The 60,948-nt window shown below is 42.1% G+C and overlaps 1 protein-coding gene and 4 gene segments (V, D, J or C); 2 read left to right on the forward strand and 3 right to left on the reverse strand.

Moving 5' to 3' along the window:
• Positions 1–1,987: 1,987 nt before the first annotated feature.
• On the reverse strand, positions 1,988–3,720 carry LOC137064380 (immunoglobulin lambda constant 7-like). The segment is given in 3 exon segments: positions 1,988–2,310; positions 3,423–3,474; positions 3,685–3,720. Coding segments are annotated over 3 exon segments (411 nt in total).
• A 783-nt stretch (positions 3,721–4,503) lies between these two features.
• LOC137064381 (immunoglobulin kappa variable 3-11-like) lies at positions 4,504–7,568 on the forward strand. The segment is given in 3 exon segments: positions 4,504–4,552; positions 4,635–4,934; positions 7,489–7,568. Coding segments are annotated over 3 exon segments (429 nt in total).
• Positions 7,569–28,876: 21,308 nt separating this feature from the next.
• LOC137064382 (Ig kappa chain V region K29-213-like) lies at positions 28,877–29,327 on the forward strand. The segment is given in 2 exon segments: positions 28,877–28,925; positions 29,005–29,327. Coding segments are annotated over 2 exon segments (372 nt in total).
• A 3,287-nt stretch (positions 29,328–32,614) lies between these two features.
• Positions 32,615–43,864, reverse strand: LOC137064383 (immunoglobulin lambda-like polypeptide 5). The gene is made up of 5 exons (XM_067435721.1): positions 43,831–43,864; positions 41,559–41,729; positions 35,476–35,546; positions 34,089–34,137; positions 32,615–32,968 (listed from the first exon to the last, which is right to left on the reverse strand). Exons 1-5 carry the CDS (start codon positions 43,862–43,864, stop codon positions 32,646–32,648), a joined length of 648 nt encoding a protein of 215 aa, XP_067291822.1. The 3' UTR covers positions 32,615–32,645.
• A 1,865-nt stretch (positions 43,865–45,729) lies between these two features.
• On the reverse strand, positions 45,730–47,461 carry LOC137064384 (immunoglobulin lambda constant 7-like). The segment is given in 3 exon segments: positions 45,730–46,052; positions 47,167–47,215; positions 47,426–47,461. Coding segments are annotated over 3 exon segments (408 nt in total).
• Between the last annotated feature and the right edge of the window lie 13,487 nt (positions 47,462–60,948).

Genomic DNA, 60,948 nt, shown 5'->3' on the forward strand with positions numbered 1-60,948 from the left:
TGTTCCTGGCTCAGCTGCCCCAGACTTCCTTGACTGGTGGCCGTTAGCGCTTCCAGCCATGTCGTTAGGAGATCCCACGGGACGGCGGGACTGGATGACCGGGACATTACTGTGGACGAGAGAAACACAGCACACACACACACAGAGAGAGGCCAATGCAAGCTTGTTCTAAGCTGACGAGCTATCGTACGGATAGCTGGGAATTCTAATTCTCTAATTCTAATCTAATTCTCCTTGGGGTCTCTTGGTGAACTGAAAGAAACACAATCGTGATAGTCCAACAGTGAGGATAGGAAAGAGCGCAGTGGAAACAAACACAAGATTAATTGGTCTGTAATGAAAGGAATGTCAGCGTGCGCGCCGGGAGTGTTAGGGAAATTAATAGGCTAAATGCTCAAGATATACTAAAATTCAGCTTGTACTATGGGTTATCCCATTTAGCTCATCCGGGGTGAATTGAGGTCGCTCAAGTGGAAAACCCAGCGGTGTGGTCGGCCTTTCAGACGCTTCCAAACACCCACTGCCGTGTCCCCGGTCCCCTGCCACTCTGTGTCGCGTTGCGCCCACTCAAACAGCTTATGACTTTAAACACAACCCGACACACCAGTCCATCAACCGCCAGCCCGCACAGCAAAATCGTTCCGTTCCCCAGAACCCGGTGCTGAGCTACGAACTGCTGCAAGCGGAATAGTCTATATCAAACCTACTGTTTTGATTACATGTTTTAAAATCTGTATCGACTTAGAAATTAAATAAGATAAAAGCTGTTCCTGAAAATATCATGCATTATTGATAAAACAAATAATTGTTTAATTTGACCGTTTTACAATCCATTGTTTCCAAAACTTTAAAATAATAGTGACAGCTTTGTTATGATGTTTCCAAATGTGATTAGATTTAAATACACTTAACCTGCATTTCGTTCCTCTGAACAAATAACACGCATGCGCAGCTCATCGGCTCATCGGTTCTCCGTATCGAACGTGTCCGACAGAAATGGTTTTTGATTCTGTACTGCTGATCCGAGGATCCGACAACCGGTACGTTCGGTTACACGCGCACATCAGCTGCTCATGAGTTCATCAGATCTCTCAGCAAAACATGTCTCACTTCAGCTAACGATAGGAGTTACAACATCTACTTCAAGATATTCGTTTTATTTCTAGTTTGAGAGACTGTCACTGATGGCAGAAAGTTAATAACTACAGTAACTTGTGGGATCAGCCCTGATTTGAGACGCGAACCGTTTAGAACGATTCAGTTCGATTTGGTGGACTGGTTCGACCGGTTCACTATAAAGATCCGGTTAAAAAGAACGATTCGTTCACAAACCGGACATCACTATAATATATGATCCCTGTCAATCAAACTGAACAGACTGCATTCAGTCACTTCTGCTGTCTGGACGAGATGCTTTCCATTTGACCACAGAAAGATTTACATTCTTACACAATTACTGTCACAACGGCTGATTCTTGATTTGGGATCATGTTTTTTAATGATTTGTATTATATTTTTATATATTATAGTTCAGCCCCTTCTGTAAATGTAAATGTGTAGCAGAAGTGAAAGTGGTCTGTTCCAGTCCAGATCCTGTAACCAATCAAAGAGTGAGACTGAAAATCCCATTTGCATTGTCAGGGTGGAGTGATTGTGATCCTCTCAGAATAGAGCAGCTCTGTCTCCAGAGACCATGTTCAAACCCCAAGAGCTTTATTTGACATTTACTGCTACATCAACCTTCTGAAAAGCACCTGCATCTTCATCTGTTAGTTGAATGATGTTGTCAGACACAAAGTGAACTTGTTGAGAAGCTTTATTGAATGTTGCAGCAAACACAGCAGATTGAAAGATCACACAGTGCTTTGACACACGCGAGCTCTCTTTCAGTATTGAGTTGTAAATCACTACAGCTGCAGCACTAGACTCATGTGAATCCTGCCTGACACAGGACACTCAGATACGGCTCATCTTCAGGAGAGAAACATCAGCACTCAGAGCTCTTGTGGAACGAGACCTCATGAGGAGGAGCTCCATCATGTGTTACTCTGCAGACGTACACCTCTCCCTCTTCCCAGCGTGCTTTGCTGAGGGTCAGGACGCTACTGCGGCTGTAGCGGCCATCGTCCTGCTGGCTCTCTGCGCTGGTCAGAACCCCCTCGGTGACCTCTGACCCGTCCAGTGTCCAGCTCACCAGCGCCCCCTGTGGAGAGTAAGAGCTGAGCAGGCAGAGCAGTGCGGCTGAGTCTCCAGAGATCTGCAGAGAAGAGGGCGGCAGCAGAGACACTGAGGGCTTCACTGTGGGACCAGCTGCAGGAGACAAACACAACACATTCACAAACACAAAGAACACACACTGCACTTTCATTCACAGCATTTCAACAGCAGGACAAATCACACTCACAATCTGATCCTTCATGTCCTTCAACATCACTACAGCTGATATATATATATATATACAATATACAAACGACACAATCACTATATACATTTACATCAAACCTCATCAATCAAACTGAACATTGTAATACACCGACTGATTTCATTACAGCAGTTTTTAACTCACAACATAAAGTTCTTACATTTTACTGAGATATTCAACTCAATTTCAAACAGAATTAAAAGTCACACATAAATTGTGTTTGTATTATAAAGCACTGAATTATAATCACAACATGAGCAAAAGAGATTCAGTATCATTGACTGAACGACAGAAAGTACAACATTTACATTCTGATGTCAAATCTCTTTTCTCCATGTATGATATCTACAATAAAAGATGAACTATATATGAACTCAGTGTAGAAATAAATGAAGGAAAACAAACCTGTAATAAACTCAATAAACTCATAGTGAGACGCTTTATGGAAATATGTTTAGATTTTGTTGTTGAAAGGAATAATGCCGTTCTTCTGAATGTATAAACATGACAATATCATTGATTCAGATTAAATAATTATTACACAATATCAGAAACACTTAAAGCCTTTATACACAATGCATTATAAAAGTATTTAATGCATTAATTATGAATTGTTACACACATTATAATGCATGTATGATCTCATGAATAATTGTAACCACAGTTATAACACATTATAATATTATCTATTCATTGTTACACCTTTAGAAATTATAATACATTAAAACTCACGACAAACAACCAATTTCAGACGCAACAAGGAATTTGCAAATATTATAATGCATTTTAACTTTGGCTACAATTATTTATGAAAAGATATAAGGCATTATAATCTCCATTATGAATATCTTTATAATGCATTATACATAAAGGCTTCAAGTAAAGTTTCAGCACAATATCTAATAATCATTATCATTAATAAATGTTGTTCTTGTTTCGACTGTAAAACACTTTCTGAAATCTAAACTGTATTTTTAAATAAGGAATTAAAAAGACTTACATTTAATCACCAGTTTGGTTCCTCCACCGAATGTCCACCACAGTGATACAATCTAATGAAACGCTCGTACAAAAACCTCTATTCCACTCGAGTGAACACACACTCCAGCAGAGAGAGAGAAACAACACTTCAACACACTGATATTAGAAGCTCCTCAGCTCTTCTCAACACTCACTCATTCAGATTGACTCAATGATTTCTGATATAACACTGTTTAAAGAAATATATTTGATGAGCTGTGACCTCTGAGGTGACCTTTGACCTCTTTGATCATGGATGATGTTGTGGAGTTTCTCATAATGATGCTTCTGTTCTTCATATGCAGCTCAATCTTCAGGATTGACAGAAAAACCTGCAGCTTCAGACTTCAATCTTCAGTGAAAATCTGCTCAAATCATGAGTTTATTGAATATTATAGCCAAAGTCAATAGAAAGTGTCAACAATGGAAATAGAAAAGGTATTTTGCATGTTCTCTACAGTCAAGCATGTTTTCATATTCAAGGTCTGTTCTAAAAGTATCTGGACTGGTTATGAATCTCCACACAAGATCCTGAAACGTGAACAAGCTCTAATATGTCTCCATCTTTAACAGCCTGTTTCTTCTCCATCTGATGATTTCAGACACACATGAGGCTTCATGATAGATGGAGTGACACCATGAACTCTGATTAGAGATTCACAATCAGTCCTGATACTTTCTGAACAGACTCATGATTCATGATCTGACTTTAGTGATGGCGGTTCATCTAGTGGAAGTGTAGCAGTGATGATGGTCACATGACTGAATATGGACACAGAGATGGACGTTCATCTGCACATCCTCAGTGTCTCAGGAGTCACAATACAAATAAAACTACTGAACTAACTCAAATAACATTAGTCAGAATGGAAATGATCATTGTGTAACTCTAGTGTGTGAGTGTGTTCTGAGCACAAGCTGTTGTAAATCCTGCCCACTTCTTTGCATTGTCAGCACATGCTTCAGTCTGAGAGTGTTTATAGTGCTGTGAGTTTAACACTTCATGACTGAGAGCAGAACAGAACACAATCTTCATCATCACACAAGACACAAGAACAACAATGAACACCATCATCATCTTCATCTGGACTCTCACTCGCTTTGCTCAAGGTTTGTATAAAAATATTCATAAGGGTTAATAATTCCTTTAAAATTTAAAATATAAATCATTTTCATTTCTGTTTTCTTTCAGAGTGTAGAGGACAGATCACAGTAACTCAGAGTCCATCAATAACAGCTCAACCAGGACAAGACGTCAGAATAAACTGTAAAACCAGCAGTAGTGTGTATAATAATAATTACTTACACTGGTACTCACAGAAACCCGGAGAAGCTCCTAAACTCCTCATATATTACGCATCAAACCGTTATACTGGAACTCCATCTAGATTCAGTGGCAGTGGATCTGGCAGTGATTTCACTCTGACCATCAGTGGAGTCCAGACTGAAGATACAGGAGATTATTACTGTCAGAGTAGACACTACATCAACAGTAAACATGTGTTCACACAGTGATAAAGAGTCGTACAAAAACCTGTCAGTCAGACGTCACAGTGACTGCACTGATACAGCTGAGAGATACTGCAGCTGCTGATGGACCATCACACACAACACAATGGCAGAGTTGAGAAAAGTTTCTAAAGTTTATATTAATTTGTTTAATCTAAATTGGAATTTACCTCTCAAAACCTGAATATCGATGAATATTTTTCAATGCTCAAAAATTCAGATACAATAAAAATGTATCAATTTACAGAATTTCAGATCAAATATATTCAGGTTGACCAAACTGTATTGCTCAAATTTAGATCGAATTAATTCAAGTTAAATATTCACATGGTAACACCTCCGGGCTGCCCAGAATAAGAAAAACTCGTGATTAAAGAAGTGGATCATAAAACTGATGACTTCAGGGAAACGGGTACGTTTGCTGTTCGGTCGGACTAATGATGTTTCCAACACATAGCTATGGTTTGTGTGAATATTCTCTCTATGTACGCACTGCAAAAAACACTTTTCTTACTTAGTATATTTGTCTTGTTTCTACAGTAGTCCAAACATCTAAAAATTCTTAAAACAAGAAGTATTTACTAGACACGCAAAAGTAATTTTCTTGTTTTGGTGAAAAAATAATGTTGTTTTAAGATTATTTTTCTTACCGCACTGGCAGATTATTTATCTTATTTTAAGCAAAAACTCTCTTCATTTTGAGTTATTTTCCCCCAAAACAAGAAAATTACTTTTGCTTGTCTAGTAAATACTTCTTGTTTTAAGAATTATTAGATGTCTGGACTAGAAACAAGACACAAATACTGAGTGAATTGAGGAAACTATCTAGAAAGGAAAATCGGTTGTATCGTGAGTCTGTCACCAAGCCCACTCCGCATAGAAACATACAAACAATTTAGGACCCAATTCACAAGCTTAATTAAGGCGACTAAAGAAAAGCTTTATGCAGACCAGTTTAATCGTGTCTCTAATGACATTAAATCAACCTGGAACATTATAAATCAGGTGCTGTGTGGTAATAGGAAGCCCTCTGCACCCACAGAGATGAGGGATTATGATAGGTGTCTATCAGACCCCACTCATATAGCTGATGGCTTCAATCATTGTTTTTTACCAAAATTGATTCTGATTTAGCACACAATATCCAGAAGACTGATAATGATCCATGTAGCCTAATAAACGGGCGGTACTCTTCCCTCCCTAATCGTGATAACCCAACTACACAGGAGGGCTGAGATATTTTTTCTTTAGAAAACTCAGCCCGTGGCCACGATGGCATTAAGAGTATCCTCCTCAAGGAGACCATTGATCATATTATTCAACCTCTTACTTATGTAATCTCTTTATCATTTCAATCCAGAATTATTCCCCAAGCTCTGAAAATTGCTAAAGTCATTCCCATTTTTAAATCAGGCGATATCAAGGTGTTTAGCAATTATCGTCCCATATCCATTTTGCCCTGTATCTCTAAAATATTTGAGAAATCGTCTATGAATGATTAAACAAACATTTAATTGTTAATAATATTATTTATTACACGGCTCTGTGAAATACTTGATTCTGATTGGTCAATCGCGCATTCCAGTGGTATGTTATTTCAGAAGTGTATTGAGAGTTGCTAGTAGACACTCGGGGGCAGATTAGATTTGCTGCCGCTAGGGTGCGTCTAGATTTCTAGGCTAGCCGTCGCCAATAGCAACGCATTATAACAGCGCACATCATCACAGCGGCTCGACCGAACCGTTTATTCATTAACCCTTGTGTGGTGTTCATATTTGTGTTCTTCAGCCAGTGTTCATGGGTCTGGTGGACCCGCTGCATTTCTGGGTATTTAATTCAACACAATCAAACTATTTCATGTTAAAATACTCAACAGATGTTTACTTCATCCCAATTACAAGCAATATAAACAGCATATGTGGTTAACATTCGCCCCTTACCTTTGTTAGATCACATTTAGGTATTAAAGTGCTACTTTGTTATTTTTTATTTTTTATAAAATGTGATAAAACAAGAAAATCAACTATAATATTTAATAACATTTATAAAATGTAAGATATTTGTGGAAATAATTTAACAAATATACAAATGAATTTTTTTATAACTATTATTATTAACTACTATTATTATTATTTATTTGAAATTCATTAGAAATGTTACCCATTCAGGCCATACATACACACACACACACACACACACACACACACACACACACACACACACACACACACACACACACACACACACACACACACACACACACACACACACACACACACACTAACAGCAGGACAGAGTGAAAGGTGAAGCTCTTCTTGGTTTTGGAACGAGCTGATGCTCAATCTCATCCTCTTCTTCAAACTCACTGTCAGACTCTGGGTGCGTCTCAATCAGCTCCCTAGTTCAGTAGTCAGGGCACTGATCAGGACACAAGTCAATGGGCTAACTTCCTGATCAGTGCCCTGACTACTGAACTAGGGAGCTGATTGAGACGCACCATCTGAATGTTCAGACATGTGATCCTCACGCTCTGAAAGCTCTTCCTCTACAGCCGGTCCTGGAGAGCCTCAGTCCTGAAGAGTTCAGCTCAACCCTGATCAAACTCACCTGCCTGTAGCTTTCTAGTAGCCCTTCAGGCCTTGCTTAGCTTGTTCAGGTGTGTTTGATTTGGGTTGAAGCAAAACTACGCAGGACTGTGGATCTCCAGGACCAGCGTTCGCCACCCCATCTCTTCATTCCCAAAAGCTTCACTCTCTTCCAAAATCAATTGCAATGCCCTCTGAGCAGCAAATCTTTTGGCCATCCGGATCAGTTGGGATAAAGAACCACACTGGCAAAGCTATATTTGTTCTGTCCCGCCTCCAATCTGCAGCTGGGATAGAGTATGAGAAAATGAAGACTGGTTCCTGCAAGACAGAGGGGAAAATGTGTAGGAAAGTGAGAGAAGACCATAAAAACATTGTGCGGGAACAGCAGAAACACAAAACTTACACTTACACTCACTCACACACACACACTCACACACACACACACACTCACACACACACACACACACACACACACACACACACGTCTGGATCACTATATTTGTGGGGACTCTCCACAGACGTAATAGTTGTTATACTGTACAAACTGTATATTGAATAAGTGCCTGGTGGCAAGTTATTCAGAATCTAGTGCACACTACACAATTTGTGTTTGTTTCGTGATGTACCCAGGGGATTACACAGTTCAAATTCATCATAAAGTTAAACAAATTCACTACTCAACTGCCAGGAGAGTGTTGTCCTTAAAGTCCACACCATCTCTTAGAGAGCGATGCCGCTGCTTCTCTGACGGGTCTGAATAACCTTCCTGTGTTCTGTGGAGACTGATAATGTCATTTCACACGGCAGGACCAGTAGATGCTGCAAAGACTGCAGTAATAGGAGACACTGAAAGGCCCTGCTCTTTTTTGGTCCAGAATACACTTCACTGGCTTAATAATATTTAACAATTCCTTAAAGCATTATGTTCTCTTATATGCTGTAGCAAGGAGACCATCTTTCCCTGTTGCTTTCAATAAAATAACTAGTTCCCTATCTCGAGGGAACTTCGAGCTGCGTCGAAACGCTAGGGGACGCCTCTGCGTACCATGTCATGAAGCACTTGTGTAATCAGTCCAATAGCGGGACGAAACGTCATGGGCGGGTGACGTCATCGACCAGGAAGCTATAAAGCATGCCCGGACCAAACAGTCACTAGCTTCTGTGTCTTCACAAGCGCTCTGTGTGAATTGTATGTCCATTTATTGTGTGTGTGTTCAAAAAAAAATAAAAAAAGAAAGAAAGAAATATGGCAAGTCCGTATAGGCGTTGTGTTCCTCCCTGCCCATGTTACATCACGGGTGGGGATACACACGACCTATGTGTGATGTGTTTGGGGCTCGAGCATGCCCAGTCAGCTCTCGAGGGGGTTGGCTGCGAGCATTCCGAGAGACTCCCAATGCGCATATTAAGATCACGCCGGGCACTCTTCGAGGAGAGTGCTTTGGCTCGCGGTCCTCAGGGCTCGGGTCCCGCTGTTGCCGAGGCGCGGCGAAGGCTCGCGTCCTGGGGATCGCAGTTGGATCTAGTGGCGGGGTTAGAGACGGGTGATCCCCTATCTCTGCCCTTACCCGCTGGATCTCATGCCTCAGTTAGCGAGTTGGAAGCACGCTCTGCGGTTTTCTTCCGCTCGCGCTGAGGCACAAACGCAACAGCACTCCAGCTCCGAGGAACTGGATGTTGTTAGCGCTGATGATGATCTGCCAAAAGAAAACGACACACACACACTCATAAAAAGAGGAGCTATTGGTGTAACTCGCACTGTGTCCAGGTTAAGTTTAGACTGGCCGGCCGAGTGTCAAGAAGTTAGCCAAAAAATAAATAAATAAAATAAGAAAGAGAAAGAACAATATAATGGCGAGCAGACAGCATGTTTGAGATTACGAGGGGCTGAATCTAGTGGCTCGGATCTCGCGTTTGCCGAGGCAGCGTGTAGATCACAGGTCTACAATATAGATTCTATGACTCGATCGCGGATCTCGCGCTTGCCGAGGCAGCGTGTAGATTACGGGGTTGAGTCTAGTGGCTCAGATCGCGTGTTTGCAGAGGCATCGCGTAGATTATGGGTCTGCATCTATCATTCAGAGGCGACGATGTCTCGGGGGGAAGAGACGCTTGCGAGCTATCTCTCCCCCGAGTCAGCATCGTCACACAGCCCCACAGCTGCCCACAACAAGCTGGTAAAAAAAAAAAAAAAAAAGTGGGCTTTGTGGGTAGGGCATATTCGGCAGCAGATCAGGCAGCCGCCGGTTTGTATACGGCGGTTGCCCTGCAAGCGTATAAAACAAGCAGACCTGATGGGGGATATTGATATTGAGTGTGAAATATAAATATATATATATATATATATATATATATATATATATATATATATATATATATATATATATATATATATATATATATATATATAAATCAAAATGTCCCTCTGGGGATGTCGGGCGGGGCAGCCTCAGCCGAGTACGTCCTTTCTCAAACCTACACCGAGCAAAACAAAGAGAGAGCGTGTGTGAGGACAGAGACGGGGGGAATCTTATGCAAGTAAAAGTTTATTAAAATAAATAGCGAGAAAGAGAGAGAAAGAGTCAAAATCCACAACGGGTCTCAGGAACTGTGATGTTGATGCTCAATCCTGACGGATCTCAGGAACTCAGATGTTGATGCTCAATCCAGAACGGATCTCAGATGTTGATGCTCAGTCAGAACAAATCTCAGGGACTCAGATGTAGATGCTCAGTCAGAACAAATCTCAGGAACTCAGATGTTCATGCTCGGTCAGAAAGAATCTCAGGAACTCAGATGTTGATACATAATCCAGAAAAGGTCTCAGGAATTCAGATTTTGATGAACAGTCCAGAACGGTGAGGAGCACCGTAATCACCCAAACGGATCTTGTCTAAAAACGAGACACACCGAAGAGCAGAGGAAAAACATCAATAGTTCACAGAAGTGTACAGTACCAAGTTCAAGGTGTAGTCAGCCCCAGTTTAAAAACGAGACTCGTTGACAGTAGAAGAATCCAACTAGTCCACAAGGAAATAATCCACAAGAAAGCGTTGCACAGTGTACTCACAAAAATACCGGGAGAGGGAGCAGAAGCCAAAGGAATTAACAAATTCCCACCGAGTCCTGGAGGAAAAACACAGTGGAAAACAAGAAAACCCGATCAAAGACCAACAATAGTCACACACAGCATGGCAGCAAACACCCAGGAGAAACACAACGAACGCGCACAGAACACAGCACACCTGGACCTTAAATAGAGGGAAACACACAACAGCTGTGGAAAACAATCAGGGATAACGAGAAGGGAGGAGACAAAGAGTGCACACAGGAACACAAAAGGTAAACACACAAAAAGAGCAACCAATCACACTGGGATCCTGACAGCGTGGCCGTGGCCCGAGGCCCGAGCAAGGGAAAACCGGCTTCAAAGCAGACGCTTAGCAAGTGGATAGTCGAGGCTATTTCGCTCGCTTATGAGTCGGCCGGACATCCTTCACCAATGAGGGTCCGCGCCCACTCCACTAGGAGTATGGCTGCCTCTATGGCTCTTATTTCGGGAGTTTCATTGTCAGAGGTATGTGATGCGGCTGGGTGGTCCTCTCCGCATACATTTGTGAGGTTTTACAATCTAGATGTAGCCTCTACACCGGGGTCCCGGGTGTTTCTGGGTTGATTCACACATACAGACATTTGGGACTCTGGCGGCGTGGGTATTGAGGTCCCCTAGCGTTTCGACGCAGCTCGAAGTTCCCTCGAGATAGGGAACGTCTCAGGTTACGTATGTAACCATGGTTCCCTGAGAGGGAACAAGATGCTGCGTCGCTATGCCATACTCCCGGCATGCCTGTGATCGACTTGTTCGGCTTTTTCCAGAAGCTAGTGACTGTTTGGTCCAGGTGTGCTTTATAGCTTCCTGGTCGATGACGTCACCCGCCCGTGACGTATCGTCCCGCTATTGGACTGATTACACAAGTGCTTCATGACATGGTACGCAGAGGCGTCCCCTAGCGTTTCGACGCAGCGTCTCGTTCCCTCTCAGGGAACCATGGTTACATACGTAACCAGAGACGATTTGCACAGTATATCATCTACACTGTAAAAAAAAAAAAATTCAGGTCTCCAATTGAACATTTTCTAGTGACTGATCGCTTCTAAATATTTCAGTTGGCCAAATTTAATTTCTGTGATTTGATGCAATTTAATCACAGAAATTCAATTTGACCAACTAAAAAATGTAGATGTGATCAGTCACTAGAAAATGTTCCATTGCAGACCTGAATATTGTTTACTGTGTAGTTTACGTAATATTTAAACTATCAACTTCTAGTTTTTTGTTTTTGAAAGATTTGAAAGACTGCTGCAAGTTACACACACACACACACACACACACACACAGCACTTAAGAGGAAGTGTAGTTCATCAAGTAGTTCATCAATGGCTGTTGATGGCACATAAACATGTTTTCCAACTCCAGTAAAACTACAGCTATTGTTTTTTTCTACTTTTGGAAGGTCTTCTGAAGTATCTATATCAATATCTATAACAATATCTGTGGCAGCAGAAAATGAGGGGACATCCTCTACAGGACTGTCAGATTCATCTGACCGAGCGAGAAGGTCTTCACTGCAGAATACAAGATCCAGATCCAACCAGAAGGATCCAGAAGTTGATTTGACTTCTTCCCCAGGTAAAGAGGTTGCCCTGGTTCAGCTTGAGGAACTGACAGACTGCTGTCCTCTTGTGGCCTATACAGTTTGTTCCAAACGTATGGTAACCCTGAAGAGACACATCGTCATCAGACTTTATATGCTGTGCTTCTTCGTCAGGTGAACCAGCATGTTTGTGGAGTTGGTCGATGGTTGACGGTTGACCGTGGTATGTAGGACGAGGAAGAAGGGGGGAACTTTTTTTAATTATTAGTGAAGATGTCCACCCAGACTTCTGCAGCGAGTTCTGCCAAATCTGTGCTGACCTTATTTGAGTGTTGTGTGCATGATGTAATGCCCTGGTAGATCTAAAAGTGTGAAAGGTTGAATGAGTGATTAATCTGTGTTGTGTTTTTTTCTTCTTATGTTCCGTGTTAAGTTTCCCTACTGTATTCAGTGTCTGTTTTACCTTGTGTGTTAATAAAGTTAGCTTCAACCTGCACATCTCTCCTGTGTTTTCCCGCAGTCGTTCCTGGGTGCTTCAGCACATTTAAGGGTTGAGTCCCTTCGCTTAAATCCTGATCTAGTTTCTTTTCTGGTGCTCCGGAAAAGGGCTACTTTGGCTGATGAGTCTGGGTGATCTGAGGATTACAGTGCGGCCACCCTGCCGAGTACATCTCCGTGGGCCCCCACTCCTCTAGCGCATCGCAGCATGCTGAGACTGTGTTCGTGGGTGGTTCATGTTCTCTCAGAGACTGACCCCGTCGGCGTGTTGTTCACTTGCCTTTTTCATAAGTGTTTGAGTGTTGAGAGCGTCTCATGGCCACACTTACTATCTCTCATGCTTGCTGGTAGCTTACAGACGAGATTGCTGGACCTTTAAAAAAAAAGGGGGACCTAACGTTTCATTTGGGGCTCTGGGAGAGGACAGATGTCAACCGCTGCATCAGAGAGAGGGCTGTTATGTGTGCTCATGCTGAATCAGATTCATACTTGACAGCCATACTTTCCCGGCTGGTGGAGGCGTGGTGCGACGCGTAAATTGTCTTGCCTTTTTCCCCTTGTGTTTATTCCAGGATTTGCATTGGGAAGGCTTTAACAGTGTGGAGCACCATTGGGGCCATAATCTGTGTAAAGTTTTTCCTCTCTCTCACTGCCCTCATCGGTGGTTATTTTATTTATTTTACATTACAAAAAAAATAAAGCAATGTTAATTCTGTTCTCAATTTTTTTCTTCTTTTCATTATCAACTCAAAGTACAGATAAGAATACCGTTAAAACCTTAACTATACCCATCCCTCCTCAGGAGTCACAATACAAATAAAACTACTGAACTAACTCAAATAACATTAGTCAGAATGGAAATGATCATTGTGTAACTCTAGTGTGTGTGAGTGTGTTCTGAGCTCAAGCTGTTGTAAATCCTGCCCACTTCTTTGCATTGTCAGCACATGCTTCAGTCTGAGAGTGTTTATAGTGCTGTGAGTTTAACACTTCATGACTGAGAGCAGAACAGAACACAATCTTCATCATCACACAAGACACAAGAACAACAATGAACACCATCATCATCTTCATCTGGACCATTTCACTCTTTATTCAAGGTAAGACAAACATGTTGACTCTGGTTTTGGTGTTCTTGTAAAAGTATATGATGATAATAGTTTTTAAACACTGATTGATTTTCTTTTCTCTTCTTCAGGATCCAGAGGAGTCACTCTGACTCAACCTGAAGTTAAAACTGTCCAACAGGGTCAAACAGCTTCAATAGAGTGTCATATGGATGTAGGACTAACCTCTAATGACTTAGCCTGGTATCAGCAGTGAAAGATTATATGTGCATATATATTCTGCGTATGTGTTTTCTGCAAACTGTCTTTCTGATAACATAAAAGGGGAACTGATGTTTGTGTTCTATTTTGCTGTGTACAGCGTGCACCCACCCAGCTGTTATCATCTAACTACAGAGCTATCTATTCCTGGTATTTGACAGCCAAATGCGTGCATTTCTATATTGTTGACATATATGGAGTTATCTTTCTGTTTCCTATGTAGGGTGCGTCCAACTATTAGGGCGTGGATTGATGTATAAGTATCACTGCTTTTCCTGTTGTACTTTGAGAGCTGCATTCTGAATAAACCATATTGACTCTACTCGTGTGGTTCATTGACTTGCACTCTCCCAGGATCCTGAAGCTGTAACTGATTGCTGAGCAGAGACTGAGACACACAAAGACACAGGAACAATTTCCTACAGTGTTTGGTGACCCCGACGTGATTCATCCAGACAGGTAAGAGATGAATTTGATTCACTACCTGTTCTGGTTGTATCTCGAGAAACTTAGGGGAAAAATTTATACTACTTTTGTATAAAGAAATACATAGATTGATTGAACTGTGTGTGTCAGTGCCTGGCCAGTTAATCTTTGAAAATGGGGCAAACATATCCAAAGCCAGAACCAAGTGAAACTCCTAAAGTATATATTTGGATAATTTAGCCGGCTGGACAGAGGGTACACAATGGCGTAGTTATCCTAGGGAAGGAACATTTGACCCTGGGTTTCTCCGCAGTGCATTCGACCTAATTTATGGTAAACAGGGTGATCCAAATTGGGATTATGATTATATGAAAAGGGGATATGATGTGTGGTATAAAATGACTGATGTATGGAGAGACAAAACTCGGGCATACGTGCCAAGAGCCGTCTTAAAAACTGTTCCTAATCCAGAAAAACTCAAAAAGAAAAAATCCACGACTGCCGTGTCAGAACATTGTACTTTGCCACGGGAAAATCCTCCACCTTATGTTCCACCGTCTAATTTGGCATGCGTTTCGAAAACTTCGCCTGCACCCCTCCAGGTTTCAGAGAAGCCTCGCGAAAAAAAAAAAGAAAAAAAAAAGAGAAATACCCAAAATTTTTCCCTCACTTCCTACAAGTGAAGGGACCAATTGGGACAATTCTGAGTGTGATGATAACGAATGCGTGGACGATGCAGGACCTGATTCAGGGTCCATCATCGATCCTCCTAAAGTGCAGAATGTGGTGGCCGTGTGGATGGAGAAAAGAGGGGGAATTGATATTCAGCCTCCATCTCCAAGCGTGCTTAAAGGCATAATCGATCTGCTACCAAGTTCGTCGAAACCTATACCGTTTGTAGATATGTTGATCAGGACTTCTCGTCACTGCCAGTTAGTGGGTGCGGATTATAGATTCATTTTACAGTGCAAATTGGGAGACTCGTACAATGAGGAAGCGTTGATAGATGAAGTGCCAGTGTTAGCACCAGAAACTGATAAGATAGAGACAGTAAAAGAAGAAGAGAGAGATGAGACTAGGAAGACAAAAAAGACGCTTATTACCTTCAAGTGGCGTGATCAGGCGCCCGAAATGCTCACAGAATTGGAAAAAACATTGAAAAAATAGTTGCTAAATCTAAAGGCAGCGAACCAACCGTGACTTATCACAGGTCACTAATTTTAAACAAGAAAAGGATGAACCGCCAGCGCAGTTCATGAAGCGATTTATCGATGTTTGGATGAATGTTGGTGGGCTGGATTTAGATGTTAACAAGGAACACCCTATGTTCTTGTCTACTTTCATGGCTAATTGTACTCCCGCCCATCAGGATACACTAAAACATCACCTCAGTGATAGAAGTACGCTGAAAATTAAAGATGCCACAGCCAAAATTCGAACGTTAGAGTCTGACGGGTTGTTTCAGACCCAGGGTGTCAAGAAAAATGTTGTCAGTGTTGCAGTCCGACCCCAGAATCAGGGGCAGGGCCAGAATAAGGGTAGGAAGCCAGGTAAATGTAATTATTGTCAGAGGACGAACAAACCGGCGCTGTCCTAAAAATGGGGAAGAGGCCACTGTCTGTGCCCATGTATGGTGCTGGACCTGGTTTTCCGGGTCCTCAGCAATATGAGCAAGCAGGGCATAGCAACTATGGCCCCCAGCGCAGTACTGGGCCTGCTTACGTCCCCCCTCCTCAAGATACAGGAAGAGGGGGGCCCAACCCATATTACCATCACTAGGGCCGCCCACAGAGCACACACCCCAGCGACCGCTCCTGCAACGAAGCTTTATTGTCTGTCAATTTTGACTCGCCACTCAATAGTGACGTGCCAACTGTCGATTTGAATGTGAATGGCCCCATATATAGCTTCATTTTGGACACAGGGGCTACAATGTCCTCGCTGGGGTCTACCTATGAGGGACCTGTCTCTGGACAAACCATTAGCTCTGTGGGAATTGATGGGGTCCCCTTTCAAAGTCACTTAACTCCTCCTTTTCTAGTATTTTGCGCTGATGACCCTGACACTCGATTAAGACATCGTTTTGTGTTTATGGAAGGGTCCCCTTTCAACCTTTTAGGAAGGGATTTAATGTCAAAGCTGTGTTTAAGTTTATGTTTCTCTGGCTCTAAGCTAACTGTCAATAGCTATGCAACAGAAAAATACTTGTTTGATGGCAATTCATGGGTCTGTAGTTCCCCATAATTTTGCTTGCATGTCACAAACAGGGGATCAAATGTCAGACGACCTTGGGCTACCTGATCATTTATGGGCAACACATAAGAATGACATAAGGGTTTGTTGATTGACCAGCAGTCTTCACACAGGTAATCAGGGACTGCTTGTCTGATCTTAAATTGCCCACAAATTCATGAATGTTGCAGTATGCAGATGACATCCTGGTTACTGGTGAAACCATTGCAGACTGTAGGGAGGCTACTGTCTGCCTTTTGTAGCGACTAGCTGACTGTGGTTTGAAGGTGTCAAAAAAGAAGATGTAGTTCTGCTTATCAGAAGTCAACTATTTAGGCCATGTGCTTTCAAAGGGCCAAAAGCTGCTTTTTACCAGAGCGAATAAAAGTAATTGTTGACACAAAACGAACAGCCACTAAGCATGTGTTAATGGCATTCCTTGGTTTGATTAATTATTGCCGGCAGTGGATTGCTGATTGCACAATTGGATGTGCTAAGAACGGGATGGGCATTGTTATTGATAATAATGGCCGCGTTTGTGTGCCAGCCTCGTGCGATTAGTTCCTCATTTGGGAATTTCATGGTGTCACACATCGCGGCCAAAGAGGGGTATATGAGGATATGTCTAAATTCTTATGCATACAAGATTAAGCAAGCAAGAATACAAGACACGTTAGGGAGATGTGTGACATGTGCAATGAATAATACCACAAAACCAGTAGCAAAGCATCAGACTTTACTGCTACCGGATAGCCCGTTACAACAATGGCAAGTAGATTTTACGCATTTACCTAAAAAAGGTCTGTATAAATACTTATTGGTATTTATTGATAAGTTTTCAAGATTGATTGAGGCTTTCCCGTGCGCTAAGGAAGATGCAAAGACAGTTGTAACACATCTCATGAGGGAAATTATACCCAGATATGGTATACCACTCGCCATTGACTCAGACAAAGGCCCTGCTTTTGGGCAGGGCCAACAGAACCATTAAGGACAAATTAAGAAAAGCAATGCATACAGTAGGCCACAGTGACTGGCCAAAATTGTTGCCCGTTGTCCTAGCCGAGATGAGAATGGCACCCCATAAGGGTCTTAAAGGATGTGGCGTTGGATGTGACGTGCCCCTGCTCTAATATGCTATATAAGTTATTATGTGAGGCCCTCCATGAAAACTGGAGGAAGCTGCATTCGAGTTCTGCACCACTGCCGTTAGACCCAACACACCCGTTCAAAATTGGGGACGAGGTGATGGTCAAACAATTCTAAAAGATGGGGGATTCTTTTGAAGCTACAAAATATAGCTCCCCAACAAAAATCGTGGCGGTAACTCGAACTGCAGCACTAACGGAATCTTTTCCACAGCGGATCCACGCTTTCAGTACTGAAGAAAATCCCTGGACAAACTGCTAACTATAATTGTGTGTTACAGGTGTCCCAGGACGTGTGCATTGATGGAAATGCAATGGCAATAATTGTAGAGAAGTAACTATGTCTGTCTAGGTACTGGAGCTGTCCGATACCTTAACAAGCCACTTAGGTAGGGTTTCCAAAAAGACCACTACTGCGTCAGGGGGCGGAGAGGCTGGAACAAGGGGCCACTTAGGTAGGGTTTCCAAGAAGACCACTACTGCGTCAGGGGACGGAGAGGCTGGGGCGGTGCGTGACCTGGACTGACTGGGACTGACCACGATTCTTTGCTTGGCTGACTGTCTGTTATTGCATAGCAGAGGAGCTGAACACGCAGCGCTGCTCATGACATAACACTCATCAGCACCAATATCCTTTTGATTTTATTTGCTTTGAAACCATTATTACTATCATTGTTATTATTGTTGTATTGATATTATGCATATTTTCAGAATGCAGCTGTATTATGTGAGTGTAATTACTCTCTGTATGACCTGTACCTTGGCTGTAAGGCCAACTGATAATCTGTTTTGGCAATATGCCAACTATACTGCTCGGGATGTCACCAATGACTCCTGTTATGTATGTCAACAAATAATGTCATCTGTTGTCAGCATCTCCATGCCCGTATTAGACCAGTCTGCTTATGATCATTCCTGTACGTTTCTGTATGAGTGGCCTGGAGGAAGAGACTATGCATGGCTGCCCAGAGCCCGCTGCGTTGACCATCGTCAGAATGGCTCCAGGACCCAACACCCTTTTTTACCTGAACATATTGAAATTAGAATATATATTAAACTATCGACTGGCAAAGTTTGTCAATGACACCACTGATGGTATGACAGGGGTGAGAAGAGAATTAGGTGCCCTGCGCCTGATGACCACGCAAAACCGCCTGGCATTGGACATGCTCCTGGCTGATAAGGGGGGCGTCTGTGCCATGGTGGGGGATCAGTGCTGCACCTTTATTCCTGCCGAGGATGAAGCTGAAGGAGCCGTGGGCCATGCTGTGGAAGAGCTGAGAAAGATGGCACATAAGCTGTATGGATGAAAGCAAAGAGAAGGATTGGGGTTGGGGGCTGATGCATTCTTTGTTTGGTTGGGTAACACCCTTTGTGCCAATGTTGATTCCAATACTGCTGATTTTATTGGCCGTGTGTATCTTTGGGCCATGCTTAATGCAATGTTTGATGAATAAAGTATATGCTACGATCTCTAGCATGACACCGCCACATCACTATGAACCAATTTCAAAACGTTAAGCTTTCAGCTTAAAAGAGGGGATTGAAAGATTATATGTGCATATATATTCTGCGTATGTGTTTTCTGCAAACTGTCTTTCTGATAACATAAAAGGGGAACTGATGTTTGTGTTCTATTTTGCTGTGTACAGCGTGCACCCACCCAGCTGTTATCATCTAACTACAGAGCTATCTATTCCTGGTATTTGACAGCCAAATGCGTGCATTTCTATATTGTTGACATATATGGAGTTATCTTTCTGTTTCCTATGTAGGGTGCGTCCAACTATTAGGGCGTGGATTGATGTATAAGTATCACTGCTTTTCCTGTTGTACTTTGAGAGCTGCATTCTGAATAAACCATATTGACTCTACTCGTGTGGTTCATTGACTTGCACTCTCCCAGGATCCTGAAGCTGTAACTGATTGCTGAGCAGAGACTGAGACACACAAAGACACAGGAACAATTTCCTACAAGCAGAAATCTGGAGAAGCTCCTAAACTCCTGATTCATGACATAAACAGCCTTTATACAGGAACTCCATCTAGATTCAGTGGCAGTGGATCAGACTATGGCAGTGATTTCACTCTGACCATCAGTGGAGTCCAGACTGAAGATACAGGAGATTATTACTGTCAGAGTTTACACTATCCAAACAGTCAGTATGTGTTCACACAGTGATAAAGAGTCGTACAAAAACCTGTGTCAGTCAGACGTCACAGTGACTGCACTGATACAGCTGAGAGATACTGCAGCTGCTGATGGACCATCACACACAACACAATGGGGTATCAAACCTTTCACACACTTTATTTAGTTATTATGATGTAAGTGAACATGTAACACAATCTTATATCCCATAATTAGTCTCTGTTTCAGACTCTCTCCCCCTCATACATTCACACAAACACAGCTGCTCACAGACGTGACCTGTTTTCTGAATCCAGCGTATCATTAATAGTTTTGTGGATTGAACTCTTGGAGCTCTTCCTCTCTAACCGAGTCAAGGACGATCTCAGCAGTCCAGAGGCTTCAGACACTGACAGTGTTTCATTATAAACTGATGAACATGAACAAACCTCATCTCTCCATTAGTCCAACTCTTCTGACTCATTTCAGAGAATAAAGTGTCAGACAGTGAAACTCATATTTGCATCATCAGGTGATTGTGTTCCTCTCAGAATAGAGCAGCTCCATCAGCAGATGTTCAGCGTCCTCACAGGAGCTTCATGTTACTGGAATCCACTACTTCTCTTCTTTCTGGAGATATACTGGCCTTACAATCTAGACAATAAACTGTAATTTTTCTGTGGAAGACACAAAATTACTCTAATTTTAATTTTGCTGAGAGTCATGAAAAACTTGAAATTGAAACATTAAAAGCAGATCACGTTACAGTAAGGATGTGTTTGTTGCGCTAGTTAAAGTTGTTCATTACCTCAATGAAGGACAATGTACTGTTTGTCTGTTTCATATCCTCTTCTTTATTTTTCTTCTCTTCTTCCTTTTGCTTCTCGATGTTGTCATGTAAGGGCCCTGTTCATGTTGGACAGACATTTTAATTGCATTTTGTGTCTGTTAAGAGGCACACAGACACCCGTTACGTTTATGCCCCATAACTGCCGCTTTAGCTGAGTGAGAGCTCTGGGCATTAACTGTTACAGCTCTGTGTTGCAAGCACCAATCCGGTTCGTTTTTTGAGAATTTACCCTTTCTATTCAAGTAACCCATAGCATTTGTGGATCGCTGTCTGATTCCACATGGGTCCCATCCACAGCACCGATGCACTGCGGGATGCCGTGGGCTCGGTGAAACCTGCTACAAGTTCCTCTACTTTTGACTCAGTGAAAGGTAACTGTATACACACAGGGCCCAAGTGGACTGTTATAGCTTCACACACTTTTTTCACACACTATTTTCTAGAGGTCCAACCGGGTCTTGTCCAAAAACCAGCGACGATGGCAGCAAAATCTGTGTTGTGGGAGTTTTGTCATAACCAGCGTCCTGCATATTATTGCATTCTAGCACCTCTCTTCTGCAATACAATAAGCTAACTGTGCATGTATCTGTATGTGGTAACTGCTGTTATCAGAGTAATTAAAAGCTATATTTTGTCTACGTTAGCCATTGCATTATCTCGACTCATGTAAAGAAAAGAGAAAAAGGCCACAATCTGATGTCAAACAAAGGAGAGAACGGCGCCACACTTCGACGTCACAAGCTGAAATCTCCGGTTTCACCATCTACACGACAACGCTGCAACTGGAGTTTCTAAAATCTTCACCCTGGCCGGAGTTTTCATTGAGGTACCGGATTCAGCGTTTGCGTGTGGACGAGCAGCCGAACCGCGTAGAAAAAGTTGCGGCTTTGAAAATACCCGTGTTCATGTGGACAGGGCCTTAGAGGGTTAATGTGACTATGGTTACCATGATTATGAGCTTAATCGCATTAATTTGATCAAAGTATTGCGTTTACATGAGGTAAAGTTTAAAAGCAATATTGCCAAAGTCCCATTATAATCGCATTATGAGGGTGCAAACTAATCTAGAAACAGACATGAACACAAATCGTGACAGTCATAAGGTGAACTCATATCTAAACTTTATGCCAATGTATTATATTTAGATCTCACATTATGAAGAAGAGACTTGGTCACATGACTCAATATGGACACAGAGATGGACGTCCATCTGCACATCCTCAGTGTCTCAGGAGTCAGCTAGCATGTGATTGGTTGAAATGTGACCTGTAAAAATAAAATAAAAACCCTGATTGCATTTCAGTTTATACCCAGAGCTTGACATTAACTTTTTTTGCTCACCAGGCTAGTGGTTTTCCTAAGTTACTAGCCACTCAGCATTTCTGGCCACAATATTGTTGTTGGGAAACTTGTTTTTGGCTATATGTAAATGAGCACTGTGCACACCAACTTTATAACATGACATGTCATCAAATAGGTCTATTTAGCTCTGATATGGTTGTGTGTAGAGCTCTTAGAGAAAACAAGTGCTTGTCTGAAAAATATAAGACTTTTTGGTGTTATTATAATGTATTATATTATATATTAGCCTTTATATGATATTTATTCTCAAGCAATATTTTCATCGGTGTTCTATCAGCCATAACATATTTAAATCTAGCACAGTTAGTGTATGAGCCCGTACAGTAGCCTAGTGAAATACATATTCATGTGATTTTATTTGATTAAATATCAAAATTCTACACTTTAAAATGAAATTGAACACTTTACAGTTGGTTTTATGACTGTAAGTCATTCTCTTAAAATGCTTTTGAAGTTAGAAACGTGTATGCCAATGTCGTATGAAACTTTAGAGATGGTCCCTAAATTCATTCATTTCTAACTTTATGCCAGTCACATCAGATGTTCTGTGGTTCTGCTGTGAGCTTTCTTTGAAAGTATTTTCGCTGCTGAACATAAACAGTAAATTACTGTATGATGAATGAATCTCCTACGTTCATCGCACATAGGCTACAGCTCTGCTTTGTGTTTTATGATGATAGTTATGATGTTATGCTGAAGTTATGATGATAGATATCAGCGAGTCAGAGCCGCTCTCAAACAAAAATAATTGTGTGTAATTGGTTATAAAGTCCAACACGATTATAACTGCCTTTTGAGAAGACTACAATAAAATTCAACCCACCAAAGTGGCTAGTGGAAGTGTGTGTGTTACACGCCACAGCTAAAATCCACCCGCAAATGACGGTGTAACAAGTTCGATAAGGTAAGGAAGGAAGAGGACACGGGGGTCGGCAGGACTGTTGATGCTTTTTATTCTTAACTCAAACACAAACGTGCACACTTCTTCGTGTGTCTGTTTTCTCATATATCGCTCAGTCTCTGTATCACTTCCGGGTCACGCACTTCCGGCTTCCGGTAAACTCAGTGTCTCGCACCAACAGTCCGACTCTCTCTCTCCTCGGTCTCCGGTTCCGCTGGTGTTTTATCCCGTCTCCGCGCTCATTACTAGAACAAGAGACAGGTGTTATTAATCTGCGTCCAACCCACTCACTTACCGCTCGTCCCGTGGCCCTCTCTCCCGCTGCAGACCTCGCTGAACCACGCCCCCCTTGCCACATACCCCCACCGCCCAACTCAGGCCGGGGAGCCGTCCGGCCTGCAGCCCCCCCCCCCCCCCCCCCCCCCATTTCTGGAGAGGAAATCGGCCACAGCCATCTGAGCACCCGGCCTGTGGACCACCTTGAACTTAAACGGCTGAAGAGCCAGATACCAACAGGTGATCCGCGCGTTGGTATCCTTCATGCGGTGGAGCCATTGGAGAGGAGCGTGGTCCGAACAGAGAGTGAACTCCCGCCCCAGGAGGTAATAGCGGAGGGTGAGAACGGCCCATCTGATGGCCAAACACTCCTTTTCTATGGTGCTGTACTTAGCTTCTCTCTTGGAGAGCTTACGGCTAATGTACAGCACCGGCCGCTCTCCCCCCTCCACCTCCTGGGCCAGGACTGCGCCCAGCCCCCTGTCCGACGCGTCAGTCTGCAACAAGAAAGGGAGAGAAAAGTCAGGGGAGTGTAACAGCGGCCCGCCACATAGGGCAGCCTTTACTTGGGTAAAAGCCTGTTGACACGGCTCCGTCCACTGGACCGTATCTGGTAGCCCCTTTCTAGTAAGATCAGTCAAAGGGCTGGTGAGGTCCGAATAATTTGGTATAAACCGTCTATAATATCCCGCCAGCCCCAAGAACTGTCTTACCTCCTTTTTGGTCTTGGGCCTCGGACAGGTTGCAATTGCGGCAGTCTTATCAATTTGGGGACGCACCTGTCCATGACCCAAGTGGAAGCCCAGATACCTTACTTCCACCCGCCCAATCGCACACTTCTTCGGATTGGCCGTGAGCCCCGCTCTCCTCAGCGACCTCAGGACCGCCCTCACATGCTGCATATGCCGCTGCCAGTCGTGACTATAAATCACTATGTCATCTAGGTACGCAGCAGCATATGCAGCATGGGGGCGCAAAATCCTATCCATGAGTCGCTGGAAGGTTGCGGGCGCCCCGAACAAGCCGAAAGGAAGCGTGACAAATTGGTGTAATCCGAACGGCGTGGTGAAAGCTGTTTTTTCTTTGGACAATGGAGACAAGGGGATCTGCCAATAGCCCTTTGTTAAGTCCAGTGTCGAATAAAATCGAGCCGAGCCTAACCGATCAAGCAATTCGTCAACCCATGGCATTGGATACGCGTCGAACTTCGACACAGCGTTCACCTTGCGGTAGTCCACACAGAACCTGACCGAGCCGTCCGTTTTGGGGACCAAAACTATCGGGCTCGCCCAGTCACTGTTGGACTCCTCGATTACTCCCATGTCGAGCATTGCGCCTAATTCGTCCTGAACTACTTTTTTCTTGTGTTCAGGCAAGCGATACGGCCGGCTGCGAACTACCACGCCCGGCTCGGTCTCGATATGGTGCTGAATCAAGTCGGTACGTCCCGGTAGGGGCGAGAACACGTCAGCGAACTCCGCTTGCAACTTCGATAAATCAGCGAGTTGTAACGGTGAGAGGTGATCTCCCCCAGGGGCCAGCGCGACTGATTGCGCTTTAATGCTCGCCTCTGGCCCGAGATCATCCTCTCCCCCGATCACCGTTGCCAACAACACCGATTCCACCTCATTCCATTTTTTCAGCAGATTGAGGTGGTATATTTGACGTGCCCCGTTCCTATCGGATCGTATCACTTCATAATCGAGCTCTCCTATCTGCCGTGCGACCTCAAACGGCCCCTGCCACTTCGACATTAATTTTGAGCTCGAGGTTGGGAGTAGAACGAGCACCTTCTCTCCCGGTGTGAATTTGCGCAGTTTAGTACCCCTGTTATATGACCGGCTCTGGCGGTCCTGGGCTTGCAACAAATTCTCCCTAGATAGCCGCCCCAATGTGTGGAGTTTTGTTCGCAAGTCCATGACGTACTGAATTTCGTTTTTGGCCAACGAAGGCCCCTCCTCCCAAGTTTCTCGTAGGACGTCCAGCACCCCCCGTGGCTGACGCCCGTAGAGAAGCTCGAAGGGGGAAAACCCCGTGGAGGCTTGCGGGACCTCGCGCACAGCATTTCCCGGCGGCTCTTTGGTACTAACAATTGGGTTGTATCCATTTTTGTCTGAGCGTCTTGGGTCACTCGATACAACCTATCCTTAATTATGGCAAAATAAGGATACGTGACGGGCAATGCGGGTTGGAGGGACTGACCGTCGATAGTGCGGACCTGTTGAAACGCATGTTTTAGCGTCTCGTCTTGGGACTGCTCCAGAGGGAAGTCATCGCGGTCCGAGAGAATCAGTCTCTCAACCCCGCTCGGTTCCTCTGAAGCTGTTCCCAAGGGCCCCGTGTCAGTCTCGCCAACCTGCACTCGCACCGCCCCGTTCCTAGCCTTGTTTCCCCAAGCGGCATCCGCGCACAACGATCCCAATAACGCCGAAAAGGCGGGCCAATTCGTCCCCAGAATTAGCGGATGCCGGAGGTGGGGACTAACCGCCACCTCAACACTATGCTTTTTCCCCCTAAACTGTATCGTGACTGGGACAACCGGATATTCCACCACATCCCCGTGCACACACCGCACCTTAACCACGCGGCTTGTATCCAACGCCCCAGGCTGAATCAGGCTTTGATGGATCGAGGTTTGGTTACATCCTGAATCCACCAAGGCCTGATATGTACCCCCCTTGATACTTACAGGAATTTGGTACTCTCCTGCTTGATCGGGGGTGGTCCGCTGGACGTCCGGGATCCGCATCATTGTTCCGATGTCCATCATCGGACATCGGTCCACAAAATGATCCGGATCACCGCACCGCCAGCAGGCCAGCCCAGGCCTACCCGCCGCCCCGGCGGCGGGGAGTGGGTTGGAGGCTGAGCGCGGAAAGGGGGCGGAACCGGATCCATAGTCACTACCCGTCCCCAGCGGCCCCGCCCCCCTGGGCGGGACCCGCGAACTCCCAGACGGTCCAAGGCCCATCCCACCCCGGCCTCTGGGGGGAACGCGAGGAGGGCCTGGAGGGCGGGACCTGGGGAGAGGGACAGGTCGAGAGAGAGAGAGAGAAGGGGGAGAGAGAGAGGGAGAAGTTAGTGGGGGTGCGCCGACCCCCGGGCACGCCACCAGGTGGTCCTCCGCCAAATTGATGGCCGTCTCCAGCGACGTGGGCCGGTGGCACTGGACCCACTCGGCGGTCTTCCTGGGGAGCCGAGTGATAAACTGCTCCAGCACCACCAGATCGACGACATGGTCCACGTCGCTGCCGCCGGCCAGCAGCCATCTGCGGCACTCGTCCCGGAGCTGTTGGGCCAATGCGAAGGGTCGACCGGACTCGCCCCACTCCAGGGAGCGGAAACGCTGGCGGTGTTGTTCTGGGGTCCGGCCGACCCGCTGAAGTATGGCCCGCTTCAGGTCGTCGTAGTCCAGGAGGTTCGCAACCGGTAGATGTTGCGCGGCCGCCTGGGCTTCGCCGGATAGAAGTGGGATGAGGCGCACCGGCCACTGTGCCCGGGGCCACCCGCAGGCCTCCGCGGCTTTTTGGAAGAGATCCACGAAGGCCTCGGGGTCGTCTTCCGGCCCCATCTTCTGTAGGGGCACGTGCACCGGTGCGCTGGCCCGCCCAGCGGCCTCGGCGCGAACCTCCCGGTCCATCCAGCTCCGGAACTGCTCGCGGTCCTCTTGCTGGCCTTGGACAATGGCCTCGAAGCGGCGCTCCTGTTCGGTCCGAAGGTCCAGCAATGCCTTATGATGTTCCTGGTGGAGGACCGCGAGGGAGGTGATGATCTCCGCAAATGGCGAGGCGGAGGGCGTTGTCATGGCGGCGGCTCTGTCCTGCTTCCTTCCCGGGTTTCGGCACCAGTGTAACAAGTTCGATAAGGTAAGGAAGGAAGAGGACACGGGGGTCGGCAGGACTGTTGATGCTTTTTATTCTTAACTCAAACACAAACGTGCACACTTCTTCGTGTGTCTGTTTTCTCATATATCGCTCAGTCTCTGTATCACTTCCGGGTCACGCACTTCCGGCTTCCGGTAAACTCAGTGTCTCGCACCAACAGTCCGACTCTCTCTCTCCTCGGTCTCCGGTTCCGCTGGTGTTTTATCCCGTCTCCGCGCTCATTACTAGAACAAGAGACAGGTGTTATTAATCTGCGTCCAACCCACTCACTTACCGCTCGTCCCGTGGCCCTCTCTCCCGCTGCAGACCTCGCTGAACCACACCCCCCTTGCCACAGACGGGTTAGCAGGTGTTAATGTCAAGCCCTGTATAAGACCTGAGACCCTTAATCTGCTGCTGAATTTAATTATATTATTTTTGTTTTGAAATATCTGAAGAACTGCTACAAGTTACAGACATAAACATGTTTTCCAACTCCAGTAAAACTACAGCTATTTTTGGTTGTACTTTTGGAAGTTCTTCTGAAGTATCTATATCAATATCTATAACAATATCTGTGTCAGCAGAAGATGAGGGGACATCATCTACAGGACTGTCAGATTCATCTGACCGAGCGAGAAGGTCTTCACTGCAGAATACAAGATCCAGATCCAACCAGAAGGATCCAGAAGTTGATTTGACTTCTTCACCAGGTAAAGAGGTTGCCCTGGTTCAGCTTGAGGAACTGACAGACTGCTGTCCTCTTGTGGCCTATACAGTTTGTTCCAAACGTGTGGTAACCCTGAAGAGACACATCGTCATCAGACTTTATATGCTGTGCTTCTTCGTCAGGTGAACCAGCATGTTTTTGGAGTTGCAGTCGTGGTTGACGGTTGACATGATGTAATGCCCTGGTAGATTTGAACTGGCTTACAGATGGGATTGCTGGACCTTTAAAGAAAAAAAGGGGACCTAGCGTTTCATTCGGGGCTCTAGCAGAGGACAGATGTCAATCGCTGCATCGGAGAGAGGGCTGGTATGTGTTGAAAATGATGATGCTGAGATTCCCACTATAATAGAGGGAGCTCATGCTGAATCAGATTCATACCTGACAGCCATGCTTTTCCGGCTGGCAGAGGTGCAACGCGTAAATTGCCTTGCCTTTTTCCCAGATGTGCATTGGGAGCTTTGGCAGTGTGGAGACATTGGTGCCAGAATATGGAGCATCATTGGGGCCATAATCTATGTAAAGTTTTTCCTCTCTCTCACTGCCCTCATCAGATATTTTATTTATTTTACATTACAAAAAAAGCAAAGCAATGTTAATTCTGTTCTCAATGTTTTTCTTCTTTTCATTAAAAACGCAAAGTACGGATAAGAATACAGTTAAAACCTTAACGATACCCATCCCTACTCAGGAGTCACAATACAAATAAAACTACTGAACTAACTCAAATAACATTAGTCAGAATGGAAATGATCATTGTGTAACTCTAGTGTGTGTGAGTGTGTTCTGAGCACAAGCTGTTGTAAATCCTGCCCACTTCTTTGCATTGTCAGCACATGCTTCAGTCTGAGAGTGTTTATAGTGCTGTGAGTTTAACACTTCATGACTGAGAGCAGAACAGAACACAATCTTCATCATCACACAAGACACAAGAACAACAATGAACACCATCATCATCTTCATCTGGACTCTCACTCGCTTTGCTCAAGGTTTGTATAAAAATATTCAGGATTAATCATTCCTTTAACTTGTAAAATATATGTAATTTTCATTTCTGTTTTCTTTCAGAGTGTAGAGGACAGTACACATTAACTCAGAGTCCATCAATAACAGCTCAACCAGGACAAGACGTCAGAATAAACTGTAAAACCAGCAGTAGTGTCTATAATAATAATTACTTAGCCTGGTATCAGCAGAAACCTGGAGAAGCTCCTAAACTCCTCATATATTACGCAACAACCCGTTATACTGGAACTCCATCTAGATTCAGTGGCAGTGGATCTGGCAGTGATTTCACTCTGACCATCAGTGGAGTCCAGACTGAAGATACAGGAGATTATTACTGTCAGAGTTTACACTATCCAAACAGTCAGTATGTGTTCACACAGTGATAAAGAGTCGTACAAAAACCTGTGTCAGTCAGACGTCACAGTGACTGCACTGATACAGCTGAGAGATACTGCAGCTGCTGATGGACCATCACACACAACACAATGGGGGATCAAACCTTTCACACACTTTATTTAGTTATTATGATGAAAGTAAACATGTAACACAATCTTATATCTCTTACTAAAATGTGGAAAAAATGTGAGTGGTGAGAATAAGAAAGAGGTTTATTTATCAACTATCCAGTGCAGGAGGAAAGTGCAGACATACAGAGGTATTACACAAAAATGAAATATAACACAATAATAATATTATAAGAAAACAAACAATATAAAGAAAATATTGCGCTAGTTCTGTCATGAGCCTCTAGATGGCGCCGGTCTTTAACTCGTTTAGAAGCGATCGCATCATCATCTACAGAGCAGCTGATTGGTTAACTGCGTCGGGCTGAAACTAGCAAAACACACTTGTGTCGGGTCTGTGATGAGGCCCAAACAGTATCTTGTATAAAAATACATGTAAGTGTCCAAAATAGAAAATAATAATAATCAGAAGTTGGCCATAAATGCAACATGTTTTGTTATAAATGATGTGGGTGTAATAAAAGTGCCAAAAATGAATGAGATATCTATGGATGATCTTCTGGTGGAGTGAGACGAGAGAGTACGCCAGGCAGCTCCGGAAGGCTGAGAAGAAAGAGAAACAAACTTTTAAAACGGCAAGAAAAGAGAAGTTCTCCCGGAAGAGAATTGACCAGGAGAGGAAATCAAATGTTTAATCTCTTTCGACAAATGAAGAGACAGTTGATGAATGGGATTAAAAATCTTATGTTGGAAAGTGAATTTGAATGCTTAAATTGTGAAATGTTTAAGCTGCGAGAGAAGGGGAATATTTGTCCATTCTTCCTTGCAGAATTTGTCAGGTTCAGTCAAATTCCACGGTGAAAATCAATGAACTGCTCTCTTCAAGTCCATCCTCAGATTTTCTATCAGATTTAGGGCTCTGGCATGGCCACACAAGAACATACACCTGTGTTGAAAGGTGGAACGTCTAGCAGAGGGACGCAGGTTTTCCATCCATTTTCCCTTCAATTCAATCCTGACCAATCGCCCCGTCCCCACTGAAGAGAAACACCCCCACAACATTATGCTGCCACCACCATGCTTCACAGTAGGCATGGTGTGTTTTGGGTGGTGTGCTGTGTTTGCTCTTCGCTAAACATAGCGCTTGGAGTTCAGTCCAACAACGTCAGTTTTGGTCTCATCAGATCATAGCGCCTTTGGTCAGATGGCATCAGATTCTTCAAGCTGTGTTTTTGCATAGCGCAAATGAGATGAGTGTGGCACTTTTTCAGGAAAGGCTTCTTTATTTCAGCGCTATGTTTGGAGAAAAGCACACAACCCTGTGAAATATGGTGGTGGCAACATGATGTTCACTTTGATGATGAAGGATATAATGTGTACATACAGACTTATTTTATTTTCCAGGGTGTAATATGACAAAAGGTGAAGATTTTCCCAGAGTATGATGACTCTCTATAGGCACTGTAATTAAGGATTGTTTAAGGTGAGTAAGTCCTTAAACAATCCACGCAGTTAACGCAACCGACTACAAGGACATTTTAGAGCACTTCATGCTTCCTTCAGCAGACAAGCTTTATGGAGATGCTTACTTAATTTTCCAGCAGGACACACTGCCAAAAGTACCAAAACAGGATTACTGTGCTTGATTGGCCGAGTTTGCTGGCCAGTCATCTTCCTCTTCATCATAAGTGCCATTTGTGGACTGAATGTGCTCAGAGCTCTCAGGCTGCCAGTGTTCTGTGAACATTTAGTCCACAATTGGCACTTATGATGAAGAGGCATATCATGTGGCATTTGACTCCCTGACATTAAAAAGATTCCAGAAATCGCGATAACATACAGAGAGTACCGAGCCCCTAAAGGGACGTGGTGGTGGAAAAAAGTTAGGATGGGAGGAAAAAATGTTTTTTTCAAAACTTTTCCCTTACTGCAAAACCTGCTGTGAGTTAGGAGTGTAAACACTTCCTGTTTAATGTCCCGATGGCAGTGTGCGTTTTATTTTGAACTCCGACTACGAGCTACAACCTAATTTTCCTCAAAAAGATTCTTGAGAGACAAGACCGTAGGGACCTTCTGCAAAGAAATGTACCTCTTTGTACCTCTAAAACAATTGAACATTCCTACAGAGCCCCAAACATGACATGCAGGTAAAAAATAGTATGCTAAATCGGGCGCACAATTTGAACATCGAGGGAACAAATATTAGTAAATCGTGTGGATGATTTAGCAAATCAAGGGAATGAAAAAGCAAATTTCCACCTGGGATTTTTTCAGAAGCGGCTAACAGGTTAAGTGACTCTGGGTCTGCCTGTCACTTGAGTGATCACAAACAGGAAACAGGAAGTAGACCAGCATAAAGGAGCAGCATGGCATTCAAACGGGGTCGCTAACACAATGGCCAATTGGTGATCACCAACCACCTGGACTGTGGAGTTCCCTTTGAGGACTTGCCTTCTCAGAAAGCTCAATGAAGGTGGTGGATGTATGCCTCTTCTTGTATTATATAATGAATTGGAAATCATAGTCATATTTTATAGAAAGAGAAATGTGAGTTTGAACTACACTCCCCGGCCAGAGAGTGAGTCAGTGTTTTAATATGATCATCATGTTTTAGGTGTAATATATGATCCCTGTCAATCAAACTGAACAGACTGCATTCAGTCACTTCTGCTGTCTGGACGAGATGCTTTCCATTTGACCACAGAAAGATTTACATTCTTACACAATTACTGTCACAACGGATGATTCTTGATTTGTATTATATTGTTATATATTAAAGTTCAGCCCCTTCTGTAAATGTAAATGTGTAGCAGAAGTGAAAGTGGTCTGTTCCAGTCCAGATCCTGTAACCAATCAAAGAGTGAGACTGAAAATCCCATTTGCATTGTCAGGGTGGAGTGATTGTGATCCTCTCAGAATAGAGCAGCTCTGTCTCCAGAGACCATGTTCAAACCCCAAGAGCTTTATTTGACATTTACTGCTACATCAACCTTCTGAAAAGCACCTGCATCTTCATCTGTTAGTTGAATGATGTTGTCAGACACAAAGTGAACTTGTTGAGAAGCTTTATTGAATGTTGCAGCAAACACAGCAGATTGAAAGATCACACAGTGCTTTGACACACGCGAGCTCTCTTTCAGTATTGAGTTGTAAATCACTACAGCTGCAGCACTAGACTCATGTGAATCCTGCCTGACACAGGACACTCAGATACGGCTCATCTTCAGGAGAGAAACATCAGCACTCAGAGCTCTTGTGGAACGAGACCTCATGAGGAGGAGCTCCATCATGTGTTACTCTGCAGACGTACACCTCTCCCTCTTCCCAGCGTGCTTTGCTGAGGGTCAGGACGCTACTGCGGCTGTAGCGGCCATCGTCCTGCTGGCTCTCTGCGCTGGTCAGAACCCCCTCGGTGACCTCTGACCCGTCCAGTGTCCAGCTCACCAGCGCCCCCTGTGGAGAGTAAGAGCTGAGCAGGCAGAGCAGTGCGGCTGAGTCTCCAGAGATCTGCAGAGAAGAGGGCGGCAGCAGAGACACTGAGGGCTTCACTGTGGGACCAGCTGCAGGAGACAAACACAACACATTCACAAACACAAAGAACACACACTGCACTTTCATTCACAGCATTTCAACAGCAGGACAAATCACACTCACAATCTGATCCTTCATGTCCTTCAACATCACTACAGCTGATATATATATATATATATATATATATATATATATATATATATATATATATATATATATACAATATACAAACGACACAATCACTATATACATTTACATCAAACCTCATCAATCAAACTGAACATTGTAATACACCGACTGATTTCATTACAGCAGTTTTTAACTCACAACATAAAGTTCTTACATTTTACTGAGATATTCAACTCAATTTCAAACAGAATTAAAAGTCACACATAAATTGTGTTTGTATTATAAAGCACTGAATTATAATCACAACATGAGCAAAAGAGATTCAGTATCATTGACTGAACGACAGAAAGTACAACATTTACATTCTGATGTCAAATCTCTTTTCTCCATGTATGATATCTACAATAAAAGATGAACTATATATGAACTCAGTGTAGAAATAAATGAAGGAAAACAAACCTGTAATAAACTCAATAAACTCATAGTGAGACGCTTTATGGAAATATGTTTAGATTTTGTTGTTGAAAGGAATAATGCCGTTCTTCTGAATGTATAAACATGACAATATCATTGATTCAGATTAAATAATTATTACACAATATCAGAAACACTTAAAGCCTTTATACACAATGCATTATAAAAGTATTTAATGCATTAATTATGAATTGTTATTCACATTATAATGCATGTATGATCTCATGAATAATTGTAACCACAGTTATAACACATTATAATATTATCTATTCATTGTTACACCTTTAGAAATTATAATACATTAAAACTCACGACAAACAACCAATTTTAACTTTGGCTACAATTATTTATGAAAAGATATAAGGCATTATAATCTCCATTATGAATATCTTTATAATGCATTATACATAAAGGCTTCAAGTAAAGTTTCAGCACAATATCTAATAATCATTATCATTAATAAATGTTGTTCTTGTTTCGACTGTAAAACACTTTCTGAAATCTAAACTGTATTTTTTTATTCGGTAATTAAATAGACAGACTTACCGATCACCAGTTTGGTTCCTCCACCGAATGTCCACCACAGTGATACAATCTAATGAAACGCTCGTACAAAAACCTCTATTCCACTCGAGTGAACACACACTCCAGCAGAGAGAGAGAAACAACACTTCAACACACTGATATTAGAAGCTCCTCAGCTCTTCTCAACACTCACTCATTCAGATTGACTCAATGATTTCTGATATAACACTGTTTAAAGAAATATATTTGATGAGCTGTGACCTCTGAGGTGACCTTTGACCTCTTTGATCATGGATGATGTTGTGGAGTTTCTCATAATGATGCTTCTGTTCTTCATATGCAGCTCAATCTTCAGGATTGACAGAAAAACCTGCAGCTTCAGACTTCAATCTTCAGTGAAAATCTGCTCAAATCATGAGTTTATTGAATATTATAGCCAAAGTCAATAGAAAGTGTCAACAATGGAAATAGAAAAGGTATTTTGCATGTTCTCCACAGTCAAGCATGTTTTCATATTCAAGGTCTGTTATAAAAGTATCTGGACTGGTTATGAATCTCCACACAAGATCATGAAACGTGAACAAGCTCTAATATGTCTCCATCTTTAACAGCCTGTTTCTTCTCCATCTGATGATTTCAGACACACATGAGGCTTCATGATAGATGGAGTGACACCATGAACTCTGATTAGAGATTCACAATCAGTCCTGATACTTTCTGAACAGACTCATGATTCATGATCTGACTTTAGTGATGGCGGTTCATCTAGTGGAAGTGTAGCAGTGATGATGGTCACATGACTGAATATGGACACAGAGATGGACGTTCATCTGCACATCCTCAGTGTCTCAGGAGTCACAATACAAATAAAACTACTGAACTAACTCAAATAACATTAGTCAGAATGGAAATGATCATTGTGTAACTCTAGTGTGTGTGAGTGTGTTCTGAGCACAAGCTGTTGTAAATCCTGCCCACTTCTTTGCATTGTCAGCACATGCTTCAGTCTGAGAGTGTTTATAGTGCTGTGAGTTTAACACTTCATGACTGAGAGCAGAACAGAACACAATCTTCATCATCACACAAGACACAAGAACAACAATGAACACCATCATCATCTTCATCTGGACTCTCACTCGGTTTGCTCAAGGTTTGGATAAAACATTTTTTTAACAATTATTAATTCTTTAAAAATGTCAAATACTTATCATTTCTGTTTTCTTTCAGAGTGTAGAGGACAGTACACAGTAACTCAGAGTCCATCAATAACAGCTCAACCAGGACAAGACGTGAGAATAAACTGTAAAACCAGCAGTAGTGTGTATAATAATGATTTCTTAGCCTGGTACTCACAGAAACCTGGAGAAGCTCCTAAACTCCTCATATTTTACGCATCAAGCCGTTATACTGGAACTCCATCTAGATTCAGTGGCAGTGGATCTGGCAGTGATTTCACTCTGACCATCAGTGGAGTCCAGACTGAAGATACAGGAGATTATTACTGTCAGAGTTATCACAGTGGTGGTGTGTTCACACAGTGATAAAGAGTCGTACAAAAACCTGTGTCAGTCAGACGTCACAGTGACTGCACTGATACAGCTGAGAGATACTGCAGCTGCTGATGGACCATCACACACAACACAATGGCAGAGTTGAGCAAAAGTTTCTAAAGTTTATATTAATTTATTTAATCTAAATTCGAGTTTACCTCTCAAATCCTGAATATCGATGAATATTTTTCAATGCTCAAAAATTCAGATACAATAAAAATGTATCAACTTACAGAATTTCAGATCAAATATATTCAGGTTGACCAAACTGTATTGCTCAAATTTAGATCGAATTAATTCAAGATAAATATTCACATGTTAGCCTCCGGTCTGCCCAGAATAAGAAAAACTCGTGATTAAAGAAGTGGATCTCAAAACTGATGACTTCAGGGAAACGGGTACGTTTGCTGTTCGGTCGGACTAATTATGTTTCCAACACATAGCTATGGTTTGTGTGAATATTCTCTCTATGTACGCACTGCAAAAAACACTCTTCTTACTTAGTATTTTTGTCTTGTTTCGAGTCCAGACATCTAATAATTCTTAAAACAAGAAGTATTTACTAGACACGCAAAAGTAATTTTCTTGTTTTGGTGAAAAAATAATGTTGTTTTAAGATTATTTTTCTTACCGCACTGGCAGAATATTTATCTTATTTTAAGCAAAAACTCTCTTCATTTTGAGTTATTTTTCCCCAAAACAAGAAAATTACTTTTGCTTGTCTAGTAAATGCTTCTTGTTTTAAGAATTTTTAGACGTCTGGACTAGAAACAAGACAAAAATACTGAGTGAATTGAGGAAACTATCTAGAAAGAAAAATCGGTTGTATCGTAAGTCTGTCACCAAGCCCACTCCGCATAGAAACATACAAAAAATGTAGGACCCAATTCACAAGCTTAATTAAGGCGACTAAAGAAAAGTTGCAGACCAGTTTAATCGTGTCTCTAATGACATTAAATCAACCTGGAACATTATAAATCAGGTGCTGTGTCGTAATAGGAAGGCTGCATCTGCACCCACAGAGATGAGGGATTATGATAGGTGTCTATCAGACCCCACTCATATAGCTGATGGCTTCAGTCATTGTTTTACCAAAATTGATTCTGATTTAGCACACAATATCCAGAAGACTGATAATGATCCATGTAGCCTAATAAACGGGCGGTACTCTTCCCTCCCTAATCGTGATAACCCAACTACACAGGAGGGCTGAGATATTTTTTCTTTAGAAAACTCAGCCCGTGGCCACGATGGCATTAAGAGTATCCTCCTCAAGGAGACCATTGATCATATTATTCAACCTCTTACTTATGTAATCTCTTTATCATTTCAATCCGGAATTATTCCCCAAGCTCTGAAAATTGCAAAAGTCGACCGAACCGTTTATTCATTAACCCTTGTGTGGTGTTCATATTTTTGTTCTTCAGCCAGTGTTCGTGGGTCTGGTGGACCCGCTGCATTTCTGGGTATTTAATTCAACACAATCAAACTATTTCATGTTAAAATACTCAACAGATGTTTACTTCATCCCAATTACAAGCAATATAAACAGCATATATGGTTAACATCCGCCCCTTACCTTTGTTAGATCACATTTAGGTATTAAAGTGCTACTTTTTTTAATTTTATTTTTTATAAAATGTGATAAAACAAGAAAATCAACTATAATATTTAATAACATTTATAAAATGTAAGATATTTGTGGAAACAATTTAACAAATATACAAATGAAGCAATGTTTTTTTATAACTATTATTATTAACTACTATTATTATTATTTATTTGAAATTCATTAGAAATGTTACCCATTCAGGCCACACACACACACACACACACACACACACACACACACACACACACACACACACACACACACACACACACACACACACACACACACACACTAACAGCAGGACAGAGTGAAAGGTGAAGCTCTTCTTGGTTTTGGAACGAGCTGATGCTCAATCTCATCCTCTTCTTCAAACTCACTGTCAGACTCTGGGTGCGTCTCAATCAGCTCCCTAGTTCAGTAGTCAGGGCACTGATCAGGACACAAGTCAATGGGCTAACTTCCTGATCAGTGCCCTGACTACTGAACTAGGGAGCTGATTGAGACGCACCATCTGAATGTTCAGACATGTGATCCTCACGCTCTGAAAGCTCTTCCTCTACAGCCGGTCCTGGAGAGCCTCAGTCCTGAAGAGTTCAGCTCAACCCTGATCAAACTCACCTGCCTGTAGCTTTCTAGCAGCCCTTCAGGCCTTGCTTAGCTTGTTCAGGTGTGTTTGATTAGGGTTGAAGCAAAACTACGCAGGACTGTGAAACTCCAGGACCAGCGTTCGCCACCCCATCTCTTCATTCCCAAAAGCTTCACTCTCTTCCAAAATCAATTGCAATGCCCTCTGAGCAGCAAATCTTTTGGCCATCCGGATCAGTTGGGATAAAGAACCACACTGGCAAAGCTTTATGTATTCTGTCCCACCTCCAATCTGCAGCTGGGATAGAGTATGAGAAAATGAAGACTGGTTCCTGCAAGACAGAGGGGAAAATGAGCAGGAAAGTGAGAGAAGACCATAAAAACATTGTGCGGGAACAGCAGAAACACAAAACTTACACTTACACTCACTCACACACACACACTCACACACACACACACACACACACACACACACACACACACGTCTGGATCACTATCTTTGTGGGGACTCTCCGCAGACGTAATAGTTTTTATACTGTACAAACTGTATATTGAATAAGTGCCTGGTGGCAAGTTATTCAGAATCTAGTGCACACTACACAATTTGTGTTTGTTTCGTGATGTACCCAGGGGATTGCATAGTTCAAATTCATCATAAAGTTAAACAAATTCACTACTCATCTGCCAGGAGAGTGTTGTCCTTAAAGTCCACACCATCTCTTAGAGATGCCGCTGCTTCTCTGACGGGTCTGAATAACCTTCCTGTGTTCTGTGGAGACTGATAATGTCATTTCACACGGCAGGACCAGTAGATGCTGCAAAGACTGCAGTAATGGGAGACACTGAAAGGCCCTGCTCTTTTCTGGTCCAGAATACACTTCACTGGCTTAATAATATTTAACAATTCCTTAAAGCATTATTTTCTCTTATATGCTGCAGCAAGCAGACCATCTTTCCCTATTGCTTTCAATAAAATAACTAGTTCCCAATCTCGAGGGAACTTCGAGCTGCATCGAAACGCTAGGGGACGCCTCTGCGTACCATGTCATGAAGCACTTGTGTAATCAGTCCAATAGCGGGACGATACGTCACGGGCGGGTGACGTCATCGACCAGGAAGCTATAAAGCATGCCCGGACCAAACAGTCACTAGCTTCTGTGTCTTCACAAGCGCTCTGTGTGAATTGTATGTCCATTTTTTGTGTGTGTGTTCAAAAAAAAAAAAAAGAAAGAAAGAAAGAAATATGGCAAGTCCGTATAGGCGTTGTGTTCCTCCCTGCCCATGTTACATCACGGGTGGGGATACACACGACCTATGTGTGATGTGTTTGGGGCTCGAGCATGCTCAGTCAGCTCTCGAGGGGGTCGGCTGCGAGCATTGCGAGAGACTCCCAATGCGCATATTAAGATCACGCCGGGCATTCTTTGAGGAGAGTGCTTTGGCTCGTGGTCCTCAGGGCTCGGGTCCCGCTGTTGCCGAGGCGCGGCGAAGGCTCGCGTCCTGGGGATCGCAGTTGGATCTAGTGGCGGGGTTTGAGACGGGTGATCCCCTATCTCTGCCCTTACCCACTGGATCTCATGCCTCAGTTAGCGAGTTGGAAGCACGCTCTGCGGTTTTCTTTTGCTCGCGCTGAGGCACAAACGCAGCAGCACTCCAGTTCCGAGGAACTGGATGTTGTTAGCGCTGATGATGATCTGCCAAAAGAAAACGACACACACACACTCATAAAAAGAGGAGCTATTGGTGTAACTCGCACTGTGTCCAGGTTAAGTTTAGACTGGCCGGCCGAGTGTCAAGAAGTTCGCCAAAAAATAAATAAATAAAATAAGAAAGAGAAAGAACAATATAATGGCGAGCCGACAGCATGTTTGAGATTACGAGGGGCTGAATCTAGTGGCTCGGATCTCGCGTTTGCCGAGGCAGCGTGTAGATCACGGGTCTACAATATAGATTCTATGACTCGATCGTGGATCTCGCGCTTGCCGAGGCAGCGTGTAGATTACGGGGTTGAGCCTAGTGGCTCAGATCGCGTGTTTGCAGAGGCTTCGCGTAGATTATGGGTCTGCATCTATCATTCAGAGGCGACGATGTCTCGGGGGGAAGAGACGCTTGCGAGCTATCTCTCCCCCGAGTCAGCATCGTCACACAGCCCCACAGCTGCCCACAACAAGCCGGTAAAAAAAAAAAAAAAAAGTCGGCTTTGTGGGTAGGGCATATTCGGCAGCAGATCAGGCAGCCGCCGGTTTGTATACGGCGGTTGCCCTGCAAGCGTATAAAACAAGCAGACCTGATGGGGGATATTGATATTGAGTGTGAAATATAAATATATATATATATATATATATATATATATATATATATATATATATATATATAATAAATAAATCAAAATGTCCCTCTGGGGATGTCGGGCGGGGCAGCCTCAGCCGAGTACGTCCTTTCTCAAACCTACACCGAGCAAAACAAAGAGAGAGCGTGGCCGTGGCCCTAGGTCCGAGCAAGGGAAAACCGGCTTCAAAGCAGACGCTTAGCAAGTGGATAGTCGAGGCTATTTCGCTCGCTTATGAGTCGGCCGGACATCCTTCACCATTGAGGGTCCGCGCCCACTCCACTAGCAGTATGGCTGCCTCTATGGCTCTTATTTCGGGAGTTTCATTGTCAGAGGTATGTGATGCGGCTGGGTGGTCCTCTCCGCATACATTTGTGAGGTTTTACAATCTAGATGTAGCCTCTACACCGGGGTCCCGGGTGTTTCTGGGTTGATTCACACATACAGACATTTGGGACTCTGGCGACGTGGGTATTGAGGTCCCCTAGCGTTTCGACGCAGCTCGAAGTTCCCTCGAGATAGGGAACGTCTCAGGTTACGTATGTAACCGTGGTTCCCTGAGAGGGAACGAGACGCTGCGTCGCTATGCCATACTCCCGGCATGCCTTGTATGATAGACTTGTTCGGCTTTTTCCAGAAGCTAGTGACTGTTTGGTCCAGGTGTGCTTTATAGCTTCCTGGTCGATGACGTCACCCGCCCGTGACGTATCGTCCCGCTATTGGACTGATTACACAAGTGCTTCATGACATGGTACGCAGAGGCGTCCCCTAGCGTTTCGACGCAGTGTCTCGTTCCCTCTCAGGGAACCATGGTTACATACATAACCAGAGACGATTTGCACAGTATATCATCTACACTGTAAAAAAAAAAAATTCAGGTCTCCAATTGAACATTTTCTAGTGACTGATCGCTTCTAAATATTTCAGTTGGCCAAATTTAATTTCTGTGATTTGATGCAATTTAATCACAGAAATTCAATTTGGCCAACTAAAAAATGTAGATGTGATCAGTCACTAGAAAATGTTCCATTGGAGACCTGAATTTTGTTTACTGTGTAGTTTACGTAATATTTAAACTATCAACTTCTAGTTTTTTTGTTTTTGAAAGATTTGAAAGACTGCTGCAAGTTACACACACACACACACACACACACACACACACACACACACACACACACACACACACACACACACACACACACAGAGCACTTAAGAGGAAGTGTAGTTCATCAAGTAGTTCATCAATGGCTGTTGATGGCACATAAACATGTTTTCCAACTCCAGTAAAACTACAGCTATTGTTTTTTTCTACTTTTGGAAGGTCTTCTGAAGTATCTATATCAATATCTATAACAATATCTGTGTCAGCAGAAGATGAGGGGACATCATCTACAGGACTGTCAGATTCATCTGACCGAGCGAGAAGGTCTTCACTGCAGAATACAAGATCCAGATCCAACCAGAAGAATCCAGAAGTTGATTTGACTTCTTCACCAGGTAAAGAGGTTGCCCTGGTTCAGCTTGAGGAACTGACAGACTGCTGTCCTCTTGTGGCCTATACAGTTTGTTCCAAACGTATGGTAACCCTGAAGAGACACATCGTCATCAGACTTTATATGCTGTGCTTCTTCGTCAGGTGAACCAGCATGTTTGTGGAGTTGCAATCGTGGTTGATGGTTGACGGTTGACATGATGTAATGCCCTGGTAGATTTGAACGTGCTGGTGGCTTACAGATGGGATTGCTGGACCTTTAAAGAAAAAAAGGGGACCTAGCGTTTCATTCGGGGCTCTAGCAGAGGACAGATGTCAATCGCTGCATCGGAGAGAGGGCTGGTATGTGTTAACATGATGATGCTGAGATTCCCACTATAATAGTGGGAGCTCATGCTGAATCAGATTCATACCTGACAGCCATGCTTTCCCGGCTGGCGGAGGTGCAACGCGTAAATTGCCTTGCCTTTTTCCCAGAAGTGCATTAGGAGCTTTGGCAGTGTGGAGACATTGGTGCCAGAATATGGAGCATCATTGGGGCCATAATCTATGTAAAGTTTTTCCTCTCTCTCACTGCCCTCATCAGATATTTTATTTATTTTACATTACAAAAACAAAGCAAAGCAATGTTAATTCTGTTCTCAATGTTTTTCTTCTTTTCATTAAAAAACACAAAGTACGGACAAGAATACAGTTAAAACCTTAACGATACCCATCCCTCCTCAGGAGTCACAATACAAATAAAACTACTGAACTAACTCAAATAACATTAGTCAGAATGGAAATGATCATTGTGTAACTCTAGTGTGTGTGAGTGTGTTCTGAGCACAAGCTGTTGTAAATCCTGCCCACTTCTTTGCATTGTCAGCACATGCTTCAGTCTGAGAGTGTTTATAGTGCTGTGAGTTTAACACTTCATGACTGAGAGCAGAACAGAACACAATCTTCATCATCACACAAGACACAAGAACAACAATGAACACCATCATCATCTTCATCTGGACGCTCACTCGGTTTGCTCAAGGTTTGGATAAATTTTTTTTTTAACAATTATTAATTCTTTAAAAATGTCAAATACTTTATCATTTCTGTTTTCTTTCAGAGTGTAGAGGACAGATCACAGTAACTCAGAGTCCATCAATAACAGCTCAACCAGGACAAGACGTCAGAATAAACTGTAAAACCAGCAGTGGAGTGTACTGCATGTCTCAGCTGGTATCTACAAAAATCCGGAGAAGCTCCTAAACTCCTTATTTATGGAGCAAATGAACGGCAGTCTGGAACTCCATCTAGATTCAGTGGCAGTGGATCTGGCAGTGATTTCACTCTGACCATCAGTGGAGTCCAGACTGAAGATACAGGAGATTATTACTGTCAGAGTTATCACAGTGGTGGTGTGTTCACACAGTGATAAAGAGTCGTACAAAAACCTGTGTCAGTCAGACGTCACAGTGACTGCACTGATACAGCTGAGAGATACTGCAGCTGCTGATGGACCATCACACACAACACAATACAAAAATGAAATATAACACAATAATAATATTATAAGAAAACAAACAATATAAAGAAAATATTGAGCTAGTTCTGTCATGAGCCTCTAGATGGCGCCGGTCTTTAACTCGTTAAGAAGCGATCGCATCATCATCTACAGAGCAGCTGATTGGTTAACTGCGTCGGGCTGAAACTAGCAAAACACACTTGTGTCGGGTGTGTGATGAGGTTCAAACAGTATATTGTATAAAAAATACATGTAAGTGTAGAAAATAGACAATATTAAATGAAATACTTAAATGATGACATAAAATGAACAGATTAGACTGACCTGTAAGAAGATAATAATAAATGTATTAACATTAACCCCTAGAGGTCGTCCTACTTTGAGAAAGTTCTGCAGCGCCACCTGGTGTTACAGCGAGTCCATCTCCAGAGCACTGATCACACACACCTTCAGCTCATCATCACCGCAGTCACTGCCAGCACTGAAGCTCACACTCACTCTCAGTCACTGTCCGGTCTCGTTCACACCTCAAGCGTATGCTAACCTCAAGGACTCTTCCACAATATACTTACCTCCCTCCAGTGTCTCCTCATTCTGTCTCTAACGTCTCCTTCGCTCCAATCCTCTGATCTCCATCACCATCTGCAAGCAAGTCTAGTATTACCCATGATCCTCTGCATTAATATGAACTCACCTGAACCGCTCACTACCTGGGGTCCGTTCTTCATACCTCGCTTAATACATCTGAGATGATTTGACAGATCCCAGATCTTCTAATCGTGATAACTGATCTCTGGCTAATATGGTTCTTTGAACGATTTTGCAGATTGGATTAAAATATCTAGATTAAGTTATGTGAGATAACTGCTCGTGCCTGTGTTCCCTGAAGAGGGCAGATGATTGATACTCGAAACCACGATCAGCAGCGATTGGCTGGCGTCAAGACAACGCAATGACATCATATTATTAAAAAAGACATCTGGAAAAAAACTTGACAAATTAAAAAAAGAAAAAACACGATTTCTGGATCTTTATAAGGAAACAGACAAACGAACAAACCAACATAAAAGTTCCATTAATTAAATGTTTTGATGAACACCCTTCCCAATTATTTATATTCACGGTTTTGTAGTGTTTGTACATCCTTTATATTTAATTTCAATGTTGTAATTTCATTTTTAATTCAATTTGAAGCAGATTTGTTACGTGGCAGTATTAATTAAAGTTTCTTAACAGTTAAGATCAAATGATCTGCATCTCTTGAGCTGCATCAGCCATCCCATAATATCCGTCATCACTCACATTAATGCACGACGCAGACTAACTGCACAATGTGTGTAAACCTCCAATGCAACTATAAAGAAATTATTCCATCACAATTCACAAATAAATCTCTCAATCAAGTGACTGTGTCTATAGGATTATACGCAACTTTTACACAACATTATATTATATTCAAATAAACTTTTATATTATTATTATTATTAATACAATTATTATTGAACTGTTGATATTAAAGCAGTGGCTGGGACAGATTTTAAGTATCAGCTCAAGATGCATCTAATCCTGTTTACATGAAATAAGCCGTTGCTATGACAGCAAGTCCAGGATGAGCGTCAAAGAACCAAACGATCGGAGATCGCCAACAATCAAATCCAGCGAACTGAGTTAGCCACGAACGAACAACGGACCCCTGGTTCTTCAATAAACGCTGATATTAGTCCATCATCTGTACACTTTAAACACGGAAATATCAACCTCAACCAAAATGATGGTTTGGATCAAAACTCAACATTGTATCAATGTCACCATGATATCAGGAACAACACAATCACAGACAACACTGATCACAGCACACACACTAATAACACTATATCATTACAATCAACATCAATCTGTGTTTATGAAGAGAATGAGTCAGTGTTTTAATATGATCATCATGTTTTAGGTGTAATATATGATCCCTGTCAATCAAACTGAACAGACTGCATTCAGTCACTTCTGCTGTCTGGACGAGATGCTTTCCATTTGACCACAGAAAGATTTACATTCTTACACAATTACTGTCACAGCGGCTGATCCTTGATTTGAGATCATGATTTTAATGATTTATATTATATTTATATATATTAAAGTTCAGCCCCTTCTGTAAATGTAAATGTGTAGCAGAAGTGAAAGTGGTCTGTTCCAGTCCAGATCCTGTAACCAATCAAAGAGTGAGACTGAAAATCCCATTTGCATTGTCAGGGTGGAGTGATTGTGATCCTCTCAGAATAGAGCAGCTCTGTCTCCAGAGACCATGTTCAAACCCCAAGAGCTTTATTTGACATTTACTGCTACATCAACCTTCTGAAAAGCACCTGCATCTTCATCTGTTAGTTGAATGATGTTGTCAGACACAAAGTGAACTTGTTGAGAAGCTTTATTGAATGTTGCAGCAAACACAGCAGATTGAAAGATCACACAGTGCTTTGACACACGCGAGCTCTCTTTCAGTATTGAGTTGTAAATCACTACAGCTGCAGCACTAGACTCATGTGAATCCTGCCTGACACAGGACACTCAGATACGGCTCATCTTCAGGAGAGAAACATCAGCACTCAGAGCTCTTGTGGAACGAGACCTCATGAGGAGGAGCTCCATCATGTGTTACTCTGCAGACGTACACCTCTCCCTCTTCCCAGCGTGCTTTGCTGAGGGTCAGGACGCTACTGCGGCTGTAGCGGCCATCGTCCTGCTGGCTCTCTGCGCTGGTCAGAACCCCCTCGGTGACCTCTGACCCGTCCAGTGTCCAGCTCACCAGCGCCCCCTGTGGAGAGTAAGAGCTGAGCAGGCAGAGCAGTGCGGCTGAGTCTCCAGAGATCTGCAGAGAAGAGGGCGGCAGCAGAGACACTGAGGGCTTCACTGTGGGACCAGCTGCAGGAGACAAACACAACACATTCACAAACACAAAGAACACACACTGCACTTTCATTCACAGCATTTCAACAGCAGGACAAATCACACTCACAATCTGATCCTTCATGTCCTTCAACATCACTACAGCTGATATATATATATATATATATACAATATACAAACGACACAATCACTATATACATTTACATCAAACCTCATCAATCAAACTGAACATTGTAATACACCGACTGATTTCATTACAGCAGTTTTTAACTCACAACATAAAGTTCTTATATTTTACTGAGATATTCAACTCAATTTCAAACAGAATTAAAAGTCACACATAAATTGTGTTTGTATTATAAAGCACTGAATTATAATCACAACATGAGCAAAAGAGATTCAGTATCATTGACTGAACGACAGAAAGTACAACATTTACATTCTGATGTCAAATCTCTTTTCTCCATGTATGATATCTACAATAAAAGATTAACTATATATGAACTCAGTGTAGAAATAAATGAAGGAAAACAAACCTGTAATAAACTCAATAAACTCATAGTGAGACGCTTTATGGAAATATGTTTAGATTTTGTTGTTGAAAGGAATAATGCCGTTCTTCTGAATGTATAAACATGACAATATCATTGATTCAGATTAAATAATTATTACACAATATCAGAAACACTTAAAGCCTTTATACACAATGCATTATAAAAGTATTTAATGCATTAATTATGAATTGTTATTCACATTATAATGCATGTATGATCTCATGAATAATTGTAACCACAGTTATAACACATTATAATATTATCTATTCATTGTTACACCTTTAGAAATTATAATACATTAAAACTCACGACAAACAACCAACGCAACAAGGAATTTGCAAATATTATAATGCATTTTAACTTTGGCTACAATTATTTATGAAAAGATATAAGGCATTATAATCTCCATTATGAATATCTTTATAATGAATTATACATAAAGGCTTCAAGTAAAGTTTCAGCACAATATCTAATAATCATTATCATTAATAAATGTTGTTCTTGTTTCGACTGTAAAACACTTTCTGAAATCTAAACTGTATTTTTTTATTCGGTAATTAAATAGACAGACTTACCGATCACCAGTTTGGTTCCTCCACCGAATGTCCACCACAGTGATACAATCTAATGAAACGCTCGTACAAAAACCTCTATTCCACTCGAGTGAACACACACTCCAGCAGAGAGAGAGAAACAACACTTCAACACACTGATATTAGAAGCTCCTCAGCTCTTCTCAACACTCACTCATTCAGATTGACTCAATGATTTCTGATATAACACTGTTTAAAGAAATATATTTGATGAGCTGTGACCTCTGAGGTGACCTTTGACCTCTTTGATCATGGATGATGTTGTGGAGTTTCTCATAATGATGCTTCTGTTCTTCATATGCAGCTCAATCTTCAGGATTGACAGAAAAACCTGCAGCTTCAGACTTCAATCTTCAGTGAAAATCTGCTCAAATCATGAGTTTATTGAATATTATAGCCAAAGTCAATAGAAAGTGTCAACAATGGAAATAGAAAAGGTATTTTGCATGTTCTCCACAGTCAAGCATGTTTTCATATTCAAGGTCTGTTATAAAAGTATCTGGACTGGTTATGAATCTCCACACAAGATCATGAAACGTGAACAAGCTCTAATATGTCTCCATCTTTAACAGCCTGTTTCTTCTCCATCTGATGATTTCAGACACACATGAGGCTTCATGATAGATGGAGTGACACCATGAACTCTGATTAGAGATTCACAATCAGTCCTGATACTTTCTGAACAGACTCATGATTCATGATCTGACTTTAGTGATGGCGGTTCATCTAGTGGAAGTGTAGCAGTGATGATGGTCACATGACTGAATATGGACACAGAGATGGACGTTCATCTGCACATCCTCAGTGTCTCAGGAGTCACAATACAAATAAAACTACTGAACTAACTCAAATAACATTAGTCAGAATGGAAATGATCATTGTGTAACTCTAGTGTGTGTGAGTGTGTTCTGAGCACAAGCTGTTGTAAATCCTGCCCACTTCTTTGCATTGTCAGCACATGCTTCAGTCTGAGAGTGTTTATAGTGCTGTGAGTTTAACACTTCATGACTGAGAGCAGAACAGAACACAATCTTCATCATCACACAAGACACAAGAACAACAATGAACACCATCATCATCTTCATCTGGACTCTCACTCTGTTCGCTCAAGGTTTGTGCTACAATATTCAAAAGGATTAATCATTCCTTTAACTTGTAAAATATATGTAATTTTCATTTCTGTTTTCTTTCAGAGTGTAGAGGACAGTACACATTAACTCAGAGTCCATCAATAACAGCTCAAACAGGACAAGACATCAGAATAAATTGTAAAACCAGCAGTAGTGTGTATAATAGTGATCATTTAGCCTGGTACTCACAGAAACCTGGAGAAGTTCCTAAACTCCTCATATATCGTGCATCAACCCGTTATACTGGAACTCCATCTAGATTCAGTGGCAGTGGATCTGGCACTGATTTCACTCTGACCATCAGTGGAGTCCAGACTGAAGATACAGGAGATTATTACTGTCAGAGTTATCACAGTGGTGGTGTGTTCACACAGTGATAAAGAGTCGTACAAAAACCTGTGTCAGTCAGACGTCACAGTGACTGCACTGATACAGCTGAGAGATACTGCAGCTGCTGATGGACCATCACACACAACACAATGGGGGATCAAACCTTTCACACACTTTATTTAGTTATTATGATGGAAGTGAACATGTAACACAATCTTATATCCCATAATTAGTCTCTGTTTCAGACTCACTCCCCCTCATACATTCACACAAACACAGCTGCTCACAGACGTGACCTGTTTTCTGAATCCAGCGTATCATTAATAGTTTTGTGGATTGAACTCTTGGAGCTCTTCCTCTCTAACCGAGTCAAGGACGATCTCAGCAGTCCAGAGGCTTCAGACACTGACAGTGTTTCATTATAAACTGATGAACATGAACAAACCTCATCTCTCCATTAGTCCAACTCTTCTGACTCATTTCAGAGAATAAAGTGTCAGACAGTGAAACTCATATTTGCATCATCAGGTGATTGTGTTCCTCTCAGAATTAATCCAGTACCTGGCCTGTAGACCCGTTCGCAATTTGGTGCTGGGGGAATTTCTCACTTGAACTGAGTAGGTGGGTCCCTAGACATGAAAAATCACAGAGGTGCTCGTCCACCACAGTGCCACAAATTACATTATGGTCAAATCAAATATGGCCGCCATTGGATGATGATGAAAATTCTCTGATGATGAAAACTTTTTTTTATTTTTAGAATGTATATGCACATGTGATACCTCCTTTTAGACATATTATGGTATGTGGAATTCATTTCTGATATTGTTATGACCATAGTGGGTGATTTTTGACCTTAAAAGGTCATGGTCAGGGTAATTGTCCTACTCTGAAGACCTTGGCCATAACTTTGCCATTATTAGAAATAAAAATTCTATTATTCTATTATTTCTATTATTAGAAATAAAAACCAGATGCAATAAGTCTAATTCTAAATTAGAGTCTAAATCTGACATTTAACATTAATTGCTAATATTTTAAGGATAATTTTTGTCATTGAAATGTCAACATAATTTTTCAATAACTAAATTAAGATTTTTTTTTCTTTATAGTCACATTTTATTGTATTTTTTAAAAATTGTTTTAATTATAACAAGAAAAGAAGAGAAGAAACGTAACCATTATAAACATCTCCTTTTATTAAACTTTTATTTTAACTGTGTGTTAGTACAATGATATAAAATAAAAATACAAATTGGGTTCAAATAAAACTACATTGCAGTGACAGAAAAATTAAAATTACATTGTACCAAATTAACTAAAAGTGCACCATATAGTCTGCAGGCATATTAGTGGGATGGGTTTTTACAGGAGAATTTTTCACTTTTTCCATGGCAGAATACGGTGCATGAAACTCCAGCAGCACGACAGCCACATCGGCGATTTTCACACTTGCCTGCACACTTACATACTGTGAGCAGATTTGGTGGTAAGGGCTTCAGACATTTTGATGGCAGGAGTGTGCCAAAGTGTTCCTTCCATCCATGTTCCATTGGCTCTAGTCTTGCTTTGGGGTCCTTGGCTGTTGCAAGCAAGTGACATGCCGTATGAACCAGGAAAGCCCCTCGTTGGATGTGGCCTCTGATCACACTACTTGTGGGAGGGAAAGCATCAATTCCAGCACTTCCACTGCACTGTAAAAAATGATTTTATGGCAAAGTAAATAAAACAGGAAAAATTATGCATATTTTGCTAAGAATGATCTTGTCAAAGTGAAAACTCTAGAGGTTTAAGTAAAATCTAAACATGTACTCAATTTTTACTTGTAAATATTAGACATCCAACAGACAAGCCAATTTCACTTGTGACTTTCTGGCATATTTACACAAATTAATAAAGTACATGAACCTATTTAAAAAAAAATCTACGTTGAATTTACGTTGTCTTGGAGCAAGGAAGCTGCGCATGCGCGGAAAGAACCGCGACCGCTGAGGGTTTCTCCGATCTGCACTGCACGCAAGTCTCGTCCGTGGTCTCGACAGGTCAGCAATAAACAGCATTATATAGTCGATTTTTATTTTTTATTCAGTAAATGTACTTTCATGGAGACGACTGAGTAAACCGAGAGAACAAATCCTTAATTCGTGGTCAGGGTATATTTCTCATGTTGTGCATCGCATGCTAGCATTATTGTGAGGAAATGGCGACGAGAACCTCGTATTACATTAATGCAGGAAGTTTTAATGTTTCTTATCTGATTTGGTACGTTAGATAGTTATGATGACGTTTCGTTGAGTTCTTTTGATCATTTTTTAAACACGCTTTGCATTATGACATTCTGATCGACAGACTAAACAGCAAACTAATGTTAAACTCACAGACGCTCTGATGGGCTTGTTTTTATGTTAGAGATGTTTCTGCAGTTTCAAAATTATTTTCATCATCAAATTAGTGAAAGTAATGATGTGAATGCAAATATTAATATTAAATAAAATATGTGCTGTTTACTGGTTATTGTTTTTTTGTGTCTTTTTTCTTCATTTCAGAATATTTAGCATGTGCATCCAGTCCTTTGTGCATTTGACGTAAACTGGTTGCGAGGGACAGAAGTGAGAGACCAACTTAAGCCGGGTGCACACTGTGCGATTTTGGCCACGATTTGGCCGTCTGAGACAAATTTAGGAAATCCTAAAAGATTCCTCAGATCCTAGGCTAAAATCTGACGTCTTTGGTCGTTAGTTTGACATGTTCACCGGCCGCCGATTAATGAGCTCTGCGATCAAATTTTACCTCAGACGAAATTCTGGCAGTGTCAGAAGATTTGGCACAGAATCCTGCAGTGTGACTTCTCCTACGACAACAGTCAAATATCTCGGTTTTTCAAGAAAAAAACTATGACCAAAACGAGAGCTAGAAATGTATTTGTAGCCAGTATTCAGTCCCGTGTGTAATGCAGCTCACTGTCACTGAACGCGTCATTCATTGATGATATAAAGCTCCGGGTGAGATTTCTTGCGCGCGTCCGTTTTTAGCGCGCCTTAACTATCGTGCAGTCTGACATTAATGACAACTGAGATCTTACAGTGTGACACGGGGATCATGTTCGTACAGTCTGACAAGGGACATTCGCAAAGGATTTTGAAAAATCGCACAGTGTGCAGGACCCTTTATGTTGTCCTGAAGTCTACTCGGTGGTACAGTTGATTTGGTGGCTTGGTTAAAGGTATAGTTCACCCAAAAATGAAAATGTGATGTTTTTCTGCTTACCCCTAGGGCATCCAAGATATAGGAGACTTCGTTTCTTCAGTTGAACACAGAATAATATGTTTAGCTCCAACCGTTGCAGTCTGTCAGTCATATAATGCATTTGAATGGAAACAAAATCCATAAGAGTTAATAAAATATGCACAGAGAAATCCATATCAAACCGACACATTGAGGTTCTAAGACGCGAAACAGGTTTGTGCGAGAAACCCAACAATATTTATATAATTTATTACGTCGAATGTGACGTCCTTCAGCACACGATCACTTGAGGTCAATGTACACAGTCTAGCGTAGAGATATGCGTGAGAGATCACTTCCGGTGCTCCGTGTCTTAGGACATCTTAGTTTTTGTGGAGAACTGTACCCTTGAGAAAACCTGTACCCTATCACATCTATAATGTTGTGTGTAACCTTTACATTTACACTTATTATTAGTTGTATTGTATATATACTAATACTCTTAGTATTAGTTGCATGCAAATTTCTTATGTTGTATTACAACATCTAAGTTGATAATGAGGGTTTAAATCTAAAATTGTTAAAAAATGTTTTTACATTTATACATCTGAATTTGTATTTCATGTCTTGTTTCATTGTTTAGTTTTAAATGCTTTCAAAATGTTTTGATAGAGATTAAGATGCTATCTTAAACATTTAATCCTGAGTGAAGCATTAGCTACATGTTTCTCTATGTGCTTATTTTTTATTGCTTGTCAACAAATTACCCTTAAATGCACATTGTCACAGTATTATTTTGTCACATTATAAAAGCAACATTTAATTTATTTTAAAATAACCAGCACTGCATAAAACAAGAAAACTGTATTAAAAGGATCAGTGATATAAATTAATATAAAATATGGTAATAATTAGCACTGTATAAAACAAGTAAAATGCATTAAAAAGAGTCAATAGATTTACTTAATTATATTAACTACATCCAATTTGCAAGTAAAAATTTCTCAATAAAATTTAACAGGCCAAGCTATATGTACTTGTGCACTTTGTAAATTTTACTCAGCTTAGTTAAGTAAATTTACTTAATTTCCTTTGGTGTTAAATTTACTTGAAAAAATTTAGTGCAAAAACTTGCGAAATAAAAATTGAGTAAAGTCTACTTATTGTTTTTTTTCAGTGTGGTGTAGATTTCTACCCTGAAGTCATCTCAGCCAGCTCTGCATCTTGCTCTGTCAAAGTGTCTGCCTCTCCAAAGTTGGTTAAGTATTGGACTGGGTCAAAAGCTATAGCAGTATGTTTAGTCCCTACCTTGCTCATACAGTCATCTCCAGTCAGGATATGTGCTTTAATCACTGTCTTTGACAGTGACGCTCCAAGACGAGAGACTGCTTGATGGAGTGCAAGCATTCGCCGCTTCTCACGAGTGCCACACTGCTGCCAGATCTCCTTCATCCCAAGTGCTTGGAAGTATGGGCTGTAGTGGAGAAGCAATGCAAAGGTATCTGTGTCATTGGAGACTATAACAACTCTCTTGCACTGCTTTACACGAACAGCCCACTGAACATGCACCAGCAACCTGGCATCAGCCTCCTCAATCCAGTTCAAGAGGTCTGGGATCTCTTCACCACCAGCTGCCTTTGCTGGTAGTAACTCATCATCAATGACAATAGAGCTGACAATGACAGTAGCATTGGCACTGGCTCGATTGGACACCATATCTCGAGCTAACAGTTGGAGATTCTGCTTGTTCTCCTCAGATGCCCAGAACTTGTCAAGTTGCTGAGGGATGGGTGTGTGTCTGTTCATATCAATGATGTTAATGCATGTTGTTGAGTCAATGCAGTCGACTTTTCCAGGAGTAACTCCCGAGTGAATAAATTTAATCATTTTCTCTTCTACATCTGCAATCTCCACCTCACTCCACTTTCTCTTCCTAGGAACTAATGACAAGAAAACTACATTAATTGCACTGCATGTGTTGTAGGTGCAAGACTGGATTACAACCCCAAATCAGAAAAAGTTGGGACAGTTTGGAAAACGCAAATAAAAAAAAGAAAGTAGTGATTTCTAAATTTACTTTGACTTGTATTTCATTGCAGACAATATGAACACAAAATATTTCATGTTTTGTCTGGTCAACTTCATGTCATTTGTAAATATGCATCCTTTCCTGTCATTCAGACCTGCAACACATTTCAAAAAAAGTTGGAACAGGAGCAATTTAGGGCTAGTAATGAGGTAAAAGGGTTAAATAATGATGTGATTTGAAACAGGTGATGTCAACAGGTGATTGATCCAAGAAAGGTCTAATCCTTTAGCAGCAAATATGGGCAGAGGATCGCCAGTTTGCCAACAAATATGTGAGAAAATTATTGAAATGTTTAAAAACAATGTTCCTCAAAGAAAGATAGGAAGAGATTTGGATATTTCACATTCAACAGTGCCTAACATAATTACAAGATTCAAGGAATCTGGAGAAATTTCAGTGCGTAAAGGACAAGGCCGCAAGCCTAAGCTGAACAGCCGTGATCTCCGATCCCTCAGGCGGCACTGCATCAAGAATCGTCATTCATCTAGAAGCGATTTCACCACATGGGCTCAGGACTACTTTGGCAAACCTTTGTCAAGTACCACAATACGTAGTTACATCCACAAATGCCAGTTAAAACTGTACTGTGCCAAAAGGAAGCCTTATGTTAACAGTGTCCAGAAGCGCCGTCGACTTCTCTGGGCTCGGAGGCATCTGGGATTGACCATCACACAGTGGAAATGTGTACTGTGGTCAGATGAATCAGTATTTCAGGTATTTTTTGGGAGGAACGGACGCCGTGTGCTCCGGACCAAAGAAGAAAAGGATCATTCAGACTGTTACCAGCAACAAGTCCAAAAGCCAGGGTCTGTCATGGTATGGGGTTGTGTCAGTGCACTTGGCAAAGGTAACTTGCACTTCTGTGAAGGCACCATTAATGCTGAAAAGTACATAGAGATTTTGGAGCATAATATGCTGCCTTCAAGAAGATATCTTTTCCAGGGACGTCCATGCATATTTCAACAAGACAATGCAAAACCACATTCTGCACACATTACAAACTCCTGGCTGCGGAGGAAGAGAGTACGGGTACTTGACTGGCCTGCCTGCAGTCCCGACCTGTCTCCAATAGAGAATGTGTGGCGCATTTTGAAGCGCAAAATGCCACAACGAAGACCCCGTACTGTTGCCCACCTTAAGACTTGTTTGCAGGAAGAATGGGACAAAATTACACCTGAAACATTTCATCACTTGGTGTCTTCAGTCCCTAAATGTCTTTTAAGTGTTGTGAAAAGAAATGGCAACATTACAAAGTGGTAAATGCTTAACTGTCCCAACTTTTTTTGAAATGTGTTGCAGGTCTGAATGACAGGAAAGGATGCATATTTACAAATGACATGAAGTTGACCAGACAAAACATGAAATATTTTGTGTTCATATTGTCTGCAATGAAATACAAGTCAAAGTAAATTTAGAAATCACTTCTTTTTTATTTTATTTGCACATTCCATACTGTCCCAACTTTTTCTGATTTTGGGGTTGTATTTTTATACTATTCTTTATGATGTTGTTGAGCTTTTATAAATAAAGCAAATAAAAACTATTACTGGACAGGTTCCTTACCTGATGTTACTTTCATGACCTCCCGTGTCCTCTCTGGAGATCCTTTAGAAACACAATCATATACATTTCTAAATCAAACTACCAATTACTGATAGGCTGTTTGGGGGAATTCTTGATATTCTGATTGCATTAAACATTGATCTGCCTGTTCATACGTCTTACCTTCATTCGTGTTTACTGGCCTGCTGCTATTCACTCCTGATGTGCCTGCTTGATGGCATGACTTAATTTTTATTTAACTAATGGAAATGACAAACATCTTTAAAAAAATGTGTTTACAAATCTTTACCTGGCCCACTTGATGTCACATCATGAATGATCTGACAGTTCTGTTTCACTCTCCATCCCATCATCAGGCTCAACACACTCTGAAATATAGTCTTAGTATTCAGAGATATGCACAGATTCTTCAAAAGTCACTAGGACACGCTTGACAGGTAGTTTAAACTCGATTAACAGGTTACATACCTGTTGGATTGATGTTGATCTGGTCAAGACCTTTCCCTCTGAATTCGTTAAGCCTTCCCTGCTCCATTGCCATCAAGACTTTGGTGATTTTTGCCAGCTGGAGTGTTCCCTCTGGTAATCTGTAATATTTCCTGTGGATACGAATATCATGTCCCTGGAAATCAGCAAGTTGGTCAATTTCGGTGTCGTTCGTGTTAAGAACTCTGGACATTGTAGAGATGTGTTTGTGCAACTTGGTGGACGATAGGGCTTTTGGACATTTATCACCACACTCCATGGCAAAGCAGCGCAGGCAGTCTGATCCACGAAATGATGTCTCGCAGCCTGGGATTGCAAACATGTAGATGTTCTCCTTCAGAACTCTGCAAACTTCACGTGTTTTGACCAGCAACTCCATGGATTTGATCATTTCCGGTGCCAAAAGTACATTTTCCTTCCGCGCTTTCCACGGATTTCTACACGCCGTAAGTACTTGCATAGTGCTTGTTCAACTTCTGAGAAAGAGTCAGCAATATCAATATTTAAAGTAGAGTTGTCTCGAGATTCGAATGATTGTACTGGCATCAGACAGGCTTCCCCTTGCCTTTTTCTGTTGAAGATGATCATTTGTGCAAGAGTGACTTTGGCCAGTTTTGCCCAGGTCTTGGTGTTCGGTGCATTAAAAAGTGTGCTGTAGTATTCTTGCTGTTTCTCCTTTAAATATTTATGGAGTTTCTTGACATCATCTGCAAAAGGCAAGATCAGTGGAGCGTTGTACCTTTTTCCTTCCAGGGTATTGTGAGCATGACATGAGATCATCTCCCTCCAGCGTGTCTGATAGATGTGTTTGAAGTCCTCTGCTTTTTGAACCTTTGTTGTGTCACCGCAGATCCTTGCATCACAACTTACAATGTCGGCAACCTTCATGAGGCTCTGACCAAGTTTCTTGGCTAGCGTTGGCACCACTATCTTATTTGTCTCACACTGAAAGCCTGTAACAGCTTTAACTGCATTAACTGTGTGTTGGAAGTTGGCTGGATCAATGTATTCCTCAAGTGATTGGAGAGGGGACACCTGCCTTCCTTTCAAAACTAGTCTCCCTAACTCATGCATTTTCTGACGGATCAGTTCATGATCAGAACGCCGGTGTCCCATGATGTATTTCTGCTCGCCATACTTGAGAATACAATGGTCACTCTTTATGAGATCTAGCACTTCACCTTGTTTCATGTCTCTGATAAGTTTCCACAGTCCCTTGCTAACTCCTTCCTGCACAGGTTGCGTAAAGGCACAAATCGATTGGGCTCGAGTTTTACCAGGTTTTGAAAGAACACCTCGAAGTGGGCACCTTTTCATGTTTCCAAAGAAATCATTTTTGAAAAGTCCTTGGCAATTTGCACAATGAAAGAATTTATTTGTATTGACATTTGGAGAACTCGCTTGTTTACATGGAACAATGACACCTTTTCCCTTTCTAATGACATCTACATTGTGTGCTCTGTCCCCATGTGTCCTTAGTATAGTCAGTTGGAGCTTTCTTTCCTTGGAGTTCTTTGGAGATGAAATGGCCTTAGCGACTTCAGATTGATCTTTATGAACAAGTTCCAGATGCCTGCCGATTTTGGATTGTGGTTTCTCACAAAAGAGACAGTAATGTTTTTTGGTGTATCTTCTAGATCCGTCAGTCTTTTGACTGTGCATGACTGTAAGTGAAGTTTTGAGCTTTCCCCAGATGTGTCAGATTCAGAGTTCCGGTTTCTAGGTCCCCTGTATGTTTTTCTTGTTCCATCTTTAACAGCAGGACTGGCCATGGTGGCAGCATTTTTCTTTAAAGGGTTACTTCAGCGATTAGCATATGGCTTTGTATCAGTAGAAACCCTATAGAATATTAAAATGATCGTGCTTTTACCTCAGCTGTCATGACGAGAGCTCATCAGCTCATCAGGAATGTATGTAATTTGACTCCTGCTGCGTTTGTGCTGACACTTCCTCAGCGGCTAAATCACATACTGAACAGACACGTTCAGTTTTTAATTGTAGTGTCTGTTCTCTAATTGAACTGATTTTATGAAAATGAACGCAGTCGCGGTGGGAAAGTGAAAGTGATCCAGTAATCCAGTAGCGGTGGCTTTGGGAGTGGCCTCATAGGGCAGCGAAGCATTCTGGGAATTGTTGTCTTTCATCCCCATGAGACAAAAATACATTTTCTGTTTTTTCTCAGTCTAGAAAGCACCAAATTAAAACAATATTTCACATTTCTACTACATTAATGACCCAGTTTAAATACAGCTTCATCTTCCCAGCGCTGAACTGCCCCTTTAATATACTGCCTCCCTCTGAGCTGATCTCACTTTCACAATCTGACCCTGGCACATATTCATCCTCTGTTATTTCCATGCTGCTTAGTGAGTCTTCAGAATCATATCAAAGCATTTGTTTTTTAAACTGAAATCAGAATTCAGCAAATTAAATTTCCTAAATACAAGGTCTGTGTCACTGAAACAGAACTACAATATCTCCCAATGTCTGTAGAATAAAAGTATTTCCTTCTAACATCCACAAAAATACCCTATATTTTAAACTGCTAAAAAAATGTATAAGCAAGCATTTTTGTTAAATGCACGCAATTACACTAGTTTTAACTGCAACCTGTAATCAGTCAAACATGACAAATATAAAGGAAGAAGGTATTGAGAATTTTACACAAATTATATTAGCAACAAAGGAGCCCCCATAAGGACAGTTAAAATACAGGTCAATGTCCCCAAAAGCCATCATAAATTCTCATCACTGCCTATGAGGTTAAAGTGCCGACCAAACTTTCAGGTTTGTTTAAAAGGTGTTTGTATCCATCGTTTGTGGTAAGTCGTTTAAAATGTAGAAATCTATATAATTATATTACAATTTGTCATTCATAACTCACGAACAGGGTTGGGACAAAGCCTGTAATAATGCCATCCTCGCATCGTTCTTTCAAACACATTCTGATAAACATTGTTGATGGGAAATAATTATTACTACAGTATAATGTATACTGTGCAGCTCTGAAGATAAATGGTTCTAAAACAACTTGTCTTATTACCTGTGTGTCTGTTGGTGAGGGGATCACAGAATCTCCTGCTGGTTGAGTGATTGGATGTGATTCTGGGCCCAGCTAAAAATCTTTCGGATCACCAGTACAGAATCGAGAACCGTTTCTATCGGACACGTTCGATCTTCCGGATCCCCAGTACAGAATCGAGAACCGTTTCTATCGAACACGTTTGATCTTTCGGATCAGCGGTACAGAATCGAGAACCGTTTCTATCGGACACGTTTGATCTTTCGGATCAGCGGTACAGAATCGAGAACCGTTTCTATCAGACACGTTCGATCTTTCGGATCACCGGTACAGAATCGAGAACCGTTTCTATCGAACACGTTTGATCTTTCGGATCAGCGGTACACAATCAAGAATCGTTTTTATCGGATACGTTCAATCTTTCGGATCACCAGTACAGAATCGAGAACCGTTTCTATCGGACACGTTCGATCTTCCGGATCCCCAGTACAGAATCGAGAACCGTTTCTATCGAACATGTTTGATCTTTCGGATCAGCGGTACAGAATCGAGAACCGTTTCTATCAGACACGTTCGATCTTTCGGATCACCGGTACAGAATCGAGAACCGTTTCTATCGAACACGTTTGATCTTTCGGATCACCGGTACAGAATCGAGAACCGTTTCTATCGGACACGTTCGATCTTTCGGATCACCGGTACAGAATCGAGAACCGTTTCTATCGGACACGTTCGATCTTCCGGATCACCGGTACAGAATCGAGAACCGTTTCTATCGGACACGTTTGATCTTTCGGATCAGCGGTACACAATCAAGAATCGTTTTTATCGGATACGTTCAATCTTTCGGATCATCAGTACAGAATCGAGAACCGTTTCTATCGGACACGTTCGATCTTCCGGATCCCCAGTACAGAATCGAGAACCGTTTCCATCGGACACGTTCGATCTTTCGGATCACCGGTACAGAATCGAGAACCGTTTCTATCGGACACGTTTGATCTTTCGGATCACAGGTACAGAATCGAGAACTGTTTCTATCGGACACGTTTGATCTTTCAGATCAGCGGTACAGAATCGAGAACCGTTTCTATCGGACACGTTCGATCTTTCGGATCACCGGTACAGAATCGAGAACCGTTTCTATCGGACACGTTTGATCTTTCGGATCACCAGTACAGAATCGAGAACCGTTTCTATCGGACACGTTCGATCTTCCGGATCCCCGGTACAGAATCGAGAACCGTTTCTATCGGACATGTTCGATCTTTCGGATCATCGGTACAGAATCGAGAACCGTTTCTATCGGACACGTTCGATCTTTCGGATCACCGGTACAGAATCGAGAACCGTTTCTATCGGACACGTTCGATCTTTCGGATCACCGGTACAGAATCGAGAACCGTTTCTATCGGACACGTTCGATCTTTCGGATCCCCGGTACAGAATCGAGAACCGTTTCTATCGGACACGTTCGATCTTTCGGATCCCCGGTGCAGAATCGAGAACCGTTTCTATCGGACACGGTCGATCTTTCGGATCACCAGTACAGAATCGAGAACGGTTTCTATCGGACACGTTCGATCTTTCGGATCAGCAGTACAGAATCGAGAACCATTTCTATCGGACACGTTCGATCTTTCGGATCACCAGTACTGAATCGAGAACCGTTTCTATCGGACACGTTTGATCTTTCGGATCCCCAGTACAGAATCGAGAACTGTTTCTATCGGACACGTTCGATCTTTCGGATCCCCAGTACAGAATCGAGAACCGTTTCTATTGGACACGTTTGATCTTTCGGATCAGCAGTACAGAATCGAGAACCGTTTCTATCGGACACGTTCGATCTTTCGGATCACCGGTACAGAATCGAGAACCGTTTCTATCGGACACGTTCGATCTTCCGGATCCCCGGT

This window comes from Pseudorasbora parva, chromosome 25 (assembly GCF_024679245.1).
Source record: "Pseudorasbora parva isolate DD20220531a chromosome 25, ASM2467924v1, whole genome shotgun sequence".
Lineage (NCBI taxonomy): Eukaryota > Metazoa > Chordata > Actinopteri > Cypriniformes > Gobionidae > Pseudorasbora > Pseudorasbora parva.

What these genes read in the sequence shown, in the direction of transcription:
- LOC137064383 (XM_067435721.1), bottom strand. Translation starts at nt 43,864, where the DNA reads ATGAAGAACGGACCCCAGGTAGTGAGCGGTTCAG. An exon ending in CCAGGTAGTGAGCGGTTCAG is followed by an intron (nt 41,730 to 43,830) that starts GTGAGTTCATAT and finishes GTGTCTCTTCAG; the next exon opens with GGTTACCATACGTTTGGAAC. An exon ending in AGTGAAGACCTTCTCGCTCG is followed by an intron (nt 35,547 to 41,558) that starts GTCAGATGAATC and finishes CTGTATCTTCAG; the next exon opens with TCTGGACTCCACTGATGGTC.